At 44.3% G+C, this 72,089-nt stretch overlaps 1 protein-coding gene across 2 annotated transcripts; it reads left to right on the top strand.

Annotated features, from left to right (window-relative positions):
• The first annotated feature begins 48,575 nt into the window (after positions 1–48,575).
• Positions 48,576–70,267, top strand: DUS3L (dihydrouridine synthase 3 like). 2 transcript variants are annotated; one of them, XM_054981769.1, is made up of 13 exons: positions 48,576–48,732; positions 50,610–50,916; positions 52,931–53,476; positions 55,680–55,721; positions 58,881–59,033; positions 59,507–59,623; positions 60,571–60,636; positions 61,665–61,775; positions 63,507–63,603; positions 64,338–64,413; positions 65,754–65,942; positions 68,239–68,367; positions 70,083–70,267. In XM_054981769.1, exons 1-13 carry the CDS (start codon positions 48,686–48,688, stop codon positions 70,153–70,155), a joined length of 1,953 nt encoding a protein of 650 aa, XP_054837744.1. In that variant the 5' UTR covers positions 48,576–48,685; the 3' UTR covers positions 70,156–70,267. The 2 variants fall into 2 exon arrangements, with proteins under 2 accessions (XP_054837744.1, XP_054837745.1); XM_054981770.1 differs by lacking the exon at positions 58,881–59,033.
• Positions 70,268–72,089: the final 1,822 nt, after the last annotated feature.

Raw genomic sequence — 72,089 nt, 5'->3', positions numbered from 1 at the left:
GGTGGTACCATAGGGCCAAGCTAGAAGTGACGAATTACACTTGAATGGCATGTATTCCTCCCTGTTCCTCCCTTGCAAGTGGAGCACAAGTGAACAGGGAGGAATACATGTGAATCCGTTCACTTGCCATTCAAGTATAATCCGTCACTTCTAGCTTGACCCTTAGAGACCAACAAGATTTTCAGGGTATAAGCTTTCGAGAGTCACAGCTCCCCTTTGGGGACAGGAAGGTGTCTTTGAGGCTGAGGAGGGGGGAATGCACACATGGGCAATGACACAAACCATTCCTTCCCCCTGGTCAGAATTAAATGTGGCACAAGGAGAAATGTTGGCACAGGGAAGGAGAAGAACAGGAGATGCTCATTCATCCCCGTCAATCAATACAGCATTCTCTGTTGCCAACCTGCACCTATAAGATCCATTGCTGCTTAAGATTCCCCAGATCTGAGGTGCTGCCCTGTTTAGCCCAGCTACATGGATTTTTCTCTAGGAAAAGCCCTTATAATCAAGTGCCTTATAATCACAGTGTCTGCTGGTGATATAACGGGCTGGTTTTAACCCGATATAACAAGTGATACTTCAAGGTACTGTGTTAGGAGTTAAGATAATCTCTGCCTTATTCTGAGGAATCTCATCAAAGCAGGATCTAAATCCTCAGACAAGTAAATAGGGCGATTCTCCAGGGCACTTAAGAGCACGTGCAAAGTGTCTCCTGCACAATCGGCTAACCAATCTGCACTCATCTGTGCCACATAACAATACCAGCCTCCAGGTAAGTTAGTCTACAGAACTTCCAACAGGTTTGGTCTTTGGCACTTACCACTTAAGAAAAGGCTGAAAGGGAGGGAGCCAACATGGCTTTGACACATATGCCCACCATGTGCAATAACCAATAAAAACAGTTGCTCCTAGCAACTACAACTTGAAAGCTTTCGGCTTTCCTTTGAATTATTGTAAGGAGAGCAGGGGGGCAGGCTGGTTGAGGGGAAATGGTAGTTTAGCCTGGGAACCCTGGTGGGGGTGGGTGAGGTTGGATTATAATGGGGGGGGATGCAAGAGGGAGGTAAGAATGGCTTCTTTGGGATTAGAATTCTCTACGGCTGGAGAGAGATGTATGTAGAACGTTGGTGATAGCACAACAGGATTCCAAAAGATGAATTCCACAAAGCAGAAAGGGCGGTGCAGTAATGGGTGGAGTGTCAGATTACGATCCAGAAGAGATGGGCTCATGTCCCCACAGTGCCATGAACCTCAGTGGGTAGTCTTGGGTCAGCTACACTCTCTCTGCCTAACCCATCTCATGGGGTTGTCCTGAGGAGCAAAGTGGGAAGGGACAGTCATGTACGACACCCAGGATACCTTGGCGGAAGGGCAAGAAAAATGGAAACTCTCTGAATTTTTCTCTACATTTTTGTTCCAAGTTGCCTGTTTTTCTTTCTGACGTGGAGCTGAACCATATCAAATCCTTCGTTGTTTCATTCTTTATTTCCCAATTATGTATAATTGGCTGGGCATGTGCGCCTTAGAGCAAGGGCAAGATAGAAATATGTAAAGGTAGGTAAAGGTAGTCCCCTGTGCAAGCGCCGAGTCATTAATGACCCATGAGGGGATGTCGCATCACAACATTTTCTTGGCAGACTTTTGGGGGGTGGTTTGCCATTGCCTTCCCCAGTCATCTACACTTTACCTCCAGGAACCTAGGTACTCATTTTACCAACCTCGGAAGGATGGAAGGCTGAGTCAACCTTGAGCTGGCTACCTAAACCCAGCTTCCGCCAGGATTGAACCCAGGTCATGAGCAGAACTTGGGCTGCAGTACTGCAGCTTACTACTCTGCTTTTCATTGGCTGGGTGTGTGTGCCTTGGAGCAAAGGCAAGATAGAAATGCTGTAGAAAAATAGAATTTTTCTGAATTTCTAGATTCTGAAATCCAGAAATACGTGGTCTTCTTTCTGAAGTGATACCAGACTATTACAAATCCTCCACTATTTCATTCTTTAGTCTCCAGTTTTGTATAACGCACTGGGCACCTGCATTGGCCACACAACACATTTCCTTCCATTTGTTTTGTCTCTTTGCTCTGCCCTGTTACTGTAGTTTAAAAAAAAACACTGCAAAAGAACATTATTAAAGGGATCATATATGCAGCTGCATTAAAAATGTTCATGTGTGTGGTGTTTTACCTATGCACAGGAAATGATAAGTATATGGATAAAACTCCACAGAGAACCAATCTTGGAGTAGTCCATCATAAGTATAAGTCTATCAGGGCTGCCCCTCATGTTTTATCAGCGGAGAAGCGCACATCAGAAATGTAGACGTGGAAAATGATGCTAATGAGCTGAAGGAATGGAAAACTCAAGCAAACTGGACATGCTCCAGTTAGGGAATTGATTTGTTGACATTCTCGTCGCTAAAGAGAAATTAAGAAGGAACAGAATGCAATGCAGAGTTTAAAATTCCAAACAGAATGGAGACAATCTGCCCATCAGAACCATTATGGGGTATGCTGATCTCACTATCTCCTCTGGAATTAACGGACTTTGCCAAGTTTTTCATGGCATTTGCCAAGAAAAATGAAAAGAAATGTAGGCACATGAAGAAACACAGCACCTCTCTCAGGATACTTTCTGCTCTTTTGGAAGTCACCACCCATTCCTAAAGCCACTTTCTCAGGTAGCACTTAGCCTTGTGAAGGTGTCCTTGAGAATGCACAAAGAAGATGCCATGATTATATCTGGTGGCTGCACTCCAAAGATACCCATCTTTGGATGTCACATCTGCCTATGCACAAAGATTTCATCTCACACAGGTCCATTCGCAAAGTGATACAGATCACTTAGCAGGGCCAGACGATTTGCGTTTGCTCCATGGTCTTCTAATCCAGTGTCTCTCAACTAAGGGTTCGGGACCGAAAAGTGGATCACAAAGTCTCTGAAAATGAGTAGCAGGTCAGCCCTCCCTAACATCCACCCCTGTCCATTGCTCTCTTTCTCTCCTCTTTCGCCAAGCCAGCTGTTCACATTCTTGCTTCCCCTACCCTCTGCAACAATAACGAGGAGGAGGGAAGCCATTTGGCAACTAATAACTTTACAGGTATACATATTTTCCTATGTAAAAATAAATCACCATGTGTGAAGTGGCAGGAAGAAGAACCAACTTCGATGCTTAATTCGAGGCAAGGCTTTGAACTGTATTTTGGAAACTCAGAACTGACGCTGGACGCAGTATTTCATACATTAGTTGTTATTTTTTTCTTCACTGCATATGCACATTGATTGATAAAAAATCAAGTAAACCGTCCTGATTAGAGGCAGACATGAACCAGGAACATGGCAGTTTGTTGCAGTTCGTGGTTCGTCGCATTTCATGAACCACAAACTGCTATAAACTTGTCTGGTTCGCAAACTGGTTTGTTTGGTTCGTCACTTCCGGGGCTGCAGAAGGTTGCCTAGGTAACAGATTGATCGGCACCAGGCTGTCTGCAGTGACGAACTGAAAAACGAACCATATGAACTGCTCTAAAAATATAGCAGTCCGTCACGGTTTGTCAGAAATTAGCTCAGACGAACTACCGGCTTGCGAACCAAAAACTGGTTCGGTTCGTGATGAACTTTGGTCTGTATTTCGGCTCGTGCCCATTTCTAGTCCTGACAGTTAGTGGACTGAGTTTCTTAGAATCTTAAAGAGGATTAAAGGGAGTAATGGAGAAGAATAGGGTGATCAAAGGCTGGAGTGTGGCTCTTCTATGCAAAGGCTGTGTGTTTTGGAATGCCACTTGCCTGAGGTTCATAGTAGGATGTGATGGTTGTTGGTTTCTCAAAAACATATGGTTGGTCACTGTAGAAAATGGAATGTTGGACTAGATGGGAGCCAAAGTCATAATTTGTCTAGGATGCCAGAAAACTTTGGGATGACTTGGGATGGGTCACTGTACCAACTAAATTTGGACTTAGGGGTCACCATATCCAAAAGGTTGAGAACCACTGTTCTAATCCATTGAGAAATTTTCCTGGCCTGCATAGGATTCCAAGGCTGCCACTACATCCTCCACAGTTTCGGCAGCCTGCTACTGAAAACATGTTCTGGAGCTGACCCCTGGATGGAATTCTGGGCCTGCTTCTCGCTTCTCCCTCTGCTGGGCGTCCTGCCTCTTGCACATTACAGCTGCCAGTTGCCAAACGGAGATGCGCGTCCTCGAGTCCACCCACCTGCTCACAATTACTTTGTTTTACAGGCAAAATTAAATCATCAGGGTTATAACAGCTGGCTCAGTTTGATGCTCTTTTGTGTTGTTGTTTTGTCACACCAGTGTATAAAAACGACGTGCCCTTTTCCCTCCCGGCCCGGGTTTCTGGAGAAGTCGTAATAATTTCCATCTGTGGTTCACTGTAACTCGATCAGCCGGGGGAGCCTGCAAAACGAACTTGCGCTCAGATATCGTGGCCCCCGCACTCACAAATCTATTTTAAATATTTAGACTGTCTTGTTAAATGGAACACAATCACAAATTAAAGAACGTCTTGGCAGTGCGAGATGGGGACTAGCCCGCTTGCTGTCTCCCAGAGGGAGAGGGGATCCTGTTTGCTGGGCTTTTCCATGTAGCCCTGGGACAGAAGACATCATTTTCATCCGTGCTTCTTTCTCTGTAATTCAGGAAGGTCCAGTTCTACTGACTGTGTCAGGGCAGAAGGCCAACCTCTGGCATTATTGCTTGATTGAACAATCCACAGGCTTCATGTATATAAAACACCATCAAGTTGCGGCTGACTTATGATGACTTCAGAGGGTTTTCAAAGCAAGAGACTAATGAACAGTTGTTTGCCATTGTCTGCCTCTGCATAGTGACCCTGGACTTTCCTGGTGGTCTCCCAGTCAAGTGCCAACCAGGGCCAACCTGGTCTAGCTTCTGAGATCTGATGAAATCAGGATATCTTGGGCCATCCAGGTCAAAGCACAGGCTTCATACTGTCTGCCAATCACAGAGTCCAACTGCATGAAGAGGCCACTTAAGTTTGAACATACAGAATCTCAGGCGGCATCCTAAATTAAGGACAATGCAGGGTTGGATCTTGAGGATCCATTGTACTCGTAGTGATGCCTTTCCTCTGGTGCAAAGGAGCCTTCCTCTGGCACCTTAGGGGATGGCTCTTCCGCTAGTAGAACAGATACACAGGCGCCAAGGGCTTCAAACTCTTGAATATCATATTCCTGTTTCAGAAGGGTTGCCAGCCATCAAGACCAATGGGTGAGAGGGTGGAGACTGTAATGCTGGTGTCACATGATGCTCTAGGAATTTCCCAGATCTCTGTGTTTTCTACCATAGATATTTGGGGAATTCCTAGAGCATCATGCATTGACATGACATCACTTCTGGTTACGAGACTGGAAGTGATGTTGTGGAATTGCAGAATACTGACCCACCCCAATTTTGGCTCCCACAGAGCAGCAACAGGAGCCTGGAACTCAAGGGCAGGAGCTCTCCTGCCAAATCAGAAGACCTGGCAGCCCTGTATTTCAACCAGAAAATTCTTATGTCTATTCATTTCTTGAACAATTGATTTTTAACATTTTGTTGGCAATTTTTCTGTTCCCTGTGCTGACTTCGTTGTCATAAATTCTATAGATTTTTCAGTGCTACTTGTGCATTAGTATGGAGGAAAGTGCCCTCAAGTCATAGCTCACTTATGGTGACCCCTAGTGGGGTTTTCATGGCAAGAAACTAACAGAGGTGGTTTGCCATTGCCTGCCTCTGTAACCCTGGTCTTCAGTGGAAGTCTCCCATCCAATGACTAACCAAGAGCTGACCCTGCTTAGCTTCTGAGATCTAATGAGATCAGGCTTACCTGAGCCATCCAGGTCAGGGTTTGTGAATCAGTAAACTGGCATTATAGAAACAGATTGTGCACTTTGTACATACATGTATAAAATTTAGTTGCTTCATTTATAATCTGACTTTCTCACTGAGATTTAAAACAGATTACAGAATTAGAAAATAATAAAAAAGAGACTGGTAGGACACACGTTACCCCCATACAATAGAACCGGATTACAAAACAATGACAACCCCCCCAGTGCAATACACCCAATAAACAATGTAATATTTTTTTTAATTATTCAACTTCTTCAAAGCCCAAAGCATTCAGTATGCATACATGATACAAATGAAGTTGCAAAACCAATTACAGAAAGCAGAGACCCACGACTGTTTACAAAAATATAACAAGGGTTTCGGGGTTCTGCTAAACAGGGATCATTCGTGCATCCTCACTTCACTGTGTGATTCTCTTAATTCGAGCACATGATACTAAGAGTCTCCTGGGTAAGAATCCAGTAATGTGCAAACCAGTCAGAGTCAGGGGTTAAGATGGGATTTCTGTCCACACCAATTTTTGTATCGAGATAGGTCACCATGGGGAAATCTAAAAAATGTCAGCACATGTTCCTGCCATGGCTTTGCTAACTCCCAGATGTTTGCAGTGAAGATACTGAAAAGTCAGACGGGCCCCCTGTTTCAGCCCTAACTTCAAACTGAGCTGCAGTAAACATGAAAAGTAGACAAGACATTCATCATCTCAAACCACAGTCTCTGGGTGCACAAAGTGATTGTCTAAGTTACTGGCCAGTGGTGGGCTTGGTGATTAAACAGCTGCCATTAAAAATCCAAGATTGGAGGTCAGTTGCACCTTAGAGACTCGCTAGATTTCCGGGGTATGATCGTTTGCGAGATAAAGCTCCCTTCTGTTGCCAAGATCACAAGGGAGCTTTAACTCTGAAAAACTCATGCCCTGGAAATCTAGTTGGTATGCAAGGTACAGGACTTGAATCTTGCTCTTCTACTGTAGACCAACATCACCCACAGAGATAACACGTGTAGAAGAGCGGCCTAATTTTAAAGTGTATTAAATACAAATTCCTTCCCAGATTTGGGCTATGGAAAAATATTCCTAAATTTGTAGTTAAAGATAATTGTGTACAGCACTGATTGGCAAGGAACCATGCCTTCACCGAGCTATTCTTCCCAATTGTCAGAGAAGTTTTGCAATTTTTTCTAAAACAGTCTTTTGTTAATAAAGCAAATGTGGAATGAATATGCAGAACTTTAAAGAGAAGACTGTTCATCTCACCTAGAGCAGGAGGAATCAAGATTATTAGCTGACTGAGAAAAAAAAACAGAGTGAGTAAATTCATTTTTCCAACATGTTATTTGCATGCATTGTGGCATCACTACATATGACCAAAATCTCAACATTGGTGATGTTCTGAGATACCTGAGGAAGTATATGATAATCTTCAGTTGAATAAGCAAACCCGTTCCTTTTTATTAAGAGGATAGGAATGACACACCATATTCAAAATAGATACAGGAAATGAATATAATGACTCAACAAATGGCCATCATTAATTAAAACTGCACTCAAATGTCTTCTGCATAATCTTTCAATGAATCCACAAAAGCAAACTCTCTCACATTTCTAATAGATGAATCATATTTATAAATCTAATGAATTTAACAACTCAACCCTTTGAAGGCAAAAATTCTCAAATCAATTCCCTCTTTTTCATTTTTAGATTGTACAAGGGTAAGAATTATTTGCCGAAAGAAAAATCCTGCATGGGTCTCTTATATGTTTGGGTTTCCTAACTGGAAGGAAACAGACCAGAGTTGTGACATACAGAGATGCAACAGACAACCTCTTTCAAGGGCAAACAATTCTGCATTAGGAATGATTAATCCAACCATATTGGATATGGAGATGTGACAGATTTACCCACCCTCAGCTAAACAGAGAAGGAAGATCAGAGACAGGAAACGTTGAGACGGCAGTCACCTCAAAGGGCTGCTAAATCATACAGAGACATGATAGTCAACCCCTTGTCTGTGAAAAGGTATTAACTGTTTAATTTTATTTCTCACAGCACTCTTGTGGTTCTCTTATGGCTCAACCTTCAGCCCTAACACCTCATTCAAACTTGAAACCCTATGGAGATTACTTAATTCAGCCTTGCCCTCTTTCGTTGTTGTCCTTCTGCTACGCAACAGGCTGAAGCTTAACAGATTTGTGAACCACAGCTTCAGCTAATTTTATTTCCCCCACCAATTTTCCTGGATCTCAATGCAGGCTTGGGACCCTGAGAAGCTGAGAAAGAGAGGCTGACCTTGACGTATTTCTGATCTGAGAGCACGAAGAAAACCTCGCCAGTTTCCCACAAGTTGTCAGAGAGAATTTTGCAAACGACAGTGATGAGCGTCAAGTGGAACACAGGCTTGCGATGCAAACATCTCCCTGTCCAAGAGGTGGGCATCTTTCCATCCGCATCTCCGACTCCCATACCGAGGATGGGAAACAACATCACGTTTTCCTGCCCCCTGGAGGATGCAGCCCTGGCCTAAGCAGGAGGCAAAGCTTGTTGAAAATGGAAAATGTCACATTTGGTCCAGCTTTTCCATTAAAGATCACGCCAATAGTGTGCCCCAATGGCTAGCCACGTCTCTCTCCCCTTCCTCGAAGCTTTTTGATTTCTTTATATAAGAAAGAATAAATAAAGCTAGCAGAGAATGAGGGTAGAAGAATGACAAAAAACAGAACTGTGAGAAAAGCTGCTTCCAAAATTCTCCCTGTCTGAATTCCCTTCCAAATCCCAAAGCGCCAAATAACCAGCCTTGTTTCTAAAATGGAACCAGCCTACGCATAAGCCTCTATTGTTCTAGTTTTTATTTCCGAATTTTGTGTGCATTACGTACTGCACATGAGCAGTTTGCTAAATTGGCCAGGTTCATTTGGCAGGTCCATTCCCCCCATCTGCATTACTGATGCACACAGTCACACTCATAAAATATCATGAAAGATCCAGAGGAGTTAGCCGTGTTAGTCTGTAGTAGCAAAATAGAAAAGAGTCCAGTAGCACCTTTAAGACTAACCAACTTTACTGTAGCATAAGCTTTCGAGAATCACAGTTCTCTTCATCAGATGCAATCTGACTGTGATTCTCGAAAGCTTATGCTACAGTAAAGTTGGTTAGTCTTAAAGGTGCTACTGGACTCTTTTCTATCAGGAAAGAGTAACCTTGACTTTATTGCATATACATTTGTCCCAAGCTTCTGTGTGGTGAACTCTTCATGTGCAACACTGCATGTTTGCATCAATAAAACACCATACAAAAAGAATCTCAATGGAATCACATCTTGGATCATATCAAGATTGCTTTTTTGCAGTGTTTCATTAAACAGCATGTGTGCATTAGTAATGCAGAGAGGAAGCAAACATTCTGGCAAAGCGCATGCATGCTTCAATTTGTTTTTATTTGCTTTACTTTATTTACAGCTAGTCTTTCTCACTGAAGGCAGATTACGCCTTTTAAGTCAATAGTATACAATCAATAGGATGAGATATCTGATAAACAATAGAACTAAGACTGCAGCGAACTGAAACAAATTTTAATTATGTCGCTAATTTCAGAAATTCTCTGAGTTAAACCATGATAACAGAATGAAATGGGGGGACATCAGCTTATCTCTAGCTGTGAATTCCCATTTTAGATTCCACTACTGTCTTGAACTCAAGTTGTCTTGTTGAGGGGTTGCGGTTCAGTGATGCAGCACCTACTTTGCATGCTGGAAGTCTCAGTTTCAGTCCCCGGCATCTCCAGTTAAAAGTATCTATGGGAGCACCTGATGGGAAAGACCTTTCTCTGCTGGAAAGGCACTGCTGGTCAGTGTAGGCAATACCGGGCTGGACGGACCAATGGTCAAAGTATATGGCAGCTTCATATGAATGTGGAGGGTTGGAAACATTTTTCTTTTGAGATTCTAAAGTGGTTTGATGGCATTTTCACTTGCCGTGATGGACACACACACACACAGAATTCTGTTTCCCACAGTCCCCTCTGGTCAAACAGGTCCTTAGGAAAAGAAAGTCAAGGAGAGGCCAGAGCTGAGAAGGGAAAGAACGTGGATTTCTCACGGCATCTGCAGCAGGCCCTTTCCTCTCTGCCTCTCACTCCAAGTGCTGGAACCCAGCCCAAAGTGCTTTCAGCGTTACCCTTTTTAGGGGACCACAGTTTCACAAAGGAGACAGTGAGCAAAAAAGGCATGCAAAAGAGAACACAGGGCAACAACATGCCAGGGCTTGAGCAGAGCCAGGAATTTGCCCTGCAAACTAAAGACGCTTCCTGGATTCCGGGAGATTGAAATCACCTGGCGGAGCCAAACCATTAGGAATTGTCCATGGTTTTGTTTCTTGGATTTCTCAATTGGGTCTACAAGCCCTTTGTTGTATCTTCTGCTTCCAGTCATTTCTATCTCCTTCCTTCCTTCCTTTCTTCCTTCCTTCCTAGTCACTCAGTTGTCTGTACTGATAGAAAGCAAGCACAACCCAGGCCGTTTTCACACTACTAACCTGCTTCCGTAACATTGCAAAACGTTGCACAAAAAACGCGGAAGATAGCATCTTCTCGCGAGAGTTTTGCACGATGTTGCCCAAAACTCTCGCAATGTCACGCAAAACTCTCACAAGAATGTGCTATCTTCCGCGTTTTTTACGTGACATTTCACAACGTTACTGAAGCAGGTTAGTAGTGTGAAAACGGACCCAGTCTTGATGGTATCATACCTTCAGTTCCATCAAGATTCATTCTGTATAGAGTTTTATTAATGCATAGGACTGCATATGACTATCAGGATAACAACACAAAAAAAGAATCCTCATACAGTTGTAGAGAAGTAATCGTGTCGACTAACTGGACCCTCTGTGCTTCAGAGACAGTCTACCTCTGAATAACTTTTGGTGAACGGCAGACAAAAGCATGGCTGCCTGCTCCGCTTGTGGGCTCCTCAGGAAGTATCTAGCTAGCCACTGCCAGAAACAGGATGCTGGACTAGGGGGATCCTTAGTCTGATTCAGCAGTGCTCTTCTTATGTGTAATTATGTTCATGTGAGCAATGGATTTGGACTGATGAGATGCAGTTTTCAATCCCCATTCCACCATAAAGCTTACTCAGTGACTTACAGCAAATCTCTCTTTGAAATATCGTGGAAATGGGGAAAAGCCACAGGATTGTGAGAGGGCTTGGGACAGCAAGGATTTCTGATGCTGGCAAGTGAGAAAAGAGGCACCCCTCCAAAAAGGATGAGCACAACTCCAGCTAAGGACCTCCTCCTTCTACCTTCTGTCAATGGGACCAACAGAGGGAAAACAGGAAGCAGCCAGGCAGTCATCCCTCCATCATATATCTAGATACAGCTCCAGCTAAGGACTTTCTCCTTCTACCTTCCATCAATGGGACCATCGGAGGGAGGACAGGAAGTAGCCAGGCAGGCATCCCTCCATCATATCTAGATACAGCTCCAGCTAAGGACCTCTTCCCTTCAAATGACGTCAATGAGGCCATCAGAGGGAAGACAAGAAGCAGTTGGGCATCCCTCCATCATACCTGGATACAACTCGAGCTAAAGACCTCTTCCATCCACCTGACATCAATGAGACCATCAGAGGGAAGACAAGAAGCAGCCAGGCATCTCTCCATCATACCGAGATACAACTCTAGCTAAGGACCTCTTCCCTCCATTTTACATCAATGAGATCATCAGAGGGAAGACAAGAAGCAGTTGGGCATCCCTCCATCATACCTAGATACAACTCTAGCTAAGGACCTCTTCCATCCACCTGACATCAATGAGACCATCAGAGGGAAGACAAGAAGCAGTTGGGCATCCCTCCATCATACCTAGATACAACTCTAGCTAAGGACCTCTTCCATCCACCTGACATCAATGAGGCCATCAAAGGGAAGACAAGAAGCAGCCAGGCATCTCTCCATTATACCTAGATACAACTCTAGCTAAGGACCTCTTCCAGCCACCTTACATCAATGAGGCCATCAGAGGGAAGACAAGAAGCAGCCGGGCATCCCTCCATCATACCTAGATACAACTCTAGCTAAGGACCTCTTCCATCCACCTGACATCAATGAGACCATCAGAGGGAAGACAAGAAGCAGTTGGGCATCCCTCCATCATACCTGGATACAACTCTAGCTAAGGACCTCTTCCATCCACCTGACATCAATGAGGCCGTCAGTGGGAAGACAAGAAGCAGCCAGGCATCTCTCCATTATACCTAGATACAACTCAAGCTAAGGACCTCTTCCCTCCATTTTACATCAATGAGGCCATCAGTGGGAAGACAAGAAGCAGCCGGGCATCCCTCCATCACACCTAGATACAACTCTATCTAAGGACCTCTTCTATCCACCTGACATCAATGAGACCATCAGAGAGAAGACAATAAGCAGTTGGGCATCTCTCCATTATACCTAGATACAACTCTAGCTAAGGACTTCTTCCATCCACCTGACATCAATGAGGCCCTCAGAGGGAGGATAAGAAGCAGCCAGGCATCTCTCCATTATACCTAGATACAACTCTAGCTAAGGACCTCTTCCAGCCACCTTACATCAATGAGGCCATCAAAGGGAAGACAGGAAGGGGCCAGACATCTGTCCACCATATCTAGGTACAATTCCAGCTAATGAGCTTCCTTCTACTTTCTACCTTCTGTCAATAGGACCATCAGAGGGAAGACAGGAAGCAGCCAGGCTTCTTCCGTTCATGCCTGGACTGAGATCTTGCTGAGATCCCATTCAATAAGTGGCTTCTTCTTATGTTTTAACTGGCATTTTATTGTTCTAATAGCAAAAGTAGCTGAATTTTGGAGCAGAGCCAAAATTTAGCCAAAAACAGAGTAAAAATATAACAAATAAATAAGTAAGCATATATATATATATATATATATGCTTGCTTATTTATTTGTTATATATGCCGCCACCCCCAATTTTGTTTCTCGATTACAATTTACAATCTCTCTTCTTGAGCCTCCAGGGTACAAACGGGAAAGTTTTATTAATAATAATGAGAATCATAATAATCACGGGGGGAGGGGGAAACCTTATCCCAGGGCAAGGGGTTGGGCCTGTACAGCCGCTAGTTGATTCCCAAAACAACAGTATATTTCTTGCATCCTCTTCTGTTGTGCAAAATGTTCGTTGCTGGAAAGGTACTTAGAAGCTTACAGAGTATTAATGGACTCATTAATCATATCTTTCTTACCCCTTATCTCTCTCACACACAACGTAAAAGATGCTTCTGAATATCCTTCCCCTGAATGCTCTGCAGTATTCAATTCTTTTTGATCATTTGCATCTCCCCCCCCCAAAACAGAAATGAGCAAGGATTATATGTTCAGTTGCATCTTTAGTGTATCTTTTTAGCAATTTATCGGAGTGCTTATATGAAACCATAAAGCACCAGAGGTGTTCTCTGTCATACAGGAGATAATGCCTTTTCTCTGAAGGCACTTGCCATATATGGAAGAGGCATTCCTCCTTGTCTCTCCCACTGAATGCAATGCCTTTTATGCAAAGGAGCCTGATACCCATGGAAGAGCTCTTCCCTTCCCTTTCCCACAGTAGGGAACGCTGCCTCTGCAAATGCACCTGCTGGCTTTGGAAGAGGCATTCTTGCAGGCTAGATGGAATACATCATCTCAGAGCCTTCCACTCAGGGAAGAGACATTCTCCATTCTCTCTCACACACAGGAGGAGATACCTCTTCTGCAAAGGTGGAAGAGGCATCTCCCCTTCTCTCATACAAAGAAGGGATCATCTTCTCTGTGAATACACCTGCAGGCTTCCCCTTTGAACAAAGGGACTGACATTTATGGGAGGGGCACTGACTGAACCGTGGCCCTTCTGCTGCATGGAAAACAGTTGCACCAGAGTTCTTCTTCCAGATGGCCATGCTGTGCCCTTGCTAGGCTCTACTAAGTTCCTCCTTTATTGCATCAGGCTCCACCTCAACCTGTGAGGCAACACACCTTAGCCCCCCAAGTTCCACCCACCATGCCTTGTGCTCTGAGCATCAAGAGATCCTGCAACTTTAACTTGAAAGGAGTTGAAATCAAATAAAAAACTTGAGATGTTGCCTCAGAGCCTCATATGAAGAAATGTGTATAAACATGAAAGGGGGAGCTGCAATTAAGTCATCTGGAATGTCAAATAGCCCACGGACATTGCGTTCCAACATGACAGATGAATCAAAGCAAAGGCATTTTTAAAAAAAATCTTGAAAACTAACAACACGGTCAAGATTAATCTTCACTCATTCCAGGAGAATCATACTTATATATACATAGGAAAGTAATAAAAATTCCTGGATGATAGAAACATAGAAGCATTTCATGGAAGTGGAGCGTTGGAGGCGGGGGGGGGGCTGTTCAAGGATTCTTTGCCACTCGCTATCTGCCTGAGAGTGATAAGATTTCCCCTCTTGAGAATGTCGCCATAACGCATGCAATCTGTGTGGTTGCAGAATTGGTCTAGAAAGAGCCATTTCCAGAGGCCAAAGTTGATTTATGGGACTGTGCATCCATCAGGGAGAAGCTCTGACTCTGTGATAGAACATCTGTTCTGCATGCAGGTTCAATTCTTAGAATCTCCAGCTTACGGATCTCCGGTTGAGGGAGGCCCCTTTCTGCCTGAGACCCTGGAAAGCCACTGCCAGTCACAGGAAGTGGCGCTGATAGACTGAACAACTTCATAAGCCCAGCTAGAGGTATCACGGTGAAGAACTTCAAACCACCAGCAAGGGATGCTTCTGAAATTATCCTGGAGTTTGGTGTTCCAAATCACTCGGGCTTCCTTCCAAAAGGAATTACACACCTTCTGTTGTTGTTGTTCAGAGATCTGGATCTATGTCTGGCTCCAGCAAGACTCTTCTACTGGAGAGCACATCTTATTACCTGCTATTAGCCATGACGGATAAATAGAGCCCCATGTTCAGGTGCAATCTACCCCTGGATACCAATTTCTGGGGGGAGGACAAGGTTGCTGGCTTCTCAGAGGCATCCGGCTGTCCATCAGTGGAAACAGGTTCCTGGGCTAAATGAATGTTTAGTATGATCCAGCAGGCCTCTGTTGGTGACCCTTATGTTTCTATTCGGGGAAAGGGATAGGAGTTAAACATACTTAGGAACATAACCCCATAGAATGCTGATAAAATAATTCCTGTACTGTCTTAAGATTCCCCCTCTATTTTCAGAGGCTCTACCGTCTAGCACAAGCCTCCCGTGAGGTCTCTCTGGATGCTCCGCTCGGAGGCCTTTGCCCCCAACTGAACTCCAAAGTGACACAAAGCCATTCAAAGTCTCCCTGGAGTACCCAGAGAGCCATTCAAGGCCTTAATCGGGTGCGTGAAGGCTACAAACCATCTGCTTCTCTGCATTTTTGGTGTTAATACGCTAAACCACACTTAAGCCCTGAGGGGGAAAGGAAGGCAAAGGGTGCTTTGTTCTTTTAATCCATCTCAAGCCAAGCGGGATGTGGGATTTGGCCAGCACACTTGGATCTGGAAACGGCAGTGCAGTCCTAAGCAGAGCTACCCCTTTCTAAATCCATTGCAACCAAGGGGCTTAAAAGGGTGCTACTCGGTTTAGGATTGTAGTACTATTCTCCCCCCCTCCCGCCCCTTCTCAAGCCATGTCAGGGCTTAAACACATCAGTTCCCGACAACTGAATCTGTGCAAAACTCCTTGTACATAGAAGTTGAATATGTCAGGGGAAAGGCTAGAGTTTCATCTCTGACATGCTAGTTTTCTATTTCCATGATTTTATTTTGTAAGAGTCCTTCTCTGTCCTCCGGGTCTGGTATTCAGAGATTGGCTCAGATTTTGGAGGTTCCATTTAACTATCATTAGTATTTTTTTCTTGAAATGAAATCCTGCCCTCAAGTCATAGTTGTCTTATGACAACACCTGGGCCGTTTCCACACGGCTTACCTTATTCTGCAAAACAGCGAAATCTCGCAAGAAGATGCTGTTATTGCATCTTCTCGCACAATAACAGCATCTTCTCGTGAGATTTCGCACGAGATTTCGCTATTTTGCAGAATAAGGTAAGCCGTGTGGAAAGAGCCCAGGTAAGGTTTTCATGGCAAAAGACTAACAGAGGTGGTTTGCCGTTGCCAGCCTCTGCAACTCTGGTCTTCCTTGCAGGTCTCCCATCCAATTACTAACTAAGGCTGACTCTGCTTAGCTTCTGAAATCTGATAAGATCAGGCTCTCCTGGGCTGTCCAGGTTAGGGGATTTTTTTTCTTACTTTATATCCTAGATACTTGAAAGCTTGTACCAGCATGGTAGGAGTCCCTACATATTTGGAGACATCCCTCCCACCCCAGGTCTACAGAAAAAGATGCCTTTGTAAACAGACCAAAACAAAAAGACACGTGCATATTTTTTTTTAAAAAGCCCTAAAAGGAATGAGCACATTCCAACAGGCCCAAAAGGCTGGGAATCAATTAAAGAAAATAAAAGAGTGGGAGATGGAGAAAATGGTGACTAAAGGGGGGGAGATATGGTAAAGAAGTATGGGGTGAAGAAACTGGATAGAGAGACCTTTTCCTCCCTTTCTCCTAATTCTAGAATGCAGGCAAACCCAATAATGCTGATGGGGACAGACAATAATGCTGATCCTGGACGTACAAAAGGAAAACTTCTTTTCTCAATGAGCGATAAAACTGTGGGATTCTCTGCCAGCGGAGGCGGTGATGGCCACCAGCATGAATGGCTTGAAAAGGGGATTAGACCGAGTCATGAAACTAAAGAGGTCCATCAGTAGCTACTTCCCATGGTTGCTAAAGGGCACCTCCATCCATATCCAGAGGTAGCAAACCCAGCGCTAGGTGCAATATCGGGATGAATTTGGCTTCTGATCCCTGCATATTGGCCTTCCAGAACAACTGGCTAGCCTGAGTGTGAAGCTGGATGCTGGACTAGATGGTCTGATCCAGCGGGGCCTTTCTTATATTCTTAGGGCCTGCTCAAAGCCTTGAGAATTTGAAGAATCCTAGAGGTGGAAATTTCTGAATAAGCTATTACTCCTCTCCCTGACTTTTTCAGGGGGCATTGGAAGGACATCTAAACAGACAAGATAAGGGTTTCTGCATGCTCAAGAGATTCCCTAAGAATATTTTGAAATATTTATGAATTAAAAAGAGGCACAAAGTCCCATTCTCGACAAGCAAACAAACAACTCCGCCAGACTGGTGAGGAGGACCGATCGTGCTCAACGAAGCTGAAGTTGGTTCCCACTTCTTTATTTGCAGTTCCTAGTTGTATCTTTCCCAGTTCCTTATTCCCAGCATTTCCCAAGACAATCTTCTGGGAGGCAGCCCAAATAGGAGGTCTTAGCTCCAGAACCGGTGTTTGGATCAGCCCCAGCACATACCCTCTTGTAGGGGACATTCTCTGGACTGCTGAGCTGTATGATTTGGGGTGATCCAAAGATGTTTTTCCGGGTGCAGCTACCCCTCTTTCTACTTATTAACTTGTTCTAGGGGCACCCTACTTTGAAGCTCTTAACTCAAGAACTGGGCTTTGTAGAAGGACCCAGTATACATCCGCTTAGAGGGACGAGTCCCCTAAATGTGGAGAAGTACAATATGTGCTCCTACAATCTTTATTTTGGGGTGTAGAGCTTTCTAACTCCCCCCTATATTTGTGTTTTGCTCAGCGAATAAGGAACTAAGACCTGCGAATAAGGAACTGGGAACTGGGAAACAACGTCAGCTTCGTTTATGCTCAGGTACTGGATTTCAAGAAATTTTGGTCTGACTCACCAAGGAAATTCTGAAACTTTTACGTAAAACCTACTTTGAGGAACACGGAATCTGGAAGATTCTCAAAGCAACTTTCGTGGGGTTGATGTATCAGGTTTTCTTTTGTCCTTCTGTACCCCAATGTAATCTTTTAAAATAGTTGCTATGAGGACAAGACTTTTATGTCTGGGGCACGAGACTAAGCATTGAGCAGAGAAGCAATATCCTCCTGACTGCAGAAACTGCAGAGACATGGGGGACGGGAGTGGGAACTCTAGTCTTCAACCTTATTTCTGGTTTATCTATGCTTTTACAAACAAGAATTGAGTTAAGGAGTTATGATCTGTGATCAGGTAAGTCATTTCTGGTACATCCAGTTAGCATGGTTTCCATAGTGCAAAACGCCTTTTTAGCATCGGAAGAGGGAACTTGTTAATTACATTTGCAAATATGCACTATTCCCCCTGGACCAGTGTAAGAAATGGGATATTAATTTATGATTAAGAGGTGGCTAAGCAGAAAGTTTGAGGGGGGAGGGGAGGAACCAATGCCAATAGGATTAAAGAAGACAGGAAGAAATTAAGCATCATTTAATCACCAGACAATTTAAAAATGTTTCCTGAAACATTTTGGCTGGCAATGAATGCTTCTCGGTGTCTGACTGGGCCAAGACTCATGCAGCTTATGTTAGAGGCTTTGCGCTGCTTTAAAGTCACACAGCAAGTCCTGACACTTAGAAATAGGCAATCAACAACAACAACAAAAACCCCACTCCCTGCAGCACAAAGCCAACTTTACTCCATGTAAGAGATTGTCCCCTTTCAGTTTATCTTCCCTTGAAGCCTAGCAAAAACACATGGAGCTGGGAGTATCTGGTTTTCTGAGACAGAGAAGGCAATTTTTTTCCCCACATGTGGTATATAATATGTAAATAGGCAACAGATTACTGGAATCAAGTGGTGGAAATTATATCAGTGGGATTGGAGGGACAGATTCCCTATAAGCCAGAGGTTTTACCACTAAATTGTTGATGCATCTAAAAATCTCCAGGCACCTGCTTTATATACGATTACCACAGCCAGACTGGTCTTTGCCAGAATGAAAAGGCCCCCCAGAGTAGCCTACACGTTGGTGATACTAACAGCCTACCAGCAAAAGAAACATATTTCCAGATCAAAACCATTATGGTCAAAGGCTGTGCGGAGAATGGTTCTTGCAGCGAAATGTGAGAGAGTTCTTAATTTCATATGGTTTTTATGGTCTGGTTAGACATGCTGGCCTTTTATCTATTATTTATATTCTTTTCATTATGTATAGCTTTTTATTGTATTGGATGAATATTAAAAAGAGACATTGTAATGTTTTGCACATAAAGGATAAGGCGATGTCTATGGCCTTGCAAACTGCAGCTGGAGCTGTCAACCTGTTTCTGAAATTGTTCTTTCAGATTGCAGCAGCAGGAATGAATGCATCTTGAAAACTATCACGCCAGGAAGAAGGTTAGGCTAGGACTGTTTTCCCTGACAAGCTAGTTTTCAGCGTGCAAGGAATCATAACTGAATGCTCACTGATACATCTCTATATCTCTTCCCTTCTCTGGACACTGGTGAAACTGACATCATTGGAGGAAATCCTTATCAGTTGCACTAATAAAATTTAATTCTCTCTTTCTTATCAACTCTCTTTCAATTTCAGTGAAACTTACATGATTTATGGTTTGGGTTATTTGCCCCCTGGCTCCATCACAGGACAGAACCCACTGTGTGCTCAGCACCAACGTCCCACGAAGGGACCAGAATTTTCGACTGCAGGAATAACAACATTAACATTCAATTTATATACCGCTCTTCGGGACAACTTAAAGCCCACTCAGAGAGGTTTACAAAGCATGTTATTATTATCCCCACAACAAAACACCCTGTGAAGTGGGTGGGGCTGAGAGAGCTCCTAGAAGCTGTGACTGACTCAAGGTCACCCAGCTGGCTTCAAGTGGAGGAGTGGGGAATCAAACCCAGTTCTCCAGATTAGAGTCCCGCACTCTTAACCACTACACCAAACTGAAATAGCAAACCTATTCTGAAATCACAAGCAGAAGCAAACACAAAGATCTAAGTAGCCCCATCTAATTAGATCAAAGATCTTAGACTACCAATCATGTTTGCCAGTTAAGAATATAAGAGCCCCCCATCGGAACAGATCAAAGAGTCCAACTGGGCCAGCACCCTGTTTCTAACACGGGCTAACCAGGTAACCCCAGGAAGCCCACAAAGAACACAAAAGTAGTAGCGCTCCGTAATTGGTAATACTCCCCAGCACCTGGTGTTCAGATACAGACCATCTCTGATCGTGGATATTCCATTTGGTGATTGTGGCTAACAGCCGTTCACTACACCTCTGCTCCATGAATCTAACTCCCTTTTCAAACCCTCTAAGCCACCAGCCACTGACACATCTTATGGCAGCAAACAAAACGCTGGCTTCTGCCCTTCCTCAAATTCCCCTCTCTGACAGTTTTACAAGGATTGCACAAACTCCACGCGTCGTCGTTCAGCCCACCACAACTACCAACTGTTTATTTGCGTAGTGGTAATAAGATATAATTATGTAAAGAAACACCCAGCTTGGCTCTTGCTCAGATAATCCTCTCCCCCCGCCGCCGCCCAGCCACATACACACTCAACTGCCCAAAACACTTGCCAGAAGCAAGTTGGAGGGTCTCACATAACAATTCCTGTATTTATTTTAGGCGCATAAATGAAGCCAAGTGGGGAAGAAAGGCAAAGTTTACACAATTAGGATGGAGGATTTGCTCTCCTTTGAAAATGGGTTTTAAAACATGCTAGTTTTAGGCTTGGGCATGCCAAAGGGTTCTCCTCTGCACGGCCCCCCTCATGTATTTTCTTGCTAATTGACTTCTTTTGGAAACCGCACCACTACAGCATGAAGCGGTGAAGTTGAGTGGTTGGCCACCTCACTGGTGGCCAACCGACACGTGTAGAATCCTGGGTGCCCGACTGGAGTTGCAGTCAGATGTACATTGGGGGAAATCACCTTGTATAGTACTTGTTCGCCTAGTGCAGTTAGGAAGTGCTCACAGCACCAAGCGAACAAGTGCTTTTTAAGGTGAATTCCCCCAATGCACATCTGCCTGTGCGTCAGGTTGCACACCATGACCTCATATGTGTCAGGAGTATCATGTTGAGAAGAGCTGGAAGCGCCCAGCAGAAGCATCAGTGTTGTTTTTATTTTTTAAAATGGAAAGGGGGGTACAAAAAAGAAAACAAGAAAAACAAACACAGAGCTGTGTGTTACCATGGTTATCAAAGTACAGAGTACAAGGTCGTTTCCACACGACTTACCGGCCTCTGGAATGTTGCGTAAAACACACGGAAGATAGCGTCTTCTCACGCGAAATCACGCAAGGAAGACACGATGTCGTGCAAAACTCCCAGATGATAGTGTCTTCCTGGCGCGATTTCGCGCAAGAAGACGCTATCTTCCGTGCGTTTTGCACAACGTTCCAGAGGCCGGTAAGTCGTGTGGAAATGCCCCAAAAATCATATCAGTCCCCTAAATTTGATTATGATTATGAGTTCTGAGTAGCATCACCAAGATGTTGTTTGTTTCAAGCTTTAAACTGAGATGGAGGATGGATAAATATGTAATATAATAACAAAGATATATATAGTATATATATAGACATGTTTTTCAGTTTGATTGATGTAAGATCATTAGCTGAATTAAAATAATTGGTAGAATAGAATGTATGATAGGCAATACTGAAATATTGGCCATTTCCACATGGCTTACCTGAAGCCGCGCCATGCCGCAACGTTGCGGATCGTGCCGGGGAAAACACAAAATATCACGTTTTCTTGCGTGAGTTTTGCCCAATGTCGCGCAAAACTCGCGCGAGAAAACACGATATTTCGCGTTTTCCCCGGAACAATCCGCAATGTTGCGACATGGCGCGGCTTCAGGTAAGCCATGTGGAAACGGCCATTGTTAAGAAGTCAGCACTGAAATATTGCTAAGAAAATAATGAGTTTTTTCTATTTACCTAGGATGAGTAGAAATAGGTTTGAATTCTGTACGTATTGTTTATTTGAAAATATATATCTCAAACATTCTCAAAGATTATTTTAACATTTTCAAATGTTATAAGATTTTTGTACTTAATATATAACATTATATATTAAGTACATATACGAACATTAGTATATACAATTCTTTATATATTAAAAAAAGATTTTTGTACTCTATACTTTGATCACCCTTTGAGTGTTGTTTCTAAAATGTTCTTCTCTCTGCCGAGCAATCCCGATGACACAAAACAAGCTCCTGCATGGGTCATCCATCACACTGTGGGGTTAGGTAGGAGGATTTCTTCCAGCTGTGGGGCACAGCTCGACTGGGCCTCCCTCCCTCCAACCCCTTTAAAGATGTTCCAGCACAGCCCTTCCCTATAAATGCCTAATTTCTCCTCGTTTTGACATGGAAAGAGAACAATTTTATTCCAAAACAGTTGTTTTCCCCCAAGCAAGGAAAATGGCATTTTCTAGGGAGACCTTGCTGGAACATTCTGGAAGGCTGGGTTGTTTTGCTGTTCGCAACCAGCTGCTCGCCAGCAGCCGAGGAGCTCAACTGTTCTTTCAAAAATGAAGACATTAAATCGTAGCCCCGAGCATGGTAAAATGGGAGGGATGTTCAAATGTGCTGAGGAAGCTGAACCCCCGACCCTACCCTTGTATCCCAGATGTTCAGTGGAGAAGAATACTGGAGGAAATACACTCTACACATGCTTAGAGGTATGCACCCATAAATCTCCAAATACAAGACAATGAACCACACTAGACAATTTTACCCCTCTTTCCCGAGTCTCTAGAGTGGAGGAATCAATACAGTTTGTTTCTAGCACACACACAGATGTGTATGAACACTAAGACACATGGAGCGCACAGGCTGGCTTTTCGCACACTGTTTTATTAAAAAAGGATTCTAGCTGAGTTAGATCGAAAGTCCACATAGTCCAACATCTTGTTTCCCACAGTGGTCAGCGCATGGCAGGCAGAGTGGCAGATTTGCTTCCGAAATCCAGAGTCTGGTTGAATTAATGGTCATCATATCGGTCTGCAGTAGAACAGTAAGATTTGAATCCAGTAGCACCTTAAAGACCTACAAGACTTCCAGGGTATAAGCTTTCGAGAGTCAAGCTCCCTTTGCCCGATACTCCCTTTTTATCTGACAAAGGGAACCTGACTCTTGAAAGATTAGACCTTGGAAGTCTTCTTGGTCTTTAAGGTGCTACTGGATTCATATCTTCCTGACTTGGAGCATGACTACAGATGTGTGGAACTGCTTATTTCTATTTAGTATAAGAGGGAAGCACTCTGCACATGCTCAAAGGCATTGCTTCCTTTAGAACCACTTCCTATGTTGTAGTCCTGGGCCTCAGCTCACAATAAACCTTGGTATTCATACTTTGATGCTCCAGCAAATGTTTAGATTAGGAAGATGAAAGCCAGCTGTGATCAAGCCTGGAGTAGCTATAATAGCGTGTTTATTTTTTCTTAATCGGGTGAATTTGCGGTTGGTTTTATTTTTTTAAAGGAATGCATGCCAATTTCTGAGGAAGGGGCTGGAGGCCCCACCAACAGATCGTCCCTCCTAAGCTACTGTGTGGTGTGGTGATGGTACAATTGAGCTCTCCCACCCGTAGCAGCTGGAAACAAGCTGGTGGAATAGCAACTGGCTGGGCTTCTGGTCGACTTGTGATTTAGATACACAAATGTTCTCTGGAGGTCTGTGGGCAACCAGTAAGGGAAAACCCTCAATGATTTTGGCTGGCGGGACACAGGGGAAACCACCCAAATGAAGCGTGCAAGCCAGAACACCCGGCAACAATTGCAATGAAGACAGGGAGTCGGCTTTGATTAAGTCAAGCTCTTAATCCTGGACTCTTGAAGTTAGAGCCGTGCAAACTGAAGGATGGCCTCTTTTCTAGGCTTTTCCAGTAGTTTAATAGCTAAAGATGCTTCTTTAACAGGCGGTGATGGATACTATTGTTTGAATGAGCACTGATGGCTTTTGATGAATAGTGGCTACTAACAATGTCTCCTAGGAATTGCAGAACTTGAGAGAAAGTGTTTTGGAACCATCAGCAAAGGAGACATAAGTTCCCCCTCCCCTGCTGGCTGGCAAGAAGAAACACAATGGTGGTGGAGGGAATGCTGTTTAGAAGTTATTGCAGAAGCTGGTACATCCAGAGGAGTTAGCCATGTTGGTCTGTAGTAGCAAAATAGTAAAGAGTCCAGTAGCACCTTTAAGACTAACCAACTAACCAGCTCTCTCTCTCTGACGAAGAGAGCTGTGGTTCTCGAAAGCTTATGCCACAATAAAGTTGGTTAGCCTTAAAGGTGCTACTGGACTCTTTACTATTTTGCAGAAGCTAGCGTGGTTGTAGTAGTTAGCACATAGGTTAGTTAAGGAGATCTGAGTTCAAATCCTGCTCTGTCATGGACCCTGCTGGTGACCTTAGATCAGCTATTCTAGGTTAGCCTCACCTACCTCACAGGGCTGATGTGATGATAAAATGGGGAAGGGAGAAGCATATACACCCTGAACTCCTTGGTGGAAGGACAAGATAAAAATGTACTCCTCTAGATAAATGCTCACAAAATTATCTACTGAATTAGATACTGATAGAGGAATTTTTAATAATACTCTGCTGCCAGTTTATTAAGTTCCCCTATTGCCACTTACCCACATATATTTCAAGACTCCACAACACAGTGATTACAAAAGAAAAATGGGTTTATTGTTTACAGAATAAGCCCAGACACATAACACTTCTCTTTAGGATCATATGTGTAAAGACCAGTCACATCAGAGAATCTTATATACCCTTAATGCTAATTGTTTACGGAGTGAAAGATGAAAAGGTTAATAACTTAATACCTGATTGAAAGGACAATCAGATCCCACTATAATATAAATACCTCAATGCTGAAGTCATACTTTTGCCATGGGTTCGAAATTCTTCTGGGAAGTAACACATTCAAGGTTAAAATTTTAGTTATGAAATGAAAACAATGAAAAATATTTACATGGTTGTTGTGGATTTTCTGGGCTGTATCATTGTGGTCTTGGCATTGTAGTTCCTGACGTTTCGCCAGCAGCTGTGGCTGGCATCTTCAGAGGTGTAGCACCGAAAGACAGAGATCTCTCAGTGACACTGTCTTTCGGTGCTACACCTCTGAAGATGCCAGCCACAGCTGCTGGCGAAACATCAAGAACTACAATGCCAAGACCACGGCAATACAGCCCGGAAAACCCAAAACAACCATCATTCTCCAGCCGTGAAAGCCTTCGACAATATATAAAAATATTTACAGTTAGAAGGAACATTCTCACCTCACTGCAAGACAGAGCTGACCTGTAGTTCAATCTCTACAGTTAAGGAGAAAGAATCTGCCCACTGAGGCAAAGTTGCCTCTTGTGTGAGTCTTTTTTCTTGAATGTGCTCACACATAGATTCTAGAAGAGGGCACCTACAAGTCCCTTAACAGATATGTCTGCTGACCAACAGATCAGAATAGTTGCAGCTGTGCTAATTTTGCTGCCTGTGGAATTGCTGTTTAATGTATATTTACCTAGTGCAAAGACGCCCATAGGTTGTGTAGCCAGGGGAGCAACAGCTGATCTTAATAGTAGATAGGTAGGTAGGTAGGTAGATTATTCCATATATAATCAGGACAAGTCTCTATATTAAAACCAAAGTAGCAGTATAAGTACACAAAAATACACTAAAACCCAGACTATTAAAAATACAATAATTCCTATCTACAATATTTACATTGAAAGTCCCCATCTTCTCTGAAACAATTACAGCCAGAGTGCAAGAAATACTCATTCGCTCGAGTCCACAACCTCTCAACTGCATTCGGTTTTGTCTTTACGAATTTTGTGAGCTATAGCTAGAAATTCGGCAGAATTCAGTATAAACTGAGGATTAGGGTCAAAAAGTAACTTCTGGCTTATTTTCTCATTCGAAAACCCATGAAACCTCTTTAATAAAGGGTGAATAATCTTTACTCACCTGTCTTCATAGAACCTACAATGTAATAAGATATGTTCAATCGATTCTATATTCCCTGACCCACAAGGGCAGAGCCGCTTTATCAATGGTACCTTTTTATACCGGCCTTCTGTTACCGCTGATGGAAAGATGTTACATCTGGCCATTGAAAAGGCCCTACAATGTGCTGGAATCTCTACAAGTGATAAGTACGCTGCTAGGGCTACTACATATTTTATCTTCTGTGGGGCCAGATGGTTAGGAACTCTTGCAATATCATTCTGCCTTTCTATATCGTATATTCTTTGTTTAACTGTAGCCCTAGCTTTTCCTAGTGGCATTATCTGCAGTGACTCAAATGAGGATCTTAATGGTAAGTACTTCATATTTCCATATCCCACACAAGCCCCCCACACACCTTGGATATGACTGCAGTGTTCATTCAGCCACATACGAAATGTATCAGATAGTAAAGTCAAATACATATTCGTGATCTGTATTTTCAGGAAAAGCAGCTGGAAAAAAAAATCAGAAAAAGAAATAAAATGGAATATCCTCTTGAGGATAATCAGAGAAACAAAGGCGAAATTGGTACCTACTCTCATCCTTAGTTGTGCTTCATTCTGGGGGAACTGACAGCCCTTGTGGCATAGTGGTTGTCAGGCTAGGATTCAGGAGTCCCAGGTCCAGAGAGCCAGTTTGGTGAAGTGGTTAAGAGCGTGGGACTCTAATCTGGAGAGCCGGGTTTGATTCCCCACTCCTCCACTTGAAGCCAGCTGGTTGACCTTGCGCTAGTCACAGCTTCTAGGAGCTCTCTCAGCCCCACCCACCTCACAGGGTGTTTGTTATTGTGGGGATAATAATAACATACTTTGTAAACCGCTCTCAGTGGGTGTTAAGTCATCCTGAAGGGCAGCATATAAATTGAATGTTGTTGGTGTTATCTCCACTCCGACCTGGAAGCCTACTGGGTGACTTTGGGCCACTCACATACACTCAGCCTGACCTACCACAGGTTTGTTCCGAGGATAAAATGGAGGAGAGGAAAATGAGGTAATATAAAGGGGGGATATAAATGAAGCAAATAAATAAGTAAACTGATGCAGCTTTAAAGGTACCACTGTCTGTTTTCCTCCAACACGCTGAGCACAAGTCCTTGCAGAGGAGGAAAGGGCCACCACTAGTGGGGCAGACCTGCAGGATCCAACACTTGTTCTTGGGTTCATTCGGCTTCTGCTCAACTTGTATATTTTAAATAAACAAATGTTAAAGGGAAACGCTATCCATCTCTAGTACCAGCTTCTTATGTCTTACCTAGAATTTCCCCCCGTTCAGAAAACTGGGGAGCTGATGACTGACCCTCAGTGGCAGCATTTCACAAAGAGCACCTGATCTGGTTGATCCTCCTGCTCTGATGCTGCCACTTGCCCACTCGGCATGGGCTTTGCCAGAAGGCTAAACGCATCCATTCCCCACAATGAATGGAACACACCGTCCATGCTGGTCCCTGGGCCATCTGCACCACAGATGTGCATATTCATAGCATAAGTGCAGGGTGCCCGATGAACACATCTGGTAGGATAGCCCTTGCCACGTCATTCAAGTTTTTGCAAGAACTTTAAAAGACCATAAACACTGTGGTGCTGGATAAGATCAACGGTCCGTTTAGGACAGCATCTTGTTTCCAACCACATGCCTCCAGGGCAGCCACGTGCAGGGGAGGAAGGCAACATCCCTCCCTTATTGTATGTCCCCCAATGGCTGGCATTCAGAGGCAGACTGCCTCTGAACATGGAGGTTCTCCCTAGACATCATGCCTCACCACATCAAGACTAATTTCAGACATCACACCAAACTGTTAGCCAGGTTAACTCTGGATAGGAATGAATTCTGTATTTGACAACCCATGATTTGTGATGGCCTGGCAAAGCACAATTGGGCATCATGGTTTGGAGCAGATTTGCAAATAATGGTTTGTGCCAACTGTGGTTCAGCATCCAGATTGACAAGCTGTGGTTTGCAACTGAGTAGCAAATTAAAACCAGAAGTTATGGTCTGAAGCATGTTTGCAAACCATGATTTCTGTTGACTATGGTTTAGCCTTGTGTCTGGACAATCTAGAGTTACATCTAGATTGCAGCTCTAAACCATCTAGATTGCAGCTCTAAACCATGGTTTACCTGACCGTATGTTTGGAAGCTCAGACCAAGATCAGGTATAAGGAGCAGAAGTCATGATCTGGTACAATGTTGAGCCCTATTTAACTCTTGAGAATGGGAAAGTTGCTCCATTTCCTCTCGGCTGGTATGCTGGCAATGTTCACCTTGCCAGTGCCCTTGCAAGGAATGGTTGGGGATTAACAGTTTGCAAAGCTAAACTTCTGCCTCACACGTCCCTTTGGTGCTTCGTTATCAGGGAGCCAGAGAGGAGTTGGCGTGTTCCAGCAGCTTTCATCTGCTGTGTGTCTGATAACTCCTTGGCCTGGATGGGAACTCAAAGCCCAGAAGACTGTTCATTTTCTCCTTGACTTGTGTACCACTTAGCATTTTGGAACACACAGCATATGCATAACGGTATACATGCTGCTGATCCTTCAAGAGTATGGGCTCCACTCAAATGACAAGATTATACAGCCTTAAAAAATGGGAACTCTGCATTATGCAAGTGGCATGCTTAATTGCAGGTGTTGATACTTTAGAAACACAAGAACCCCGCTGTTAATTCAGGCCACTGGTCCACTGTATCCAGCATCCCATGCCGGCCAGCCAGGCCTTTTGGAATATAGATGCTCACAAGCAGGACACGAAGGCAACGTCTCTCCTTAGTGTTTTGTCTCTTTTATCTTGACTCTCTTCCTGCATCCTATCTAAACATCTTGCTTGAGAGCTCAGTGTATTGTGTACTTTTCACCTCCCCCCCCACCCAAAAAAGAGTAAAACGTCAATCAAATCTTTCACTTCTAGCACTTCATACTTGCTGGTCAAGACCCTCTTGGTGCAGGCTAGGCCATCTCCTGTCTCTTGCCAATGGGCATCAGCCATGTGTCTTTGAAGTTATTAACTAAATTGGCCCCTCCGCTTTCATCCCACTCACAGATACCAATCTTTTGGATGATTTCTAGTTCCTTATCTACACTGTCTGGATCCGAGAATCCAGCTTCCTATTTTGCTTCTCCCAGGGCTTTTTTTCTGGGGAAAGAGGTGGTGGAACTCAGGACTGCACAACGACGTCACTTTGGGTCAGCTGGAACAAGGGGGGAGTTTTTTAAACTTTAAATCGCCCTCGGCGAAAATGGTCACATGGCCGGTGGCTCCGCCCCCTGATCTCCAGACAGAGGAGAGTTTAGATTGCCTTCCGCGCCACATGGTGCGGAGGGCAATCTAAACTCCCCTCTGTCTGGAGATCAGGGGGCGGGGCCACCGGCCATGTGACCATTTTCAAGAGGTGCCGGAACTCCGTTCCACCGCGTTCCAGCTGAAAAAAAGCCCTGGCTTCTCCTTTGGGTGAATCAAATGCATGCGTCTTTATATTCACGCTCTTTTTTCCTGCTGAATTTCCACCACAACACATCTATTTTATGTATAAATGACCTTCATGTGATATAAACTGCACATAGCTGCACACGACACAAACGAATCTACAAAATCAAGTCTACAAAACCAACAATGGAAAGAACTGAAACAGCTGACACTAACATAAAGTAGTATAAAACGAGAAATCAAGTAGAGATCATATTTCTCATCCCTATTTTTCTTTATGAGCAAATCCTAGTAATTGAATCAGAATTCTGGAACTGTAAGAACAAATAAATCTACCCTCCACAGCATGTTCCTTATCCAAATTGTCCTCACCCAAGAACTGCAATCAACCTTGTGACGGTAAACATTTAGATAGCTACTTGTTTCTCTATCACAGGATCTCTCCAACCTTTTTGAGTCTGTGAGCACCTTTGGAATTCTAACACAGTGTGCTGGGCACAGCCACAAAATGGCTGTACAAACTGGCTGCCACAGGAGGCGAAGCCAGCCACAAAATGGCTCTGGCAGCTGCTGCCAATGCAACATTTTAAAAATCTGCATAGCCAATCAGATCTCCAGTAGTCAATCAGAAATGTTGCTGGGCAAGAGCCCCGCTTGGCCCCATTCACCTTCTAAAAACATTTGGTGGGCACCAGGAAAGGTGTTAGTGGCCACCATATTGCCTACAGGCATCACATTAGGGACTCCTGCCCTATCAGGTCAAACAACATTATATTGGGAAAATGGCATGGAGGTAGATGAGATGATGCCGTACTCCCAAACTGAGGTCCAATCCAATTAATATCCCTTTCCCTATGGATGCAATTAATAGAAATATTAAATGGCAGGAAATATAATCATGGATATTTACAGCCAGATTTCAAAAAGTTACTGCATTTTAACAAAAAGAATATTACATGGGAAGAAATGCTGGCCCCTATAGACTTTCATGATACTTATCCAGGGCAGACATTATTAAAAAATGAAGTCAAACCTTTGGCCATAGCCTTCCATCAACACCCTGAATGATTTCACTAGCCGTTATGATATACTGACTTCAACTTAGTTCTGTTATTGCTTTCGAAAAGGTCCTGAATGGAAACATTTGCAAATGTGTGTCATCACCTCTTTTATATAATGTCGTTTTTCTTCCCCTCTGTAATACAACAGTCAAAATGGATCTGGAAACCCCCAAATTTAATTTTTATACATCAGGTTACAAATAGCATACATAGTTAATGTCTGGTTAGGGACACACTTGACTGTAATTTGTAATTTTGGGTCCTGCTTTGAGCCATAAAAAATAAAATGCCAGATTTCTTTGCTTATAAAGAATGAGAAATATACCGTTTTCTTAAAATAAAAAAGCAGAACTATTTCTGTATAATTTGTAGCTTAAAAAAAAAATCACAGGCTATCATTCCACTACCAAAATTTCAAACTGTTCAATTTCCAATGCTTCAAAACGTTAGTGTATTTTACTGCAACAAGAAAGTTTCATGGGATGAAATGAAAATTTCCTCACAGTGGTGTATATAAAAGAGAATGACAAGGTGAAGGTCCCCCCTTCCTCACCTTCTTAAACAAATTTCTGGTTTCTCTTCAGATCGCATAAACAAATTGTTTGTTATGTTTGTTATGGCCATTTACAGTTGAAAACCATCAAAGTGATGGTATAGTGGTTAGAAGACCAGATTAGGACATGGGAGACTCAGGTTCGAATGTCCATTCTGCTGTTGAAACATGCTAGGTGACCTGGGGCCTGTCACGGATTCTTAGCCTAACTTTCCTCACAGGGTTGTTGTGAGGATAAAATGGAGGAGGAGGAGAACCGTTTAAGCTGCATCAAGGGAGCTGGGGAGAAAGGAAGAGTATAAATGAAGTAAATAAACAAAAAAATCCAGAAATACTACATGTCTTTGATAACAACATCTTACAAGACTCTGGCCTGCATCTCATCACACGACCTGGAGCCAAGAATGTATTATAAATACTGTCCCAATGAAGGCTTTAGGTACATTGAAGCCTACTGCTGTAAGGATGTGGAGGTACAGGCTCCTCCCTTCCAGGGGCAGGTGACCAGTATTTAAACATGCTGTGCCTGGTTATGGTGATAAGTACTGTGATGGCGCTGAGGTGGTTCTAGGCATGAAGAGGCATGGTGAGGTTAATAACAACAACAACAACATTTGATTTATATACCACCTTTCCGGACAACTTAATACTCACTCAGAGCGGTTTACAAAGTATGTTATTATTATCCCCACAACAAGCACCCTGTGAGGTGGGTGGGGCTGAGAGAGCTCTGAGAGAGCTGTGACTGACCCAAGGTCACCCAGCTGGCTTCAAGAGGAGGAGTGGGGAATCAAACCTGGGGCTCCAGATTAGAGTCCTGCCTCTCTTAACCACTACACCAAACTGGCTCTTATGAGAAGCAGTTATAATATATGATATTTTAGGGCAAAGATGGGCTTTGAGGAGGGGCTTTAATGGGAAAGATGAAATGGGATCACCCAGGTGGTTGGGGATGAACGGGTTGCAGGTATAAGGGACAGCCAGGGAAAAAGAACAGAGCCATTTAAGGGAGCATTAGATCTCTTAACAACAACAACATTCTATTTATATAGAGCCCTTCAAGACAACGCCCACTCTGAGTGGTTTACAAAGTGTATTATTATTATCCTCATGACAATCACCCTGTGAGGTGGGTGGGGCTGAGAGAGCTCTGAGAGAGCTGTGACTGACCCACTGGCACCCAGCTGGCTTCAAGTGGAGGAGAGGAGAATCAAACCCAGCTCTCCAGATTAGAGTCCTGCTGCTCTTAACCACTACACCAAACTGGCTCTCAGGTTCAGAGCATGGAAGGGGGGTCAGCGGGGAACAAACCTCTGCTTCAGCAGCAGTTCCTAGGATAGAAGTTTAGCATAAGTTTCCAGGCCGCCCACTGTGGTGGGTGGACTCCCATTGGCAACCTCTGTTTTCTGCTACCGCTCTGTGTGGTGTTGGGAGAATTTTTTTTCTTTAAAAACCAGCAATGTCACTGTCGCTACATCTCTGGCGATTCCTAGAGCTACTCTTTGTCATGTCTGGGTTTTTCCCAGAAGTGACATAGCGACCTCACCCACACACCCCCTTGTCCCTCCCTGCCCCCAGCCTTTCTGCCAGATGCCAGGCTTTCAAGGTCCAAGTCTGAGTCCGAGGGTAGGCTCCTCCTGCAAGTCAAAGGGAGCTCCTGGAGATGTCCCAACTGCCTCCTTCCATGGTGGCGTTAGGTGCCCAGCTCCCTCCTCTGAGTCTTCGGCCTCCATCCGATGAGGAGGAGTCCATGACAGACTAGGGATGTCAAAGGGGACCCCTTTCCTTGCTGTCCTGATGCTTGGGAGGTCAGAAAATAGGAAGGATGAATGAGGTATGCTGGAAAGAGATGCTGGACCCCTTTCATCCTGCTCAAAGTTCTTGCCGCATATAAACATACAAAACTGTGTTATATGTTGTGTCTATCCATTGGTCCATCTAGGCTCACTCTCATCTACTGGGACTGGCGCCAGCTTTCCAGGTTCTCAGCAGAGCAGAGTCCTTCCCATCTCCTGAGACTTTCTAAGTAGAAATGTTGCAGAGGGAACCTAGGAGCATGCACTCTACCACTGAGTCAGTGCCTGTCTGTATCATGCACCCAATGACTGTATCCTCAGACCTTTTGCAGAGTAAATAAATGCAACGTACAGTAGGCAGGAAAAAGCCTTCATCACTGCGTAATAATGGAAAGTCATTTTGGCAATCCTTCACACCTTCGGGTGTGAACAAGCACATCCTTGTTTTCATCAGTGAGACGTTGGGTTTTCTTGTGTTCTTCCTGGCATTTATGTTTTGCTAGCAATAAGCATCCAATCCTGCTCTCCACAGAGCAGTTTTGTCATTCAATCAGCACTATACCTCCTGGTGACCCAGTGTGACTCCAAAGAGCTCTATTAACAGAGGGACCCAAATACCTTTTCAACCTCCTGTCAATAGCAAAAGCTAGCTTCCTTGACCATCCTCCACTGCCGTCCCCTCCAGCTCTCTGCCGGTCACACAGGTGTCCCTTTATCATCTGATCTGCCCTTCTGTCAAAGATCAGTTTTGGGGGGGCCACACACGTTGCCACTTTGATGGACCAGCACGCTGGCTCCCTTGACTCCCGGTCACATTGCAATCATCACCTTGATGCGCTAAGGCTTGGAGATTACTCAAGAGGAACTATCCTCACCAAACACAGCCCGTTCCATCTTCAATATGTCCAGAGAGACGAGAAGCTTCAAAGAAGCTGGAGCTAATGCACATGGAGTACCTAATGGAAATTTTTGACCACCATCCTATTTAGGGGTCATTTGGCTTCTTACAAGTTTTCCGCTCCTTAGAGATTACCCATGACAAATGGAGCATCTTTGATTCCGCGTAGTCCTCTTTGCTTTTTCTCCCACCCCACTGGGACAAGATAAGTGGGCCGTCGCCAGCTGGCTTCAACCAGTAGTGACCCAAAGTCAAAGCTGATGTGGACCGTCTGTGCCGTTAAAAGAGTTTTAAATCCAGAAAGAAGTTTCAGCTTTCTGTTGTGAAAACACGAATCCATTAACCAGATTAAGACGCTGCTCCACAGACTGCTTGTGGGGCAACAATAGGGTGGTAACTATGGACTGCTGGGGTGTATTCTGCTCTCAGACAGCAGTGGTGCCTTCCATACAGCTGGCAGAAATGTGTGCTGATTCATAATCGGAATGCAACCTCTCTAACCACACCCAGTTATTTAAATCTCTCATATTTTTGGAGGCAATTTAAGCCCCCAGCTTGTATAAGATTAAGGCATCATCCACTGTGGTGGAGTCAGGCTTTTCGGTCCTGGCTCCAACCTGGTGGAACTCTCTGTCTGAGGAAACTAGGGCCTGGCGGGATTTGTTATCTTTCCGCCGGGCCTGCAAGACGGAGATGTTCCGCCAGGCATTTGGTGGGGGTTAGGCTGTCCTCTCGCTGGCCATACCACTGAAGACCGTCCACCACCCATGCAGGAGCTCATAAGTGTGGCGCAGGGCATGATGTAACAGCCAAGCCTAAAATGCTGTATTTTAATTGAAAAATTTTATTGCCACCAATCGAGAAATTTTATTGTATGTGGAATAGTGTTTTAATGTTTATTTATAATGTTTTAATTGTTTTTAAACTGTATGTTACAAATTGTATGTTGTTACACCACCCTGAGCCCATCTGACAGGGAGGGCGGTCTATAAATGCAATAAATAAAATTATGTTGTGTGTGTGGTGTTTCTTTGTGTGACATTTTTGAGGCACAAGGAAAAGAAAAAGAAAAAGAAAAACACCCTTCCCAGAGCAATGGCCTGAATTCATAATAGCGCCCATCCCCACCAAATAACACAGAGCAAGTTTAAATCACAGACTTCCAATGTCACGTGTAGTGTAGCCCTTATAATAATGGGGTAAATATATGGAGTTCTGTTATGGATATTGCCATGATCTGGATAGTCCAGGTGATCCTGGTCTTTTTTTTTTTTTAGAAAATTTTTATTAGGTGAGAATATTAATATACAACTTTCAAATAGCATCTCATTATCCTTTCCCCCACCCTTTCCCTCCCCCCCTTTTCCAAGACTTCCAACAGCTTTCCAACCCTATAGCCTAATCTATTCCCAATCTATCCCCTTTTTCTGTAACTCCTTATCTCATATTTACTTACTCTTTTATTCAACTAAGCCCTATCTATTAACTTCAAAAATATTGTTATAAACTTAAAATCTATTATCTATTACTTTATATTAGCTCCACATATATTTAAATTTAAACTAACTGTCGGATAAAATATCTACTTTAATAATTCTAACAATATCTATTAACTCTAAGTCCACTTACATTTGGGCTAACAATTAGCTAATACTTCACTTCATATGGTAAAGACTCTATCTCTTCTAATAACAAATCCATTCTAATAATTTTCAAATTGCCATAATTCCCCCTTTACATCCCACTTCTTTTCTAAATATGTTTTCAATCTTCCCCAGTCCGTAAAAAATTCCGCTGGATTCTGATCTCTCAGCTTCCTTGTCATTTTATCCATTTCCGCCATGTACAGCAATTTATGCATCCAATCTTCAATAGTTGGTATTTCTTGCACCTTCCATTTTTGCGCATATAAAAGTCTTGCTGCCGTCGTCATATAAAATAGTAATGTTCGGTATTGAGTAGGAACATCTTCCATGCTTAAGTTCAATAGCAATAGTTCTGGGTTCTTCTTTATTTGAATCTGCAATATCTCATTTATTACTTCTATAATATCTCCCCAGAACTGTCTGGCTATTTCACATGTCCACCACATATGATACAATGATCCTTCATGTTTTTTACATTTCCAGCATTTATCTGACATGTTAGCATTTCCAAGCGCAATCTTCTTTGGCGTTAAATACCATCTATAGATCATTTTATAAACATTGTCTTTAATACTGGTACAAGTTGAAATCTTCAGTGTAGTTTTCCATAAATATTCCCATGATTCCATTGTTATTTCTTTATGACAATTAATTGCCCACTTCACCATCTGTACTTTGACCGTCTCATCCTCTGTATACCACTTCAAAAGTATTTTATAAATCTTAGATATCTTCTTTTTGCTTTCTTGTAGTATAGTCTCTTCCAACTCTGAGTTTTCCCATTTAATTCCTTCTTTTGAACAATCCAAATTATAAAGGTCTCTGATCTGTCTATATTGGAACCATCCGTAACAAGAAGATAACTCTTCCTCCGATTTAATTCTTATTATTTTCTGTTCAGGTGAGCCTGATCTTGTGAGATCTCAGAAGCTAAGCAGGATTGAACTTGGTTAGCAATTGGATGGGAGACCTCCAACGAAGACCAGGGTTGAAGAGTTAGGCAGTGGCAAACCACCTCTGATAGTCTCTTGCCATGAAAACTCCCCCAGGGGTTGCCATAAATCAGCTATGACTTGACAGCACTCTCTACCAGCACCATTATGGGTATTAGCCATGATAACTAAATGGAACCTCCAGGTTCATGGACAGTATATTTTTACGTATCAGACAATTGTGGCTTGGAGGCATCTAGCTGACTACTCTTTCCAGTGAGATGCCAGCATAGATGGTTCCAAGAGGTTGGATCCAGGGATCCTTTCCTCGTGCTGGAGGTAAGCACCATCACTAGTGGAATGGATCTGCAGGACTCAAGCAACTGTCTGATTCGGTGGGGTCCTTATGTTTTTGAGTTTTTTTATTATGGATGACAAGGACTACTACCGCTACTAATAATAATATACTGTAAGGAAGATACTTCAACAAACTGCTTGCATTTGTATAGACTTTACTACTATGTCCTGTCTATTGTTGCAAGGCTGAAATTGAACCTAGTGAAGATGGAGGTCCTGCAGCTGGGACGGGGGCTGCCAGATGTTGGGATCCAGCTCCCTGCCCTGGATGGGACACCACTGGCAACTGTGCCAGTGGTGAAGAGTCTGGACATGCTCCTGGATGCCTCCCTATCGATGGAGGCCCAGGTCACAGTGGTTGCCAAGTCTGCAGTTTTCCATCTTCGTCAGATCAGGCAACTTGCTCCCTACCTGACGCCCCAGGACCTGGCTACAGTGATCCATGCAATGGTCACCTCCAGGCTAGATTACTGTAACTCACTCTACGCTGGGCTACCCCTGGGCCTGATCCGGAAATTACAATTGGTCCAGAATGCGGCAGCGTGGGTCCTGACTGGTATATCTTACCAGTCACATATCACACCTGTCCTGCGCCAGCTGCACTAGCTTCCGGTTGAATTCCGAATCAGGTTCAAGGTGTTGGTTCTTACCTTTAAAGCCCTGAGCGGGTTGGGACCGGCATATCTTTGGGACCACCTCTCCCTGTACGTTCCCCAGAGACCGCTTCGATCAGCGGATAAATGTTTACTGGTGGTCCCTGGCCCTAAGGAAGCCCGCCTCGCTTCAACCAGGGCCAGGGCCTTTTCAGTCCTGGCCCCAGCCTGGTGGAACACTCTGTCAATGGAGACCCGGGCCCAGCGGGACATATTATCATTCCGCCGGGCCTGTAAGGCAGAGCTGTTCTGCCAGGTGTTCGGTGGTTGAAGGGGGCGGTGCCATGTCGGCCTCGCACCTTTGGGGTGGGGGAGGGTTCTCCCCACCATTGCACTTGGTTAATTTATTTCATTATTGTTTTGTATATTGATTTTAGTATTGTTGTTTTTTGTTTTTATCGATTTTAAACTGTTCACCGCCCAGAGCCCCTGGGATGGGCGGTATATAAATTGAAATATAAATAAAATAAAATAAATAAGTATAATTGTACTAGGTAGTTTCTGTGTTGTTTTATATGTCAGTCTTAGAATTGCTTATGCTCTGTTTCAGCATTTCTTCAACTCTGTATTAGATTTTTGCTGGTTTTAAATCTTGGCAAATTTGCATTGGTATATCCTATTATATTTTTTATTAAGATGTCATTGCAACTGAATGTACTGACTCACACTGTGTAATCTGACTTGAGTCTCAATGAGAAAGGCGGAATATAAATAATGCAAATAAATAAATTCATTCAAGTGTTCAAACAAGATCACGTAGAGTATCTTTACAATAATCCTGTGAGGTAGGTAGCATAATTCATTCATTCATTCTCTGCCCTTCTCCCCAAAGAGGATCCAAAGTAGTTTACATCATTCTCCTCTCCTCCGTTTATCCTCACAACAATCTTGTGAGGTAGGTTAGGCTGAAAAAGTATGACTGGCCCAAGGTTACCCAGCAAACGGAGCAGAAATTCCAACTCGTGTCTCCCAGATCCTAGTCCACCACTCTAATCACTATACCACACTGGTTCTTCCTCTGTTGCAGATGGAGCAGAGTAGAAACTGAGAGTTGATAACAGCGGAAATGTAACCGTTGTAGAGCACCATGGGACCAAGCTATGGAAGATAGGAAGCCATGCGGCAATTGTGCTTATCACAACAGGGTCTCTCAGCTCAAGAAAATATGATATGTTATGATCTGGGCCTTCTCTGTTGTTGTCCCATTGCTGTGGAATAGCCTCCTAGAAGGAGTGAGGCAGGTGCTTACCCTTGAGACTATTTGAAAGGGCTGAAAAGGGCTGTAAAATAGAGCTATTTAAAGAAGCTTATGGGGCAGCTTGAAGGTTGTAGACGTTGGCTCTGGCTTATCTGTTTAATAGTACATATTAATCATTTTAATAGATCATTATTGTTTGTATAGTATTTGTTCTTATTACCTGCTATGGGTCCTAGAAGAAAGGCAGGATATATAAATATTCTAAATAACTTAGCCGGTATATGGACTAAGTTGATGTTTGGGATGTGTAACATTAAAGGTAAAGGTAGTCCCCTGTGCAAGCACCGAGTCATTAATGACCCATGAGGAACGTCACATCATGACATTTTCTTGGCAGACTTTTTACGGGGTGGTTTGCCATTGCCTTCCCCAGTCATCTACACTTTACCCCTAGGAAACTAGGTACTCATTTTACTGAGCTCGGAATGATGGAAGGCTGAGTCAACCTTGAGCCGGCTACCTGAACCCAGCTTCCGCCGGGATCGAACTCAGGTCGTGAGCAGAGCTTGGGCTGCAGTACTGCAGCTTACTACTCTGCGCCACGGGGCCATTATATGTGTAACATTAAGAGAATTTATACAGGTTTTGCTGTCATGATCTTTACCTTGCTACTTGAAAACTGTTACCTCTTCCCTTCCAGGTCTTGCTTAGTGACCTGAGAGTTTGCAGCTTGGTCAGAAGAGGGCAAATGGCTGCTACATCAAACCTTCCAAATGTTTTTAACTAGGCATGGGTACCAGCTCACTGGAACTGGTTACATCCATCTAAAACAAAAGAAACAGTCTCACATTAGAATCCTCTGTGTTCTGCTTCATTCTGTTTTTTTTTACAATGACCATGGCACAGTTGGCGGGCAGCCAAGGTTCCATTGTCACATTCCTACCCAGATTGAAACCGAGGGCATCTCTATCGTTAAAGCAATGAGGCCTATTTTAGGAAATCAAAAACACACATGCAACGAAATCATAAAAGCCCATTTGGATGCTCGGCGAGCGAGCCGATGACATTTACAAGGTGGTGAAGTGAAGGGCCCAGAAACTGCAGCAAGAAGGGGGTTGGTCAGGCGTCACTTGAGTTCCTACTGGTTTTACTTCAATTGAGTAAGACAGCTAGCTCCCAAATTTGGAAGGGAGGGAGGGAGACTCGTAACAAAGACTTTGACTCCAAGTTATGTGGAGCTTTGGGGAGGTGTGGCAATTGCAAGTATAGCTTTAGAAGTCTTCCTATTGGAGCTACATTGATAAAAAAAATCCTGACATTCTGGCATAGATACTTCTGAGTTTACTTTACCCGCCCCCCCCCCCCTTCCAGTATAAAAACTGAGAAAGGCAAAAGTGTGCATGGTAGTGGATCCCTGAGCATAATCACCTGGTTTTTGCATGACTGGAAAACCCTGCATGCTAAAGGCCATTTCCAGTAACATCCCCAGTTCTTCACTATTAATGAAAAACATTGCTGCATCTAAGGAGCTCATTCACATGATTTTCAGTCGGGTCACTGCTGCTTCTGCAATGCTGCTTTGTGTTTGTTTTGTTGCTGGTTTCAATTGTGTGTGTGTGTATTTTAAAGGTTTTTTAAAAAAAAAAAACACTGACTGCTTTGACATTTTATCCAAAACCCTTTGAAATAAAATTAATTATAATAAAGACATTGTTCTAAGAGTTTTCTACTGCCCTTCTCTAGTGACCCCATAAGCTCTTCAGTTTCAGCACCACCCCCAATCACGGAAGGAAGAGACTGAAAGATCAAGGGAAAGTATTACGCATGGAGGCAAAATTGGAAGCATGCTCAGTGTGAATGACTGTGAAATGTGATTGCCTGCACTGTAAGTAATGCATGCATTTGTGTGTCCGTGTCCATGTGTGTGTGAGAGAGAGATGTGTTTTTGGGGCTGGGATCATAGTTAGGGTTGCAAGTCCCTTCACTCTCCCAGTAGAAGACTGGGACGCTGGCTCTTACCTCCCCTCCTTCCCCTTGTGTTAATCTGGCATGCGTGCTCCTAGCTGGCGTGATGACATCACTTCCAGGAAGTGATGTCATCACACGGGTCAAAGGGAGGCCCGGGAGTGCTCCCGCACTCGCCAAAGGGATGAACCGCACCCCGTGGGGCCCAATTTCGCCCATTACGGGGTGCAGGAGCATGCCACGTTTTGTAGTAGGAAATGTAAAAGACATCTACATCAGACCCAGAGAGCCACTGACAGTCTGAATAGACAATATTGACCTTGAGGAACCAAATGTCTGATTCAGTATAAGGCAGCTTCGTGTGTGTGTGTGTGTGTGTGTGTGTGTGTGTGTGTGTGTGTGTGTGTGTGTTTATCAAACTGTTCTGTAAGAAATGCATCTACTTCTACCTTCACATGTTCTAGCCAATGAATGCAAATGCTTTGGGATAATTGGCAAACATTTAGTCAGGTGACGCTTTAAACATGAAAAGGTAGTGCTATTAAAATTATTTGCAATATTAATATTAACTTTTCATTTAGGCATACTAGGCTTCTTGCAGTTCAGGTTCTTTTTGCTTTGTCTTGTTGAACTATGAATCATCTTACACCCTGCAGTGTATCTGCTTTCCAACACTACATTTCTGGCTATATGGACCTGCTTACTCAATTGGTGAGGGATTCTGAATTTCTCAGCCACTGGTTGTGGGAGTCATTGCTCACTCGGGAATCAGAGCCAGAAAACAAAAGTATTTCTGACTTCCAAGAGCATCCAGTCCAAGGACTTTCTGACTTACCCAGAAGATAAGTGAAGCCCCCTCTGGAATAGCTTCAGACAAAGTTTTTTTGGTGTTTGGGGAAAAAAGACCAGGACCATGGGAAATGTCCACCAAAACATCTGGGGATCGGTGGGGCCATGATTCATGCCAGATGTGCCTGGACAGAGAGGAAAGGAAACAGAAGCCAAAATGGCTAAGTAGAGGAGATTGGGTTAACAACAAGTAGTGAGCAAAAGCAGGCTTTTAAGATTGTAAACATTAGGTGATGTTGGATGGGTTTTGTGATGAAAACAAGCAAATTAGAAGGGGAAACTGACAGTGAATGAATAAGAGGGAAATTACTTTAGATGGGAAAGTCCTCTAGGATGTTTCCAGGAATCAAGAGAGGAAAATCCAGGCCTGGATATGAAGGGTCTGGCAAAGATTTTTAAAAAAATATATACAAAGATTTGATGCAACTCTTCTGAAGAAGTCTTCTGAGTTTTGAAGACCTTAAGTGCAATAAAGATATATATTCAACTGAATTCCTACACTGGAAGGTAACTTGCAATTTTCAAGAAATCTCTTCTACATCAACCAGCCTCTCAAGGAGTGAAATACCTGTTGAATGACTACACACAAACTTGCATTAAAAATGCTTTATTATAGCCCTTGATAATACAAGATTCTGTCTTAGTTAGGCTTCACGGTATTGTTTTTGTTAGACATTATTATCCTCACAACAATCCCCCTGTGAGGTGGGTGGGGCTGAGAGAGCTCTGAGAGAGCTGTGACTGACCCAAGGTCACCCAGCTGGCTTCAAGCAGAGGAGTGGAGAATCAAACCTGGCTCTCCAGATTAGAGTCCTGCTTCTCTTAACCATGACACCAAACTGGCTCTGACAGTATATAACCTGACATTCTCTTGCCAATAAGCATTACAGGATACGACTTCTTTCAAGAGAAGTTGTCAACTGTGCTTGACCATCTCATTAAGGAACTCCAGATAAGCTTCTGAGAAACAATATGGCTCCCTGAAATACCACCACTCTTCCTAATACCAGAGTCAGCTGAAGGCCACATATGGCCATACAGACCTAGGTAATGTGTGCTTCAGCTCATCGTCCTTGAGGACATCATCTAGTTAGTGTATTTCACATCCAGCTGATATTTTCACGCTAGTTGGGAAAGTTACTATATACTACTTCAGTGGCTGGAACAGCCCTAGCAGTTTAAAATAGGACATCTGTAGCAGAAGCTCAGGTCTCCAAGCATATTGTTTGGGTTTTAAGCTGCCAGCAGAAATAGCTTGTTAATTGTACCTTTTTCCATTTAATGTAATCATTGCTGTGATGGCCTTGGCCCTAGCCTGGTTTGCTTGTGAGATCTGACAAGCAATAGCAAAAGAGAAGAATTTACCAAAATAAACAGGGGGAATTGTATCCGAGAGCTACATCATGCTGCACAGTTCCTTGCCCTTCTTCCCAACTCAAGGACAAAAAATCAGCAAATTGAAAGGCCACCTTAAATAAGTGCAATGTTGGCTTTTCCTGCTTTCTGAAATTAAATCCAAGTAGACAAGGTGGCAAGGCCCAAAGGCCCAATAGCTGGTTCCCTTCAAAAGCTCTGGACCTTCGAACACATACACAAGAGGAGCAAAGGAAGTAACAGATACTTTGAACATAAATCCAGAGTAGCGAGTTAACATTTAGACAATTCCCACACAGCAACCAAGAACTTATTCTCTTGTTTTTAATAAACTCAGACTGATGAAAAAGACCCAACCATTGGTTGGGATTTACAGTTAAAGTGATTCCCCATATTTTCTGGCACCTTGTATTCTTCCTCAGGGGAAACTGCTTGATTATTTAATTATGAAAACAACACTTTTTGATCTGATTCCAGCTCCATGTCTCTTGTCTTTTACCTGCATTAGGTTTAAGTGTGTTCGTATTGGTGACCATGTCACAGGTCTGTGACCTGACAAAATTAATAGCCTCGTTTTTCATTTTGTTCTTGAATCTCAGGTACTTTGAGGTACCGGAGTGCAAAGCCTAAACGTGTGAATCTGCAAAAAGAGAACCACCGATTTTTGAACTGTATACTGATGTTCTTTAACAGCAATGTGACTCGGAGCAACAAAAATGCCATAAACATCATATCTCATTGAAGAAATTCTGAGGCGAGTCTGCTTGAGCAATGTGAAGGAAAGGATTTAAGAGAAAAGAATTTAAGAGATGGTAACTCTAACTGCCCCCTTATCCCACACCGGCTCAAAGTGCCAAGGGGGTGGCAACGTATGACTTACCATTCGTGGCTGTCGTACGGCTAAGTGCGTTGGGTTGGGGAAAGCAATGGTGAACTACCCTGTAAAAAGTTCACTGCGAGACTCTGCGGATCTCCTTCGATGCGCTATAGGACAGAAAGGCCTGGAGGGGGACGATCTACGGAATAGCCGAGGGTCGGCCGTGACTGTGTGGCTTGGATCGGATCGGGAACTCTAACTGCACATCACGCTAGAAAAAATACCCACCCATAAAAAATAAAATAAAAAGTACTTTGGGAATTGTAAAGATGCTGAGCATTTTCTGTTAGTGACCTGTAGCCAGACTCAGAGAACTACAGTTCCTAGACTCCCTAGAAAGAGAATGGCTATTAAGCCAGTTTAAGTCTGTTATGCATGCACATTGCTGAGATGTTAACTGGGAGCCTTTCTCCTGCAAAAATGATTTCCCCTTTTCTTCTGAGATGACAAAAGTGCTAAGCTGATCAAAGAAGGTAAACCCCTCTAACCTGACCAAAAAGGTAAAGATGTTGGAAATTAAAATTAATGCTGGCATAGTGCAGAGATTCGTGTTGGATTTGGAGTTGCAGGTTTATATCCTGTGGCATGAAATTCACTAAATGATCTTGGGCCGGTCACTCTCTCTGTCAACCTAACTCATCTTACAGGGTTGTTGTACGGGTAAAATGGAAGAGGCGATAACGGTGTAGCAGCCTGAGTTCCTTGGAGAAAGGGCAGGATAAAAATGTACTGAACGACTCACACTCCAGCTCCTAATTTCTACAGTTACCGCTGATTAAAAAACCAGGCTCATCAACAAACAGTAAGGTCTTTCTCCATTTCAGCATTTGCTTCTTTCTTGACAAATCCCTTAAGGCTGGTTCCTCTTTTTAAGCTAAATGTCAACTGTCCCCTAATTGGATTCACTTTCAATACATGTACATCGGGCCATGTTGCTTTCTTTGATCTAATGACCTCCCCCGCCCCATCGCTTGGAGAAAATGGGACAAAGGCCCTGGCAAACCTGCTCAGCGAGATAAAAAGAGCTCTTCTCAGGAGTGTGCCTTGTGCATGCTTCCCAGGCTCACAATGTGCTGACAGAAGATCAGCCCAAAGGTCCTCCCAAGCATGTGTTCTTCCGTGCAAAAAAGCAAGCTGCGCAAAAGCCATCTGCTGCCCTCTCCAGTTGGAAACATCCAATCGCACTCATCCGTATTTTTCAGACTCTGCATTTTGAAATGATATACTTTTTCATACCCCGACCCTGCAAACTGTGACAAACGTTTGAGTTGCTGCCCATCACAGCATCAATTTCCTTGTAAGTGGAGATGTGTGAACTTTTAGATGCTCTGGGGAATTTTGCTAAATCATATGGAAATTCCTTTGGCTTCCTTTCAAATTCCTCAGATGTGTTTCACCTCAGGAGGAACATAAAAATTTTTATTTCAAGTTTAAATGAGATGTCAAAGTACTGAAAGCTTCATAGCGATTGGATCATAAGCGCATCTTTTGACCATATGTGGTGCTGTGGTCTTCTCCCAAGTACCACTGTCAACAAGTTTTATTATCATTAATATTGAGAAGTTCCTGTTAGAGATCAATTAAATCTCTTTCATAGACATTTTCTTTCAAAATCCCTTCAACATTTCACCTGAGGAGGAAGCTGTATAAAATCTGTATTATCCTGCCACGTAGTAAAGGACCATTTTAGCATGTTAGGTACAGTTATGTAATAAAATCTGTGCTAAACCTTGAGGCAAAACAGCCATCTCAAGGGGAACTGAGGTTGCACAGTTCAGCTCATACTACCAACCATTTGCTTCCATTTCACTTTGAATTTGTTTTAGGCCAAATTTTGATGGCAGCGTCATTATTGAGAAAAGAGTACTGGAGACAGTGGTGTTTTATCTATTTATTATTATTATTCTGTCTGTACAAACTTCTAGTTTTCCCCATTGCATACTATAGAATAAACCAAATGGTTGAGCTCTGTTATGCAAGGTAATAGAATTCAAAACAATAATCCTACTGTGTGGTATAGAGAATTTTACCACAGGTCAAGTGCACATCTGTGAGCAGTAGAATGTGCGGTAAAGTGATTATCTTTTTGGGCTCCTAGATTGTCCTCTTAATTAGCACTCACTGCTCCCATATAGTCAACAAAACTGCCTCTGGTTTCTTTCTATTACCCCAAGCTATCTGTATTATCCTACAAATCAGTGGGAATTTGACAACAGATCAGGTGCAGATCTATGACAAAATGTGTTGAAGAATAGTCACCTCTATGCTCTCATAGACTGCCTGTTGAATTATATAGGCAAACATAAAGGAATAGAAGAAATGTTTATTAAATCTGCAGACAATATTCAATTGGGAAGGGTAGCTCATACAGTAGAAGATTGAATCAAGATTCAGGATAACCTTGACAGGGTGGGAAACTGGGCTAAAACTAAATGAGTTTCGACAGAGATAAATGTAAAGTTCTGTATTTAGGTAGAAAAAACAAATGCATAATAACAGAATGGGTGAGACTTGTCTTGGCAGTAGAGCATGTAAAAAGACCTTAAGGGTGTTTATAGATCATGCACTGAATATGAGTCAGCAATGTTAAGCAGCTGCTAAAATGGCAATGCGATTTTGGGCGGCATCAGCAGAAGTATAATGTCCAGATCATGTGAAGTAATGGTATCACTTTAATCTGCTCTGGTTAGACCTCACTTGGAGTACTTTGTTCAGCTCTGGGCACCACAGTTTAAGAAGGACATTAACAAGCTGGAATGTGTCCAAAGGATGCTCACAAAGAAGATGAGGAGTCTAGAGATCAAGTCCTATGAGACAAGGCTGAAGAAATTGGGTATGTTTAGCCTAGAGAGGAGATGACTGAGAGGTGATATAACAGTCGTCTTCAAATATTTGAAGGGCTGTCACATAAGAGGATGGAGCAGAGTTGTTTCCTGTTGTTCTAGAGGGTTAGACCAAAACCAACAGGTTCAACCAAAAGAGTTTCCAGCTAAACATTGAGATGAACTTCTTATGGTTAGAGCGTTTCCTCAGTGGAACAGGTTTCCTCAGGAAGTGAATCTAGCTTCTCCTTTGGAGGCTAGATGGCAATCTGTCAGCAATGCTGATTCTGTGTATAAACTTAGGCAGATCATGAGGCGGTGGCGGCCAAGAAGAGATGAGCCAGCAGCACTTGGCTCTTATGGCATTTTTTATGTGCCCAGGGTAATAATGATTACCATTTTGGAGACAGGAAGGAATTTTCCTCCAGGCCAGATGAGACAGGGATCCTAGAGATTCCCCACACACACACCGTTCCTTTGGGCACTGAGCAGAGGGTTACTGGGGGAGTGGAGGGGAGCTATGAATTTCCTGCATTGTGCAAGAATTGTACTAGATGATGACCCTTGGGGTCCTTTCCAGCTCTATGATTCTAAACTGCCGTTAGCCGAGCTCTCCCAACCAGGAGTACATTGGTTATCTGGATCATCCTCACAAGTGGCAAGGAAGAATTCAGTTTACAGTGCAACAAAATGTAAAATGTGCATTAGAAGGGTTATCTGTATGGGACTTCAGGTTGTTCCATTAACTGTATGCTGCCAATAAGTAGGGTGTGACTTTCCCATGGTGTTCAGTCACAGGCACAGGGCTCATTTTGAGGGGGAACGCACAGGAACGCAGTTCCAGCAGTTCCCCAAAGAGGTCACATCAGGTGGCCCTGCTCACCTGACTCTCAGCCATTTTGGACCCGTTTTGGCCTGGATTGGGGCCGAAATGGCCCGGATTGGGCCTCTGATGGGTGGTGGATCACTCTCCCACTCAGCAGTGGCCCAATCCTGACCATTTTGGGCCCCCTTTTGGCCATTTTCAGCCCCTTTTGGCCATTTTGGGCCCAATTTTGGCCCTGAATGGCCAGGATTGGGTCCAAAACAGCCAGGATAGGTGATGTGGCATATGCTAATGAGTTACGCTAATGAGTTCCTCCTGCACTTTTTCTACGAAATTACCCCTGAACAAGCACATTAACTGTACTCTAAGACAACCTGCCCTGGACTAAATGCGCTGATGTTACTTGATTGTCTATATTACATCCTAGTGCTGAAGAGCATTTGACATCAGGTGCAGATCTGTGGTAAAATGCATGACAAGATGGCTATCTACATTGGGTCCTTGATTGCCTCATTAACCAGTATTCACTACTCCCATGCACTCCACTGAACTTGCCAAGGTGCACTTTTTCATGACAAATTCATGTATTGCAAAGAATTTCACCACACACCAGGCGCAGTTATGAAATTAAATGTACAGTGAAACGATTGCATATATGGGCTATCTAAATTGCCCCATAGAGTCAACCAAGTTACCCCAGATCCTGGGACCCAGGATGAGCTTTCTCACTCCACAGTAGTTACTCATGTTATAATAACACAGCCAAACAATAAGAATTTTATCATGGAGAAGCAGCTGTGAGGGGAAAGTGTGACAAAATCCGAGACCAGGTGGTGAGGGAAACTATAGCAGTTTAGATACAATAAAATTGGTTAGTCTTAAAGGTGCTACTGGACTCTTTTTGATTTTGCTACCACAGACTAACTCGGCTAACTCCTCTGCAGTTGTAAGATAAAATCATACACAGTCATTCTTTGTGGGGGTCCCCTTGTGGAATGGCCTGCCTAATGAGGCAGATATCAGCAGCAAAGAGCAAATAAATAATAAACAATAAATAATAATAAAATAATAATAAAAGCTGAAGATATAAACTTGAAATTAGTGATGATGATAGCTATAGCAATAATAATAAAAAATCTGACGCTATCAGCTGGAAATGCCCCCCCCTTCCCTTTCCCGCCTTTTATTCCCTTCCAAGCCCGCCAATTTATTTGTCTCCGCCCACCACTGCCTTCTGGGTCCCGCCCATTTCACACTCACTTCCCCCCTTTCTCCGCCTGCCCGACCCTCTTTCGTCATTATTTCCAGAACTCTAGAATTATTGCTGTTCTAGCCTTCACTGTCTCTATGGTAAAAAGCAGTCTTTGTGGGGGAGGGAACCCCTCCCTAAATTCCAAGAGCGGGAACGGGACCAGGGTCTCGATCATGCTTTTCCCTCCACCTCTATGGTTGAAGCCGTTCAACTTTGAAAGCGGGGCTAAACGGCTCAAACGGAAACCGGAAGTTCTCTGTCTCCGCCCGTCTACGTCGCTTGACTCTTTTCGCAACTCGACGGCGGCGCCCTCGCCTCCTTGAGTGAGCGCATGCGCTTCCTGGAAGACGCGTGGTCGAGGAGACAGCGAGGGTTGGGGGGTGTCTTGAGCGCCCCCTCCAGAAAGCCTTGATCCGGCATGGAAGCTGCTGGAGGGGCTGCGGGGGTGGCGCCCATCAAAGCCCAGTGAGTATCAGGAAACCCTCGACCCTTTTAACTGTTGCCAAGCTGCTCCCCCCCAAGCTCACCTCCTCCAAGGGAGCCTGATTCTTCTCCCGCTCCCTCAGTCTTTAACCTCCTTAACTCCTGATCAGCCCCTTTTTACGGAGCTCTGCCAACCCATTTCTTTTCCCCTGTAAAGGAACCTTCCACCCACCCCCTTCTGCTAAAGTGCTCCCCTTTCTGCAACCTGAGCTGAACCTCCTTTATTATCTCCCTCCTCAAACGTTTGTAGCTTTGATCTGTCACTTTTTTTAGATTTGTATACCATCCTTGAACAGCTATCTACAAACTAGTATATAGCATAAAAATCAAGCGTGCATCTGCAATAAAATCCATTACAGGTTTTTTGATGTTGCTTTTATGTTATTTTCTCCCCCACTGATGTGAGGGTTTTAATGGCCATTGATGAAGGTGCTGGGTGAACCCCCAAAGAGGGTCCTCTCCCTATCTGCCATGCTTTGGAACATAAAGAAAACTTGACTATTGTCATGCATTATACATTGGTCTCCCATCTAAGTTAACTAGGAGGCTTCAGTTGGTGCAAAATGCTGCAGCTTGACTGTGAGTAGGAGTGAGCAGGAACATCACTCCCATCCTACAGTCACTTCATTGGCTACCTATCAGTTATCGTGCTGAATTCGAGGTATTGGTTATTATATACAAAGCTCTTCACAGCCTTGGCCCAGCATACCTATGGGACCACCTCTCTCCCTATTTCCCTCCCTGGCAGCTTCATTCATCAGAACAGGGTCTCTTGCAGGTGCCAGCCTGCACATGGGCAATATCAACAGCAGCCCGCACACGGGTTTTCTCTGTGGTGGCCCCTACCCTATGGAACGACCTGCCTGAGGAGATCAAGAGAGCCCCCACTCTCCTGGCTTTCCATAAACGATGCAAAACAGAATTATTCAAAAAGGCTTTTTACCCAGATAGTTTAGTTTAGTTTATTCAGTGTTTAACCCGCCCTCCCCACAAGTGGGCTCAGGACCGGGTACAACAGTCATAAAATACAATTACATAGCAGATCCTACAATAAAATTCAGCAATTAAAATTATATATGTACAAAAAGCTGATATAGTTGGCTACACGTTCCTGCCTCCAGCATACAAAGAGGACGTAGACAGACACATGAGCTGTACTCAAATACCGGAGACCAGTGGGAGGCTCAATGATGGTCCTGACGCTGCCCTCAACCGTAAGCCTCGTGGAACATCTCCGTCTTGCAGTCCTGCTGAAATGATACAAGATCCTGTCGGGCCCGAGTGTCCTCAGGGAGTTCCACCAGGTTGGGACCAAGACCGAAAAGGCCGTAGCCCTGGTCGAAGCCAAACAAGCCTCCCTAGGGCTAGGGATCACCAGTAAGTTCTAACCCGCTGAATGAAGCGCTCTCCAGGGCACATACTGGGAGAGACGGTCCCTCAGGTATTCTGGTCCCAATCCGTTTAGGGCTTTAAAGGTTAAAACCAACACCTTGAAACAGATCCAGAATTCCACGGGGAGCCAGTAAAGCTGCTGTAGGATTGGTGTAATATGTGTCCTGTATGGAACACCCATCAGGACACGAGCAGCAGCATTCTGGACCCATTGTAGTTTCCGGATCAGTCCCAAAGGAAGCCCTGCGTAGAGTGAGTTACAGTAATCCAGCCTGGGAGTGACCGTTGCATGGATCACTGTTGTTAAGTCCTGGGCTGAGAGATAGGGGGCAAGTTGCCTGGCTTGCCGCAGATGGAAAAAAGAGAAAGACCTCCAATGAAGATGCAACTGAACTAGCAGGTTCCTGCAGTGCAGGTGGTACTTCTGATGAAGTCTGAGCAGCACTCCTGAATTCTTTTCTCCGTAGGTACCTCACCACAAAAGAAGAGTTTCACACTTACCTTGGACAAGAAGGGGACCCAAGAAATAACAAAGGCGATGTTAATAATGATGATGATGATGGTCAGAAAGACATCAGCAGTGACCCTACCGAGCCTCCTTCCAAGCTACAAAAGTTGGAAGAAGACGGGAAAGAAGCTCGTCTGCCAGAAGAGGCAGCCGAAGACCTGAAGAAACCTCCTGGGCGGAAGAGGGCCCGAGGACAGAACAAGAATCGGCCGTGCATGAATCCCATGCGTTACGAGAAGCATCGCCTGTGCCCGTCAATAATCCAGGTAAAGTGTGCGTGGGAGGTGGGTCGGGGCTCCGAGGAGCTTACTTTGGGTAGGATTTGTTGAATGGGATATCTTGGAATCCACATAGCACTCGCCTAAGCATGCTGCTGGTAATGTGCCTTGTATCCCTTGGGATGGTTTCTAGCGGCATGCCATTAGGGAGGTGGTGGGCTTTCCCCAGGGACTTCAGGCAGAAGCTGAACAGCCGTCTTTCAGGGATGGTCTAACTTTGCATGGCCTGTGTTGAGAAGGGGGTTGGACTGGCCATTTCCCAACTCTAGTAGTCTAAAACCAATATATCAAAGAACATAGAAAGCTGCCTTACAGCGAGTCATCCATCCCGTTGCTTTCAGCTCTGCCTGGGGAGGTCTCCGCATGGTCTTGAGCAGAGAAAAGGCTTTCTCAGCTGTTCTCTCTCACATCTCTTAACGAGAGAAGCCAAGGTTGAACCTAAGGGGAGCAAACCATGTGTTTTACCCTGAAGGGCCTGGAATTAAACCCTAAGTAATTGGGTTCCATCAGGCATGCTCTGATGTTGCCGGAAGGTATCTGGTGTCCCCTGTGAACATGAGATTCAACCTGCAAGCTTGATGTGAGCCCATGATGATGATGATGATGATGATTTACATTTCTAACTCGCCCTTCCCACAAGCGGGCTCAGGGCGAGGTACAGCAGTTATAAAAATATAATACAAATATTAAAACAATTCATAAAACAACAGTTCATCTCAAAATCAACAAACAGATAATAACTGTCCCAAGATGGGGTCAATTCCATCTTGGAATTCTAGCCTATGTGAAGCATATGTGTGTGTGTGTCAGTGTTTCCTAACCTTTTTTCCCCATGGAGAAACCTCTAAATTAATTTTTCAAATCCCAAGAAACCCCCGCCTAAGAAAACGTTTATAGGCCAGGAAAATGTGATGGTGGGGAGTGCGGTTCAGTTACGGCTAAATTATTGTCAAGAAAATATATTGGTTAGAAGACCTGCTGTACGTGTCAGCTTACGCTGCAAGAAAAAAAGTGAAGCGTTTCCCCAGTATTTTTTGTATTATCTAATCTTTTCTTAAATCAAGAGAATGTTTACTAAACCATCAAAACAGTGTTCACATCCAAGCTCAATATGAGGCTTCCTTTCGGTGTGATATTTGGGCTTGTATATTTTTTCACAAATATTAAATTCTTGACTGATTTCTCACGGAACCCCTGATAAGGTTCCGAAGAACCTGAGAGTTCTGTGGAACCCTGGTTGGGAAACCCTGGTGTATGAACATGGGAAATTGCCTTACACATTGGAATATCTAGCTCAGTATTGTGTGCTCTGTCTGGCAGCCGCTCACCAGGGTCTCAGCAGACAAAGGTCTTCCCCAATATCTGTGATCATTTATGTGGAGATGTGATCATTTATGTGGATTTAACCTTGGACCTTTGTCATGCAAAGCAGATGCAATATTTTTATTATAATAATAATAGCATTTGATTTGTATACCGCCCTTCAGGACAACTTACTGCCCACTCAGAGCAGTTTATTATTTTTTTTTTTTACAGAGTATGCCATTATTATCCCCACAACAAAACACCCTGTGAGGTAGGTGGGGCTGAGAGAGCTTGTAGAAGCTGTGACTAGCCCAAGGTCACCCAGCTGGTTTCAGGTGGAGGAGTGGGGAATCAAACCCGGGGCTCCAGATTAGAGTCCCACGCTCTTAACCACTACACCAAACTGGCTTTTAACACCTAGTCTTGCAATTGAATTATCCAAAGCAGTGTACACAATGAATGTCAAACTCAGGCCTAGATTACCCCTCATGCCATATCAGTGGAGCAACCAGCATCAAACTGATGAGTTATATCAGAGAGGGGAGGCTTGGAAATAGGGGTCAGCCTTAACTTGACTGTCTTTCTGGCTGATTCCTCACCCTCCTGTTGAGTTTAGGCCATAGGTGAACTGCTTTTCAGATGTTTGTCAGCTGACAGAGGCCATCTCTCTTACACCAAGCTGTTTCTCCTGTCGCAGGAACGTGCAGAGAAATGCTTCTTTGGGTCGCAGTGCCACTTCTTGCATGACGTGAAGGAGTACATGGCCACAAAGCTGCCGGACCTCGGAGACAGCTGTGTCCTGTTCAAGAACTTCGGCAGGTGCACGTATGGGGTTACCTGCCGGTTCTCGGGGGCCCACCTTGGAGAAGATTACCAGAATGTTGTTAATGCGGACCTTTTAAAACAGTGGGAGGGGAAACCGATAGTGAAAAACAGCCTCAGTAAAGAACTACAGCAGCAGCTGCGCAAGAGGAAAGTGCCCTTTGAGAAATCCAACCAGTACCTTCGCTGCTTGGGCAAATCCAGCTGTGCGCCGACAGGGGAGAGCAATGCGACAAACTGTTCCCTTTCCAAAGGGAGTGTGGAAGTTGCCAAAGAGAAGGGACTGGAGGTTGTTGGCGTGTTGGAGAGAGAAGGGTCTGTGCTTGAGGGTGCCCACCCACCAGTGGAATCTACTCTCAAAATGGCTGGCACCGTCACAGATGAAGATATCGTAAAACTAAGACCCTGTGAGAAGAAAAAGGTATTTATAGCCCGGTTTCAAATTTCAAAACAAACCAAATGCGAGTTTCTTTTGAAAGAGCGTTCCTCAAACTGCTGCTTTCTGGGGAATACTCCTTTTTTAAATTTTTTAATTAAGATATCCTTAATTCTGTTGCCTGAAATTTATAACAACAACAACGTTCGATTTATATACCGCCCTTCAGGACAACTTAATGCCCACTCAGAGTGGTTTACAAAGTATGTTATTATTATCCCCACAACAGCAATCACCCTGTGAGGTAGGTGGGGCTGAGAGAGCTCCTAGAAGCTGTGACTGACCCAAGGTCACCCAGCTGGCTTCAAGAGGAGGAGTGGGGAATCAAGCCCGGCTCTCCAGATTAGAGTCCCGCGCTCTTAACCACTACACCAAACTGGCATAACGGTATGGATTTCCCTTTGGCAGAGGAATAGGCCATAATGGTGACTTTTCCAGAGATTCAAAAGGAAACCTCTCCAAAAGAGAGTCATTCTGTTGCAGTTTCATCTCTCACAACGCCACCTCCAGTCACTGCATTTTTCTGCCACAGCAACACCGGCAGAGATTCTTGGTCCCCCTTGCAAGAGATTTATTGTGGCATATGCTTCTATGGGGCTGCCTGTCTGATGTGTTATTCTCCTTTGGCAAACACATGGGCACGGAGGGCAAAAAATGTAAGCAAGGCCATGAAATGCAGGAGTTGCAGTTTACAATATTTCCCCCCCTGTAATCCACCAGCTGACGGGAACACTTTGTGCCTTCTGCAAAGTGCACTTTGGGCTCAGAAGGCTAATGACACAATAAATCCTTTCGTCTTCACAGCACCATAAGACTCAGTTCTTTTTGCCACTCAGAAATATCTAAAACTTGGAAAGGGTGCTCCACTCCTTTGAGATGGCCTTTCATGGGTTATGCAGAGGCTGTTTTGCTGCCGGCTCTGTGGCCTATGGTGTCAGTTTCCCTCTAAATCTTCCCATTTTTAGGGTGCAAAATTCCTCCTATGGCCTGCATGTCCACATGTCATTTGTAGTTATAAACAGCCCTGCCATCTTGGCATACCAGCAGCTATGCTTTGCTGGCGAACATGTAAGAACATTCCTTCAGCGTCGGACCAAAGGTCCATCACGACTAGCATCTTGTTTCCTACATGGATCCAGAGGAGTTAGCCGTGTTAGTCTGTAGTTGCAAAACAGTAAAGAGTCCAGCAGCACCTTTAAGACTAACCAACTTTATTGTAGCATAAGCTTTCAAGAGCCACAGGTCTCTTCATCAGATCTGACGGAGAGAGCTGTGGCTCTCGAAAGCTTACACTACAATAAAGTTGGTTCGTCTTAAAGGTGCTGCTGGACTCTTTACTATTTTGTTTCTTACAGTGGCCGTCCAGCTGCCACTTCCTAATAGCAGGCCATGAAGGCGAAAGCTTCCCCCTGTTGCTGTCCCTCCACTAAACTGACCTTCCAAGTTCACTGCCTCTAAATATGAGGGTTCCATTTAGTCGATAACGACGGATAGACCACAATTACCCCTAATCCCGTTTTCAAGCCATCTCAGTTGGTGGCTATTGTTACATCCTGTGGCAGTGAGTTCCAGTGTTCTGACCTCTGCATGTGTATTGAATGGGCGGAAGTTAATTTTTACCCAAACCTCCATTCAAGTTGCACTGCCCTGCAGTTGTTGATTCATTTGTTTACTTCATTTATAACCTAATTTTCTCCCCACTGGAGGCACAAAACATTCTCCTTTCCTCTGTTTTAGCCTCTCAACAGGGCTGTGTGTGTGTGTGTGGCTGGTCCAAGGTCGTCCAGGAAGCTGCAATAGCAGAGAAGGGATTCAAACAAAACATGATTGTAGAGCATGTATAATACGTGTGAGAATAAAATTATAAAAAAATGTTCAGTGAATGTAATTGTAATCTCCTGTGAATTATGAGCTGGACATCACTTCTGTATTGGCTAATGGGCACTGCATCTCTGCAGTTTTCACAATACACCTATTTTTATTGTTAAAATCTCTAGTAGTGCTGTATTTTGTCTTCAAAGAGATTTATCTTCATCTTTTCCTTCTGTCATTTGGAGAGGGGATTGAAACTGGATCTCCAAAAGCTTAGTCCAGCACCCTAACTACTGTACCATGCTGTCCTGATGTATTGAAATCTATTTACCGTTCATATCTCATTCCATCCTCTCTTTAACTCTTTGTTTTCCAGCTGGATCTACAAGGCAAGCTTTACCTGGCCCCTTTAACAACAGTAAGTGGAAACACTTCCTCGCTTCGGTACGATTTCAGTGCTTTGCGGCTATCTATCCCATACGTTCGGTTTAAAACTCCAAACGCAGACTCAAGCATTCTGAAAATGGCATCATAAATATGGAAGCTACAGGAATATTTTTTCAGTATTTTCTCACCTTCACAAACCACGTATTAAAATCCCAGTCGGATAGCATATCCTTCCTAACGGTCATCATCAAAACAGGGGGCGATCATAATCCTGTTTTCTGGAAGTTCTAAAAAGTAGGCAAACCATTAGGCATGGTTTTGATTTATTAAACATTCACCTCTGACCTCTCAACATGCAGCTCCCCCTTAAAAAGTGCGGCCATTAAAATCGGCAAAGATGCATATAGATGGTAAAAGAATGCCTTTTTGGAAAGATGGGGAAAAGATGACTATAATAAATCCAGCAAATGAGCAGTAAATTAGTCAGTTCTCCCCAAATCTCTCCGTATTTTTGTCCCATTGTTTCTCCAGGCAGTATGCGTTGTTCTCCCCTCCCCATCCTCGCCGTGACCCTGTGAGATAGGTTAGCTTGAGAAGAGAGGCTGAGCCAGGGTTACCCCATGTGCGCCATGGCAGAGAGGGGATTTGAACACGGGTCTCTGAGGTCATAATCCGAACCACTGCTGAGCTCTGGCTCTCCTCACCAGTGGATGGTCGCCCCACTTAATGGACCTGAGCAACAAAAAAAAGAGGCAACCTCGGCATAAAGCCAAACTACAAGCCAGAGGGGAGACCCCACTGAGCAACACAATTAAATGAATCCAATACACTCAAAATATAGATAATTGAGTATACGTAAATGCTATTAACTATATAAAGTGCTATATAAAGTGTACTCATAATCTCACTTGTTACATCTGCAAGAAAAGAAGCCGTGGTCAAGAAACTGTATTTGTAATTTACAGTCAGCGAGTGTATAACCTTTTGGTATCTAGTTATTTGTTGTATTTAATGTATATTTATTATATTTTGTATATTGTATCTGTAATGGATTATACTAGCATGGTTTGGGTTATGATGACGTGTATACTGAGATTACGAGTACGCCTATAGCACTGGAGCACTTTATATAGTTAATAGCATTTCCATATACTCAATAATTATTTATGTTTTGAGTGTATTGGGTTCAGTCAATTGTGTTCCTTGATGGAGTTCCCCCTCTGGCTTGTAGTTTCACTTACTGGACCAGCAAAACACCAGTGAGGCTACAAATGCAACATGCATACATCATGCATATCCTAAATAAATAAATGTCCACTGTATATGATTTGCAGATGTAATGATAATGATCCCAGGTTTTTTTTAAAAAAAAGTTTTAAAGGATCTTAATACTTCTTGTTGGGATTTAGCAAGTGTCATCTTTCAGCCATGAAAGAGTTCAACTGTTTGTGTTTACCTAGAGATAGTTAGTTTGCCAGGACAGAAGAGGAGTTGCATGCTTAATTAAGGGATCTCGGATTGATTATTGGCTGACCATTTTATTGGGGGACAGTTAGAATTCGTTCACGTACACAGGGATTAATTGCTTGCTCTTTGTTCAGTCCTACTTAGTTCACCAAGATGTGAAGATGTAGCAGCTAAGATTAGCTATTCCGCTTTACTACCAGTGTACCCTTTTTATCCTATATGTCGTAAATATTTTATAAACCAGATCACACGTATCTGTGATTTTTAATTCCGCTGTGCATATTTCATAACTCTGCCAACACTTCTGCATACCATCTTCCAGAAATGTACGCTGGATCGGATTCTGCACATCTGCTCCACTTTCCTCCAGCCCAAGGGGGGGAAGGCTCCTTACACCAGAGGAAAGTAGAACAGTTTTACAAGATCCGTTTAACGTAATGATCTGAGTGCAATTCTGGAGAAGTTTTTATTCAGGACTCCTTTTAATGAACATTGTTTCTGCGTTATTGGCAGGATTAAACTGTACTTTTAAACTGTGTTTTTATTCATTTCATGGTTATTTTCTTTATATTGTAAGCTGCCTTGAGCTCCTGCAAGGTAGAAAGGTGGTTGATAAATGTTTTAAAACAAGTAAATTTGTAAAAGTTAGTGAGCAGAACAGAGGATGGTCTGAAAAAACTCCTCGGTGTAGTGTCCTTTCGGCTTATTCCTGAAGCTTTTGTGCTTCTTTGCTTGTGCAAAATCTGCTACAGCTAGTCACAGAAAACACAAGAGCAGCCACACTGTAACAAACCAGTGGTCTGTCTAGTCCAGCATCCTCTTTCACATAGCAGCTAACCATTTGCTTTGGTGAGCCAATGGCATAAAACCAAACCAAACCTTCCGTTGATGTTGCCTCCCTCCCAGCACTGGATTTCAGAGTTTTGCTGCCTTTGTATATGGAGATTCCCTTTAGTCATCAGTTTGATGTAGTAGTTAGGAGTGTGGGATTCTAATCTGGAGATCTGGGGTTGCGTCCCCACTCCTCCTCTTGAGGCCAGCTGGGTGACCTGGGGTCAGTCACAGCTTCGAGGAGCTCTCTCAGCCCCGCCCACCTCACAGGGTGTTTTGTTGTGGGAATAATAATGACACACTTTGTAAACTGCTCTGAGTGGGCATTAAGTTGTCCCGAAGGGCGGTATATAAATCAAATATCATCATCATCATCATCATCATGACTAGGAGCCATTGCTGGACTGCTCCTTCTCCCATGAATCTGGAACCTCTTTTTAAAAGCCTTCTTTTTTTTTCTTTAAATTTTTAAAAAACCTTTATTGATTAACCAGAACAAAACACACAAAATGCACAATACTACAATACCTATAATATCTTAAAAACTTAAAATTAAAAAATTAAAAGCAAAGGGGAAATAACAAATTTTTAAATGCAATTAATTCAAAAACACATCATTATCCTTCCTATTTGGGATAATATTATTCCACTTTAGATATTCTAGAGCCTGCTGTGCTCGTGGCCATCAATACATCCACTGGTGGTAAATTCCACATTTTAATTGCCTTTTGAGTCAAGAAGCATTTCCTTCTGTCTGTCCTGTACCTGTTTGCGCATCAGCTTCTTTTGATTCTAGTACTATTAAAGAGGGAGAAAAAAAAAACTAATCCTGAGTGGCATCTGCTGAAAGCCACAAAATTGACGGTCGCACCCAATCTCCAAATGGTTTCAGTGTGGCAATCTCCCGTTCCGGAGAATATGCAAGAGGTTTGGAGCCGACGTCACCTGCGGAGAGATGGCGATGTGCACCAACCTGCTGCAGGGACAGTCATCGGAGTGGGCCCTGCTGAAAAGGCACTACACGGAGGACCTCTTCGGTGTGCAGGTGACTCGATACATGTGGGTGGGAGGGCAGAAGGGATCAGAAGAAGAGCTTTGCCAGATTGGACCAAAGATCTTCCTAGTCTGGCCTCATGGATCTTTCACTCTGTTGCAACAGTAGAGAGCCTTCTCTTTAACACTGTTCAGTATCTAGGCCTGCTTGTGAAGTGATTTTTCTGGGGTTGTGCTGGAACCCCTGGGAGGGCTGTGGCTCAGAGTCTCTCTACATGAGACGCCTCGGAGCATGTTCATCAAGTGTAGGGAGATGCAATGTTAGCTGGGAATTGTAGTTTAAAAAGACGAAGCCTGCAGAGATCACTCCTCAGAGGGTTTGTCAATTTCATCTTCGCCTCCAGGAAGGCTCTGTCAATTTCACCTCTCTAGTCTAAAACTGTGTGTGATCACAACCAGAAGGCAGCGAGGAATGGAAATGATTCAGTATAAGGCAGCTCACGTGTGTTCACTTTTCCTTGGCAGCTGGAGGGAGCCTTTCCAGACACCATGACCAAATGCGCAGAGCTTCTGAACCAGGCCGTTGAAGTGGATTTTGTGGATATCAATGTGGGCTGCCCAATAGACCTGGTGTATAAGAAGGTAGCGTGTCACATTCAACAGGACTGTGCCATGCATGCAAAGAAATGAGGCTGTAGCTGTAGCTCGGTGACAGAATTCGTGCCTGGCATCTCAGCAGTTTCCATCCGCACGTCCTGAAATCAGGACTGTGAGAATAGCTGCTGTTGGGAAAGGGGGGCTAGTGGGTGCATTTGGGCCTGCGGCTTAGTTCTGAGTGGGTGGGATTCCACACTCCTCTTCCACTAGGAGCAGTGCTTTCCTCAGGTACAAGGAGCCACCTCCTTGCATCAAGGGGCAGTTGTTTGTGCTGGAGGAACGTTTCACGTCTACTGGACAGATCTGTGGAATCCAGACCCCTGAGAAGCCCAGCCTGTTTTCCGAACCCTACAACTTCAGATGTCTGGAGTCTCTCCATCTGTTTATATCTCCATGCTTTCTCCAAGGAAACCAGGTGCTGCACCAGGTTCTCCCATATTATCCTCACAACAAACTTGTGTGATAGATTAAGATGACAAAGAGAGTCACAAGTCCAGGATCACCCACTAGTAGGTAATCAGAGCCTGTTTACAGTCCTAATCTAACACTCTGACCACTATCTCACACTGGCTGTCCGTACGGAGGGAAGAAAGAAAACTAGCATGTCTGGAGAATGCTGAGTTTAGAGCTTTCCTCCATGATGATCCCGTTTCCCAAGATGGAGGTAATTTGATGGCTCCTCTGTGCAAAACAAAAAAAACTCCTCTGCACACAGAAAGGTGAGTTGTCAGGACAGGTTTCTTCCTGACATGCTAGTTTTTTGCACAAGGAATTTGAAGGCTAGCCACCCCATTCATGGAAAACTCTACTCTATGAATGCTATGCTCCATTTCATATCTTGGGGCAGAGAAAAGTTCTGCTTGGACTTGATGGCTGAAAGGGGAAATGTGCATTTGATTTTTCACCCCAATTTTGCCCTCCTTTCTTGGCAGGGGGGAGGCTGTGCCTTAATGAGCCGCGCCAACAAGTTTGAACAGATTGTCCGAGGCATGGACACGGTAAGAGAGTGTATAAGAAGGCACCCTCGGTGTGGTTTCAGCCTGCACTGGTTTTGTCTGCTGCTCTGTGATCCCTTACTCCCAGTGCAAGGCCACTTTTCAGTTGACAGCAGTGTTCAGACTGTAATGTGATCAGTTGATTCATACTATTGAATACCTGGAAGGTGATAAGACCCTACAGTAGATCCTTAGGGATCCGTGCCAGATTTATTGGAGCGGTCGTTACAATTGGTCTTTGGTCTCCCTTGATGTTGGATGCTGCTGCTTCCAAAATCGTTTTCCTCTCTCATTACCCCTTTCTAAATCCTTGTGGTCCTATTTCCAGGAGAAAACGTCTTCCTTTGAGGCTTACCATGGCTTTCGTTCCCCTTTCATGTTTCCACCCTTATATTCCTGCTTGAGACCTTTGCTTTTCTGATGTTAAAAAGCCAACTGAAGAAAAGAACCAACTGTTTTTTGAAACAGAATGATCTCTACAACTGCGTAAAATAAAACATAACATTACATACTGCATTCCGGTCACAATGCAAACCTTTTCAACTGTAACATTTATTAAACAGACACGTTAACAAAAACCCTGCTAAAATTCCAAATTCTAAAAAAAAAAATGCTCATTTGACATTCAGAAGAAAATAAGAGCTGTAATTCAATAGAAAAAGTAGTATTAAAAAAATGAAGAAATAATTTGAAAATTTGTCACTCTTCAAAGATAAATGAGGAGTATCTTCTGAAAAAGATCGCCGCTCTTATGAAAGGGTTACAGTCCAATTGTAATAGAAGTATTATATTTTATACCAAAGTGTTACAGAATTTATATGCCATGTGGCTTCTTTTATTCAATAGGTATTTTTATGGCACACTGCTTTTACCTGTGTGACTCCCTGCCATCCAGCACTTTCCGAGTTCTTCACTCTGCCCTTCTTCCTTGCCTCCCTTCATGCCCGGAGCCCTTTAAAAAGAGCCTTTGGCATTCAGGGGCATGAGTCCTATGAGGTTCCAAACGCCTGCGTCTTCTCTTTCTTTGCTAGGTCTTGGATGTCCCCCTGACTGTGAAGATCCGGACTGGAGTCCAAGATAAAGTCAATCTGGCTCACAAAATCATCCCTAACCTCCGAGAGTGGGGTGCTTCCTTGGTCACGGTAAGTAGTGCCTCCCCCGCCCCCCCAACCTCAGTGCATTGTAGGCAGACCTCTGCTCTGGGCTCTGAGGAAAAATTATTTCAGTTTAATAAACTTGAGTGTGTCTGGGTTTCTGTCCTTTCTCAACAAGAGGTGTCAGGATGAGACCTGTGAATATCCCAGCACATCTTTTCTCAGGGATCCCCTGTCTACTAGAAAGACTGGCTGAACACACACATACACCTGCTGTCTCTCCCTTTGCTGTGTGTAAATTTCCCCTGCCCTTCATCAGAGACCCGTAATCCTGGTTTTCATTGTAGCAAGGCCCTCTTTAAAGCCACTGCAGACATAACTGTAGTGAAGGCCTGTGCATGAGGTGAAGGGTGGGGCGGGGAGAATCGGACTTACCCCTGAGAGGTCCACCATCCAGGAGCATTGCGTCTGTGCTGATCCCAGGAGAGTGCTATTCTACTCAGGCGCAGGAGAGGATTCTGGGATATCCCCGCACGGCTGCCCTGTGGATGGTTTCCCTTGTGGGGGAATGTTCAGGTACATCATGAGATTCCAGAAGAAGGTTATGTATATGTTTTCTCTGTCTCTGTCACCTACATAGGCATATCTTTCAAAAATGCTTCTCGTTCATGAGAATGCACTAGGGTGGGGTCCAACGGATCCATTCTGCTAGCGGTGGCACTTTCCTTCGGCACTAATAATAACAACTGTGCTTATACACTGTTTTGCAAGACAGGTTAGTGCCCCATTCAGAGCGGTAAGCCAAGTCAGTGTTGTTATCCCCCACTATGTAGCTGGGGAGCTGGGACTGGGAGGAGTGGCTTACCCAAGGCCACTTGCCGAACTCATTGCAATAGTGGGATATGAACCAGCAGAGTGCTGATTTGCAGCCTGACCGCTTAACCACTGTGCTAGTGAAACAGATCCATGGTATCTAATCCTGGCTGTCCCCGCCCTCCTCCAAGCCTTGAGTGGGAGTTACCCTTGGGTTAAAGGATTTGTGTGATGCAGCGCTGCTTGCTTGCTGTCTTATATGTTGGAAGAGCCCAGCCAGATCAGACCAACGGTCCAGCTAAGGCAGCATCCGGTTTTCCTGAGGGGCCAAGGGAGGGGCCTTAGAAGGCCTACAGGAAGAGGCTGCCAAGCAGCTGCCAGATGTGCTGCCTCTAAATGTTGTGCCTAACAGCCACTGATGGACCCATCCCTGTTGGAGGCGATTAAGATTGGGTTCAGCTGGTTCAGCATCCTGATTCCCAGCAGGGACCAACCAGATGCTTCAAAGAAGCAAAGAAGCCCTCAAGTAGGGCAGGAAGGCAACAGGCCCTCCATTACTCTTGGTCTGCCTGCATTGGTATTCAGAGGTATACTGCCTGTGCATACGAAGGTTCCCTTTCGACCTTGTGCGTAGTAAGTCTCCTTATGGTTCAAATCTGAAACTTTCAAGAGCAGAAAGATGTGTTGTTGCCCTCAGTTGGCTCCCAACTCATCCTGCAGGTCATTTAACCCCCCTCCCTTGGAGGGAAGAGCCCATAATTTGGAGCATGAAATCCATCTCCAGGGGCCAGAAGAGTGACTGCTGCTCCAGCCACCCTACCTCGTTCTCAAGTATCCCACAGGTCATTTTTATAAGGCATTTTTATTGTCGCAAACTGCATCAGAAGCAAAGTTGAGCATAAATAAATTTCATGCAAGCTGTAACCAGTATCTTTTCTTTCTTTGTGACCCCTTCTCCCCCCTCAGCTCCATGGCCGCTCGAGAGAACAGCGCTACACCAAGGGGGCAGACTGGGAGTACATCGCGGAGTGTGCCAAGCTTGCCAGCCCGATGCCTCTTTTTGGTAGGATGTTTTGCCTTGAGCTTTTCTTTGGTTTTTATTTTGGCCCCTTTTGCTGTTAAACTGTGAGACCGCCTGCACTGTGCATAAATTGCTGGTGCTGAATTTGCTGCCTCCTCTCTTTGTGGTTACCTTCTCAGAATCCACCTCTTGTCCTTGTTGTGCTTTCTGCAATTGATTGATGGCACCCTTCTATTTTTGTTTCCAGTATTTCACTGGCTAAATGAGCCAGTGTGCCAAGTTCAGGTGGATCAGAGCTGAGGAGCCAAACATCTCCTCCTGCCTTATAAGAGAAGCCCTGCTGAAATAGACCAGGGTATGAATGCGGCAGCAGGCCTGTTGTTTACACCCCCAGGAAACTTGTATTCAGAAGTAGATTGCCCCTGAACCTGGAGGTTCTAATAGCTGACCGTCATCTGTAGTCTGACTACTTTTCCGTTAATTTGTCCAACACTTCTTCAAAGCAAGCTCACCCAGTGGCCATGTCCTATGGCAGGGAATTCCATAAGTTAATGTAAAAGGTGGCAGGCAAAAATGACCTTAGTTTTCTTCTGTAACCTCAGTCTTCACAGAGCTTTTATTATTTTTTAAAATGGAATTAACTTGTGAAAAGCAGAAATCTGGCCTGGTGCAGCTGGGAAGTGCAGTTGTTCAGGGAAACGGGGATTCCTGAAATGCCTCTCGAAATAATCTTTTATTTCTTGCTGATCCCTGGCTGTCCCCTCCTATGGACACAGGAAACGGGGATATCTTGTCTTTTGAAGATGCAAATCGAGCCATGGAGACTGGAGTCTCGGGGATCATGATTGCAAGGCAAGTGCCTTTCCCTCTCTTTTTTTGGAACAGACATGAAGGTAAAAATGCCCTTTTAATAAAATCAAAAAGAGTCCAGTAGCACCTTTAAGACTAACCAACTTTATTGTAGCATAAACTTTCGAGAATCACAGTTCTCTTCGTCAGGTGCATCTTGACGAAGAGAACTGTGATTCTCGAAAGCTTATGCTACAGTAAAGTTGGTTAGTCTTAAAGGTGCTACTGGACTCTCTTTGATTTTGCTACTACAGACTAACACGGCTAACTCCTCTGCATCGATGACCTTTTAATAAAAGCAGGGAAAAGATACCATTCTGCCTCCCAAATGTTGAGTTGAAGAATTATGGAGCCTTTTTCCATCCGTAAATCAGGGTTTCTCTCTGAGCTCAGTAGCAGACCTCTTGCTTTCATGGAAGGGGTCCCAGATTCAAGCCCTCACTTAAAGGATCTTCGGCATTAAGTTTTTGAGGAAAAGCTTTTCCGAGATCCTGGAAATCTGTCACCTGTTCCTTGGAGGTCCATTTTAATAGAACAGTGAGATGAAAAGATTTTGAATTTAACAAGACTCGTTCCTGTTGTTGTTGTTGTTTTATTACACTTCTAGACCGCCCTCCCCGTCTGACAGGCTCAAGGCGGTGTAACAACATACGATTTTTACATAAAGATTAAAAACAAAACATTATAAAAACATTAAAACATTATTCGATATACAATTAAAATTGGCGGATATAAATATTGAAATACAGCATTTTAGACGCAGGGCTTGGCTCTTGCATCATGCCCTGCGCCACACTTATGAGCTCTTGCATGGGTGGTGGATGGTCTTCAGTGGTATGGCGGGCGAGAGGACAGCCTAGCCCCCACCAAATGCCTGGCGGAACATCTCCGTCTTGCAGGCCCAGTGGAAAGATAACAAATCCCGCCAGGCCCTAGTTTCCTCAGACAGAGAGTTCCACCAGGTCGGAGCCAGGACTGAAAAGGCCCAGGCTCTGGTAGAGGCCAGGCAGACCTCCCTGGTGCCAGGGACCATCAGCAAGTGCTTATTAGCTGATCGAAGCGACCTCTGGGGAACATATGGGGAGAGGTGATCCCGAAGGTATTCTGGGCCCAGTCCACATCAGCTTATCAGCATAAAACTCTCCTCTTACAAAGTGGGTTTCAGAGTGGGTGTCCCCTCCCCTACACAATGAAGTGTTTATATTTCCTGACTGGGCTTCCAGTTTTGGACTATGGTGTTGTTTTAGACTTTTAAATGTAGTGCAAGATGAAATCCAGTTGCGGGTTTGGAAGGGCAGGATTGATGTTTTGCTAAGTACAATGGTTTGGTCTTCTGATCACAGAGGAGCGCTGATCAAACCATGGATATTTACGGAAATCAAGGAGCAGCGGCACTGGGACATTTCCTCTGGTGAAAGGCTGGATCTCCTTAAGGACTTCACCAGCTACGGCCTGGAGCACTGGGGATCAGACACCCAGGGCGTGGAGAAGACCAGGAAATTCTTGCTCGAATGGCTCTCGTTTCTGTGCAGGTAGCTTCATCCATGACTTCTCTGGTGTGTTTGTATTTCTCCATAACCCCCGATTCCTGTGGAAGAATTCTGCACCGGGGAACAGTGTTGTAGAGATTGCTCAATATAGTGTCAATATTTGGTGACCGGGCGACTGTGCTTAGTGCTAGAGACAAAATTATGCATGAAGGATTCTGCAATCTGAATTTTACATACTGTCATTTCTTAATGCACAATTCTGTTCCAGCCGATTAGGTGGGCGGGAAAGGTACAGAAGCAGGAAATCCTACTGCATCCTTTGGAGGTGATTTACACCATATGTTTTGCAACTGGGCGAAGGCCAGAAAACTGATTCAAAACAAAAAGAAACGGAAACTTGTGATTCTTGGGAGTGCAGAACATGGCCAGATTATGAGAGATTGCCCAGCAGAGTCTCTGAGCTGCTTGTTGAGAATCATCTCTCTCTCTCTCTCTCTCTCTCTCTCTCTCTCTCTCTCTCTCTCTCTCTCTCTCTCTCTTTTTTTTTTTTAATTTGATGATGGCAGGGATTGAACTTGTGACTTTCTGCTTGCAAAACATATGGTCTTCTGAGCTGTCAGCCTTTCCCAGTCCTAACCAACCACACAACTGACTATGGATGTTTGACATTCCCCGTCCTTACTCTGCCATTCAGCCTAGGCTGCTAGTGAACAGTTTCCCCAGAATCTCAGAATGAGCGCTTCCTGGAATTCTTGAGCTGGAAATTGCTTGAGTTGGATCTGGGACTTCTTAACACATGAAGGTTCTCCCACTGACCTGCAGCGCTGCCAAAAACACTGGATAAGCAGATCTGCTTTCCCATGTTTGTGAAGTTATGCCGTGGGAGGAGTCCCTATCAATATAACAGATCACCCATCTCATTTGGGCCATCCCCGAAAAAGAGCCATTGTGGTGTAGTGGTTAGAGTATCAGACAAGGTCTAGGAAACCCAGGTTCAAATCCTTACTCTGCCATGGAAGCTTTCTGGGTGACATGGGGCCAGTCACTCTCCCCCTGCCCAACCCACCTCACAAGGTGGTTGTGAGGATAAAATGGAAGAGATGAAAAGGATGTAAGCTGCTTTGGATTCCTATTGTGGGTATAAATGAAGTAAATAAATAAAAGATTTGGCCAGTGGCTGAGAAATGGGATACAGGATGTGTATTCTTAATTTGCCCCAGAGCAGTAGTGGAATTGTGGGTCTACCTGTAGTTAAGAACATAAGAGAAGCCATGTTGAATCAGGCCAATGGCCCATCCAGTCCAACACTCTGTGTCACACAGTGGCCAAAACTCAGGTGTCCTCAGGAGGTCTGCCAGTGGGGAAGGGACACTAGAAGCCCTCCCACTGATTGCCCCTCCAAAACACCAAGAATACAGAGCATCACTGGCCTAGACAGAGAGTTCCATCTATACCGCGTGGCAAATAGCCACTGATGGACCTCTGCTCCATATGTTTATCCAGTCCCCTCTTGAAGCTGTCTATGCTTGAAGCTGCCACCACCTCCTGAGGCAGTGAATTCCATGTGCTAATCACCCTTTGGGTGAAGAAGTACTTCCTTTTATCCATTCTAACCTGACTGCTCAGCAATTTCATTGATTGCCCACGAGTTCTTGTATTGTGAGAAAGGGAGACAAACACTTCTTTCTCTACCTTCTCTATCCCATGAATAATCTTGTAAACCTCTATCATGTCACCCCTCAGTCGTCGTTTCTCCAAGCTAAAGAGCCCCAAGTGATTTAACCTTTCTTCATAGGGGAAGTGTTCCATCCCTTTAATCATTCTAGTTGCCCTTTTCTGCACTTTTTCCAGTGCAATATCTTTTTTGAGGTGTGGTGACCAGAATTGTACACAGTATTCCAAATGACGCCGTACCATTGATACAGGGGCATTATGATACTAGCTGATTTGTTTTCAATTCCCTTACTAATAATCCACAGCATACCGTTGGCCTTTTTTATTGCCGTTGCACACTGTATCAACGTTTTCAGTGAGTTATCTACCACGACTCCAAGATCTCTCTCTTGGCCAGTCTCCACCAGTTTGGACCCCATTTATGTACAAATTATTTTTTTTTCAGAAACGAGCATGTTTAGTTGGGTCCTGTAGATCCGTTCCACTAGTGATAGCGCTCTCCTTCTGTGCAAGGAGCCTTCCCTTATACAAGACCATTTGTGCTGGCCTCTTGCATCAGCAGAAAGCTCGCTGTCAGGGAGAATGCCATCGCTAGTGGGATCTCGCATAGCGCCGTTAAGTGTGGCCTCTCTCTTCTAATTGAGCTTTATGTCGCTTTGGGAAGGTACATTCCAGTGGGTCTGTTGGAACGGCTGCCACAGCGAATCAACGAGAGGCCTCCATACTATGTGGGCCGAGACTACATGGAGACTCTGATGGCCAGCCAGAACGTGGGCGACTGGATTAAGATCAGGTCTGAAATTCGGGGTGGGCAGGTGGGAGGGAATAGCCAACTTTTTTTTGCTTCAGAGGGTGTCACTCCTGCTGTTAGGTGCTGGATCTCTGCATCAAACATCCATTTTGCATGTTAAAACTGCCCCAGTCATATGGAAGGAGAGGTATATATATGGGAGGGTCCACTTTTTAAAAGCAAAAAGAGTGGTTGCTTTTGTTTTGGCTGAGACTGGCCCAAGGACACACAAAACGCTATGTGGCTGTCCACCACATTAACCTCTGTGCCTTGCTGACTCCTCCTGAACCAGGGTTTGATGTGATGTCTGAATACAACTGTTTCTCAGCCTCACCTGCCTTGCAAGCTAGAGCCTAGTGTAAGCTTGAAGGTGATGCAGTTGCCAGATGCGTAGCAACTGGTCATATCCTGCTCACCTTTTAAGCCAAGTGGTTCTTAAAACAGTGGGCTGGGACCCAAAAGTGCATCTTGTGGCCAGGAGGAAGATGATGGTGGGGAGCCAGGAGAGGCAGCTTGATGGGAATGATGGGTTTGCCTTCCCAGAATGTGCCATGAAAGGCAGCCTGTTGCTCAATTAATGATACACCCTTAGAAATGTTAAACACACACAGAATAAAATATACTGTGTGGTTCATTGTTAACTAGGGGTGTGCAGCCCGAAAAGATTCGGGTTTACCCAAAGCGGGGAAAATGCAGAAATACCATAATTCTGAAGCAGCAAGCCGCTTCAGAATTATGGTATTTTACTTGCTTCGGCATGCTCCATAAATATTTGGAGCATACTGAAGTGAGGGGAAGCAACTCCCCCCCACCTCCCCCCCGGGGCAACCCCACCCCCCTTGGGGCAACTCCTCCACCCCCCACCCACTTACCTAGGGGGAGGGGGATCAGCTGGGTGGCGGGCCACCATGGCAGCATGAGGCTGCAATGGCCTGGAGCCAGCCAGCTTCTCTACCGCTGCACTGCCTCCTGAGCCTGCAGGGCAGTGGGGAAGGCTGGACCCTCCTCTGGCCCTTCCTGCCCCTCAAATGGTCATGGCACCACTGCAGCTATTTGAGGGGCAGGAAGGGCTTTCTCTGCCTCCTCTGCTGCTTCGTGGCCCCGGGGGCAGCAGGGAGGGCCAGAGCCACCGCTGCTGCCGATGCTACAAAGGTAAGTGGGGGGGGGGGGCTGGGGTGATGTTTAAAGGGCCCCGCCGCTGATTACAAGCAGCGGCGGGGCCCTTTAAACGCAGCCCTGAAGCTTTCCGAAGCATTACCAATGCTTCGGAAAGCTTTGATTCGGGTTTTCCGAATCTTTACGGATTGGGTCCAATTCGGGCATTTTTTCCAAATCAGATTCCCGAACCGCACATGCCTATTGTTAACTGTCATGAGATTCCTGTGTTTTAAGTTGGGGAGGGGTACAGTAGCATGAAGTTACATTGCAAGTGGGTCCCAAAATTATAGGCATTTTGGATGTAGGTCCCTCTTCAAAAGGTTTGAGAGCCACTGGTCTAAGTTCCAACATCCTAAAAGTTTAACTGCCCTCTCCATCAGATCTTCAAAGCCCTTGATAGCCTAAATGGTTGATACAGAAGTCTCAGGACATCCTGTTTTATAAAAGTTCTCATTCCGCATCAGAGCAGAAAGCTGGGTAGCCCATTGTTCTTGTAGAAGTCTGCCCCAGGAGGAACCTCAAACCAATCTGTGTTCAAAATATTTCTCTCTTTCTTGCAGTGAGACGCTTTTGGGCCCTGTTCCTGCCAACTTTACTTTCCTGCCAAAACACAAGGCAAATTCTTACAAGTAGGTCCCAGCGTGACAGGAAGAGAAGACAAAACACCATGTCTGCGTGGGAGCCAAATACACACTTTGCTGCTCTCTCTACTTTAAATTAAAACAAAAATTCTATTTTTAATTTGGCTGCTTTGTAGCGTCAAGGTTTATTTACTTAATCCCGAGCAGCATCTCTCCAGCCTTCGGTGCATCACTGGTTGCCCCAGCCTTTTTGTACAAACAGGCTTCTTGATTGAGATTTTTGAAGCTCATCATTGACTGGGAGGTTTCAAAGGTAGCTCACAGGCAGTGTGCTGCTGTTCCTCATTGCCAAACTGTTTACTGGAAATCAGCACCCCAGCATTTCAAAGATCTCTTCGTCTTGCCTGTGTATCAGGTCTGGCTCCTCCCTCCTCTAGCGGCTATCCTGCCTTCCCCAGAGCACCCTCCAGGACCTAAGTAAACAGGAGCCAGTCCCATTTTCACACAGCTACTGAAAGTCCCCATGCCTTCTGGGAGTTGTCTCAGGGACACCTCTTTTCCTCTTCCACCTTTTCTCTTTCCATTTAAAAGGATCTCAGACAATAGAGTTGGAAGAGGGGTCTCTCTGCCCATAGGGACCATGGAAAGCCACTGCCAGCTGGAAGAGATGCTACGGCCCTGAATGGAATAAGCACAAAAAAACCTCCATAGCTGTGCTCTTTTGCTTTTGAACTCAATGAGATGTCGGTCAGTGCAGGGGTGGGGGATACCCGTCTTGCAAGCAGAGAGGCTCATTCAAGCAAGTGATGTGTCCAGGCTTCTTTGCCTGGGAAGAGTGGCTATCAGCCTATTCAGTAAGGCCCACAGTCACACATCACATCTGTGGCAGTACTCTGTCTGGGTACTGACCTCTTGAGCCTGCAAAAAAGGGCTCCCCAGTTACGGTAGCGGTCTCCCTACCACTAAAAGCTCCCTGTACTCAGGGAAAAAAATAAGCCAAGAACTTTTCTTCTCTGTTAACAATACGTTTTGTATCATTCAATTATCTGAGGATCTCATCGCTGTCTGAAGCAGAACCATCCTCGATCCAGTAGGAGACCTGAAATTTGCACAACAGAATAGGGAGGAATGACTCCATACACTGATTCCAAGCAGGCTGTGGTTGCTGGTTAATGGAAAATGTGACAGCCTCACCTTCAGGAAGACGGGAGCAGCTGAGCAGGAATGATCTATTGTAGGGAACACCAGGATACAACTAACTACAGCACCTGTATGGATGGAAGTTGGTCTCCATCATCAGTCCCCCCCCCTTTTTTGTGTGGAATTTGGGTGTAGCCGGAAAGAGCTTCAAGCAGTGGGAGTATAGCTGAGTAAAGCTTTGCTGATGGTTCTCAAAAGCAGCAGAGCCTCTTTTGTGAATTGTTGCAGCTGGAATCCAGCAGCAGAGGATGATGGGTAGAAAGCAACGTAGCCAAGGAAGAACTTGAATTTTTTGTAACCCAAAGCAGCATTTTGTGGGTGGGGTGGGTGAGGAGGCCATGGCGAGGGGGATGTGTTAAAAAGGCACCAGACTCCCTACCACCAGCAACCTGCTCATCCAAACTCCTGACTTCCTGACACAGATTTCCTGGGTAAACATTCACCATTAACACAAAACAAGGTAGGATACTTTTTATTTCATGGAGGGTGGCCCTGCCCCCTATTTTCCCTCTTACCTGCAGGTAGTACCAGTTAATACATTCAGAAATGGGTATAATAAAAAAAAAACCTCCAGACTTTACAGCAGGAGACAATTTGAAAATCTTATTTTAACAAAACAAGTTATTTTGGAAACAGCCTCCAAAGAGGAGAAACATTTACTCCAGCCTGGCAGGCTGTGGCCCCTGAGGGTCTAAGGACAACAACCCCAGCGCCCCCCCCCCCCCCGCCCCGGGTTTTCCTTTAGCAACTTTGTCATGAGGTTACAAAGAAGAATGGAACTCAGCA

The sequence above is a fragment of the Eublepharis macularius genome, chromosome 5 (genome assembly GCF_028583425.1).
Source record: "Eublepharis macularius isolate TG4126 chromosome 5, MPM_Emac_v1.0, whole genome shotgun sequence".
NCBI classification, from domain to species: domain Eukaryota; kingdom Metazoa; phylum Chordata; class Lepidosauria; order Squamata; family Eublepharidae; genus Eublepharis; species Eublepharis macularius.
Note: the sequence above shows the minus strand (reverse complement) of the source record. Positions and strands in the feature narration are given on the sequence as shown.

Excerpts from the sequence above, each read along its gene's own strand:
- DUS3L (XM_054981769.1), top strand. The coding sequence starts at position 48,686 with ATGGAAGCTGCTGGAGGGGCTGCGGGGGTGGCGCCCATCAAAGCCCA. Across the intron at positions 59,624-60,570 it reads TAGACCTGGTGTATAAGAAG|GGGGGAGGCTGTGCCTTAAT; the intron begins GTAGCGTGTCAC and ends CTTTCTTGGCAG. Across the intron at positions 68,368-70,082 it reads GGCGACTGGATTAAGATCAG|TGAGACGCTTTTGGGCCCTG; the intron begins GTCTGAAATTCG and ends TCTTTCTTGCAG.